The 72,089-nt window shown below is 42.9% G+C and overlaps 2 protein-coding genes and 1 long non-coding RNA gene across 8 annotated transcripts; 1 reads left to right on the top strand and 2 right to left on the bottom strand.

The window, feature by feature from the left end:
• The first annotated feature begins 4,464 nt into the window (after window positions 1–4,464).
• Window positions 4,465–6,009, top strand: LOC139832572 (uncharacterized). Its single transcript, XM_071822359.1, has one exon. The coding sequence runs from the start codon at window positions 4,465–4,467 to the stop codon at window positions 6,007–6,009; it is 1,545 nt and encodes a 514-aa protein (XP_071678460.1).
• Window positions 6,010–17,108: 11,099 nt separating this feature from the next.
• On the bottom strand, window positions 17,109–23,043 carry LOC127306738 (uncharacterized). Its single transcript, XM_051337434.1, has 3 exons — window positions 22,348–23,043; window positions 19,499–19,684; window positions 17,109–17,586 (listed from the first exon to the last, which is right to left on the bottom strand). Exons 1-3 carry the CDS (start codon window positions 22,873–22,875, stop codon window positions 17,281–17,283), a joined length of 1,020 nt encoding a protein of 339 aa, XP_051193394.1. The 5' UTR covers window positions 22,876–23,043; the 3' UTR covers window positions 17,109–17,280.
• Window positions 23,044–23,411: 368 nt separating this feature from the next.
• On the bottom strand, window positions 23,412–30,394 carry LOC127306737 (uncharacterized). 6 transcript variants are annotated; one of them, XR_011747479.1, is made up of 14 exons: window positions 29,483–30,394; window positions 29,317–29,398; window positions 29,121–29,210; window positions 28,567–28,707; window positions 27,791–28,488; window positions 27,408–27,531; window positions 27,110–27,243; window positions 26,914–27,001; window positions 26,008–26,110; window positions 25,574–25,698; window positions 25,143–25,287; window positions 24,283–24,422; window positions 23,989–24,060; window positions 23,412–23,892 (listed from the first exon to the last, which is right to left on the bottom strand). It is a non-coding gene; the product is annotated as an uncharacterized lncRNA (long non-coding RNA). The 6 variants fall into 6 exon arrangements; XR_011747475.1 differs by lacking the exons at window positions 23,412–23,892; window positions 23,989–24,060 and adding an exon at window positions 24,110–24,211 and having other exon boundaries at window positions 29,121–29,199; XR_011747477.1 differs by lacking the exons at window positions 23,412–23,892; window positions 23,989–24,060 and adding an exon at window positions 24,110–24,211 and having other exon boundaries at window positions 27,463–27,531.
• Window positions 30,395–72,089: the final 41,695 nt, after the last annotated feature.

Below are 72,089 nucleotides of genomic sequence, written 5' to 3' on the forward strand. Positions count from 1 at the left end.
AGCTACTTCAATTCCACCAAGGTCAAGTGAAACTTCAGTTACTGTGACTGTTTTACTTTAAAGCGCGAAAATTCCCCAGATTTTCTATGCATGAATGCAATGCACACATCTGTTTCCTCTATTTTTGTAACCCCAATACCTGGGATATTACAGTCTCTACCTCTTAAACTAAACTTCATCATCGAAGTTTGATCTCTCTCATGTTTCGGAGTGTGGATCTGACTTGTGCAGACTATATCTTTTCTCGAACTCCGTATTGATCTTGTTGGATGTATTTGAATATATATCCCTTGTCCAGATTCTTCCTGGAATCCATTAGGGTCTGTCTCTGAACCATGGCTCCTTACTTCAATTCCATGATTTCTTTCAATTTTATAATCTTGTTTCCTTTCTCATTGAAGATTCAATGATTGAGACTTCTTCTGGTGCTGCTAGTCTTAACAGAAGACTAATTTGATAACTTACTCCTAATTGGCAAAATAGGTCTTTGTTTTTCCTTACTACCAAAACTGCAATAATGGTACTCGGTAAGGTACTTACCATGGAAATGGTCTTGAGATTTATTTCCCTGAGAATGGATTAGACTTATTTAGTCCATCCAATCATGGTTTATAGTTGATACTTATATCTATTGTGGATTCTTTAGGTTCCATGAAAGAAATCATTCTATTAGTCTATGGTTCTGGTATGGTCAAACTTCTTCGGTCTTTGGCCTTTTTAAAGCTTTGTTTCGTCTTCGGTATTTCCTTCGTCCAACTCCATTAACCTTAGTTTACTTGAGCTATCGTACTTCTGAGTAAATATTACTCACTTTCTCAAGTTATAGTCCACTTCTTACTTCCTTGAGGTATAAACCTTGACTTCTGGTCTGACATCCTAGAAAGTAGTGTTCAATAATCTTATGAAAATAAGATTGAACTTCCTTTCAGTTCAGACCTTCTTCTCCTGTCTTGCTCAAAATATTGAGTCATTGTACATCCAACTCAATCTTTACTCTACCCCTTAGAGTTTTCTTTTGATCTTCAACTCCTTTTCTTCCAACCATTGGACTTATGGTTAGAATATTGGTCTGGGTCTAGCTTATGGTTTGTACTTCTTCTAAGGTCTCGCGAATAATGTTTGTGGTGTATCCACTCAATTTGTGGACATCCACATGAATCCTTCGACTGAATGTTTTCTAGGTCATAATTATTTGGCTGACAAAATTTTATTTGTTCACAACTTCTTGGTACAGATAATCCAATTACGGACTACTTGATACCAATTATGGCTATTTATTATCTAAAAATGGATTCTATTATAGGTTTTGACCAATTGGTCGGGACATCTTCTACTTTATCCCGCAGCATTGATCCTATACCACAACTGTGGTCTTCTGATACCAACTGTGGTCTTCTTATATCTGCTATGGTTTCATAGGTTATCTTCCTTCCTTCAGGGTTTATTTTGCAAGAGAACCACTAGCTGACACTATGAATATAGTATCCTAAGTGATTTCCCATGCATTCCCTCTTCTATGTTGACTATGGATCTGCTTCAGCTTCACCATAATCACCAGATTTCTCACCTTCATGCTTCTTCTATACTAAAGTACTCCTCTGTTGAGGCTAAGCATGAGTTTTAATTGATACTTTCTTCAGAGTATTGTGGTTACTTCCCACAACTTTACTTCCTTTTTCTGATGCACCTTCATCTTGTCTTCGGAATCTTCCAGAATTCGTCACTTCCTCACACGTTTATCATTACCCTCTAGATCTATAGCATCAAGTAAGGACTTGATATTGCAACATGCATTTGCATATCAATGTCAAACTTCATGTATGGATCTAGTCAAACAATGAAAATTCCAATAAAATCCAAGAAGATTCAGCTTTGTGCTTATAATACACATCATCATAAGCCTGAATATGATAGTTGAGTATGACATCTCTAAACATCAGGATCTGATGTGTAGTATATAACACCACATAAGATAGGTTTATATCGTGATACTTAGCACGACTATAGGGGACTCTACTATTTGTCTCAACATTTACCTTAATTGCACATTTGTAATGAGATAAACTTGAAACAAAGTGGTCTAGAATAGTTGAGGTTAACCTAATTTTCTTTGGCAGTACTTACTTAGCTTCCATTTTGTTGAGGACTATTTCACATGGTATATCTGGGTTCTAACATTGCTACTCTAAACACATAACAATTGGAATATTGCTCCGATACTTCAAGTGTTTCTACCATAAACATATGGTCTTGATGTGCTTAGCACACTTCCCATTGTTTTGGAACACAATTCTTGCACTATTGTTTTGCACTTGGCTTCTTATTGTACTCCTCTTAATTAATTATGAGGTTCTAGTCCATCACATAATGATTCTCAGGTGAATCATATGTGATTACTATTTCTACCATATAAGTAGACATATATTATTCCTATCACTCTTCCTTATTTCCCATGATTGACTCATCATGGTCTATACTACCTCATATCACTTGTTTTTATCACTTACTATCAGTTGTTTTACAAGTTTGGATAATTTGTTACACTACAAAAATTCGTGTGTATTGCAACAAAATTTATTACAATGGAAATAATTTTGTTGCAATAAAGGCCAATATCACCACAAAGTCAGTTTTTGTGGTAATAGGGGCCAGGAATTGCCACGATTTTTTTCTGTTGCGTTAAGGTGAGCTTTGGTTGCAATAGAGGCTAGTTATTGCGACAAAATGCCAACTTGTGGCAATAATGTGTATGTACTGCAACAATTGTGTTACATTGCCGTAGGCACATAATTTTGTTGCAATAGAGAATATATATTGCCACAAAAATACATGCGTTGTAATATCTTGTGCATATTGCAACAAAATGAATGTGCTTGGTAATATCTTGCTCATATTGCCACGACAATTTATTGTTGCCAGGTAGGATGTGATATTGCAACATTGTTCAAAGGCCCATATGTTAGACTGGTTTTTATTAAAGTTATACTTTACATATATTGACTAATAGTACCAACAATCGACATGAAATATATTTTTTATGTGACAATTTAGCAGCAAGGAAGGTTTGTGAGACGTGTATGTTGTTGTGTATTGGCACACACGTGCCCCACAAGGTATTTACCTTTTTTCCCTCATGTATTTGTGTTTGACCTGGCACAATTAACTAATTTCCCACCAGAATCTAATATTATTCTTGGCGCGAACGGTTTCCCACCAAAAAAAAGAATTAGTCCCCGCTTAACCAGGAGACCACTACGCCCACCAAATACATAGGACTCTTAAACTAATCTAGATTGGTTCTTCCTCCGTCACGGCGTCGGGGCGGAAAATCGAAGAAAGATCGAGGTACTACTCCATTGCAGACCGCCTTTACTCTAAGTGCGGCGGCGGCGGAAGGTATTTTTCCCACTAAAACACACGCCGCATCCCTCTTCCCCATTGCCGCCGGCGACCACCGACCGGCCTTTGACGGCGGCCGGGCCTTCCAGCCACCTCTCCCTACCCCTCCCCCTCCCGCACGTACCCTCGCATCTCCCTCGTCGAGACACCCGGAGCGCGGCGGCGCCGCTCTGACTGGTCTGGAGGCGACGGCGTCCAGGGTCCTCCTTCGGAATCTCGCCTGCGTGGTGGAGGCGCGAGCTCGCGCAGCTCCCCGGCGTGGCGGCGGCGCGACTTCTCGCTGCTCCTCTTCTCCGGTGGTACTAGTCGCACGACAGATGCACGGTGGCTCCTAGCAGGCGGCACAGGACATGTCCGGTGTGTCACTGTCCCTAGACATCGGGGGCATGATCTTGTGCCAAAGCCAGGCTGCGCCCTCTTCCTCTGTCATGGATGCAGTCTGTATCAGTCTGAAAACTGAATCCTGCAATCAATATGATCTAGTTAGGGCGCGTGTAAGCCGTCAGCATGGCTGGGAGCATACGTGTGATTTTTGTGTGTGGAAAGTTTCTTATAAGTAGTGTTTACTCCTGTAGGATCCAGTTTATAATCACATTTATCCTGCAATCAGTATGATCCAGTTTCTTGTATATCCTCCATTCCCTTGCTCGTGATATATGGAACTGCTTTATGTTTTAATGCATGTCGTACCTATTAGTGTGCTATCATGAAATGTATCATATACTTCTGTGCATTATAAAATGTTTGATATACTGTTCTGTAGGAGTAAGTTCAGGGAGGCGGTGTGAAGAAAATAAACTGCTTTACATGCAAAAGTTGAGCAGCACATCTTCTAATTAGGTAATCTTCAGCCACATATCAGATTTGCTTGTTATTATTGCAGTTGGACCAGTATACGTCTATACGACATCACTCCTTGGCTATCTAAATTTGTTTTTGTAAATTGTGGAAAATTATCAGTTCGGTAACATATTCTTATGCGTAGTAATGATTTTGAACTACTATAATATGTTTGATTCTTTTCAAGCCATGTAGCTAATTTTGCTCATTCAAAGATCAGGATAGATGGCGAGAGATAGGAGTTGGATGGATAGGGATAGGGGTTCTGTAGAGTGGCAGGCTGGCATGAAGGAATTCCTAGATTTTGCTTTTGACGGTGCTGATGAGGACACTTCTGTCCCATGCCCGTGTAGGAAATGTGTCAACATCTGTCCCAAAAAAAGGAGGGATGTTCACCTTGACTTGCTACACCATGGGATGGATCCTACGTATACTCGTTGGATATACCATGGTGAAGAATCTGATGAGGAAAGCATGTCCCAAGGATCTGGTAATGAAGAGGCGGGAAATGATGATTCTGCTGTTCGTGATATGCTCAATACACTTATAAGGGGAAGCAACGTAGGAAGTAACACAACTGATGAAGAGGAGGGTGCTGATGCTAATCATGGAGATGCTTCGGGCAGTGGTGAACACGACCAGGAGCCAAATTCAGCTGCCAAGGCCTTCTTTAATTTATTAAAGGATGCCGAAAAAGAGTTGTACCCTGGCTGCAAGGAGGTCACAAAGCTGTCGTTCATTGTGAAGTTATACCAAATCAAGTGCTTGTGTGGGTTGAGCAATAAAGCATGTGATTTAATACTGCAGTTATTCTCCGAGGTGCTTCCAAAGGGCCACTGCATTCCAAATACTTTAGCAAAAGTTCAGAAGGTTATCCGAGATCTTGGGCTCGACTACCAGAAGATAGATGCATGTGTTAATGATTGTGTGCTATTCCGCAAAGAGTATGCTCAATTGGAGAGTTGTCCTATCTGTAATGCGTCTAGATGGAAAACCGCTCTTGGCAATGACCCAAATGAGGCACCACCAAGTCGTAAAGAAAAGAAGCCGGTGCCTCAGAAAGTTCTGCGATATTTCCCCCTTACTCCACGGTTGCAAAGGCTATTTATGACAGAAGCCACATCATCATATATGCAATGGCATAAGAAGGACCGTGTGGATGATAAGACAATGAGGCATCCTGCAGATTCTTTGGCATGGAAGCATGTTGATAATCTGTATTCTGATACATTCGCAAAAGATGCTCGCAATGTTAGACTTGGGCTTGCTTCTGATGGATTTAATCCGTTTGGGCTGATGAGCATATCACACACAACCTGGCCTGTGATCCTTATCCCATATAACTTGCCTCCATGCTTGTGCATGAAACAACCATATTGGATAATGTCAATGATAATTCCAGGACCAAAGTCAGCAGGAAATAACATCGATGTTTACTTGCAGCCTTTGATAGATGAACTGAAGGATCTGTGGGTTAATGGTGCTAATACATATGATGCCGCGGAGAAGAAAGATTTCCAGATGTATGCATGTCTCCTATGGACGATTAATGACTTCCCAGCTTATGCAATGCTATGTGGTTGGAGCACAAAAGGCAAGTTAGCATGCCCTTATTGCCACAAATATACAGATTATTTATGGCTGAAATTTGGTCGTAAACACTGCTACATGGGACACCGTCGTTTTCTGCCTAGAAACCACAAGTGGCGTCGAAACAAGAGTTTGTTCAACAACAAGACAGAACATAGAGATGCTCCAGTGCCTCTTTGAGGTGCTGAAGTGGTACAACAACATCAAAGCTTTGAGCAAGTAACATTTGGGCGAACAAATAAGAGAAAGAGAGATGATAATAATAGATGGCATAACTGGCGAAAGAAAAGTATATTTTTCCAGCTCCCTTATTGGAAGGAATTGCTAGTAAGGCACAACTTGGATGTGATGCATATCGAGAAGAACATTTGCGATAGCATTTTGGGGACATTGCTTGAGATGGATGGTAAATCCAAGGATAGTTTAAAGGCTCGTCTTGATTTGCAGGACATGAAGATAAGAAAGGATCAACATCCAGAGGTTGGAAAACATAAGTATGAACTACCAAAAGCTTGCTATGCTTTGACTAAGGAAGAGAGGAGAATGTTATGCAGGTTCTTGCAGAGCGTGAAGATGCCCGATGGCTATGCATCAAACATAAAGAGATGTGTGGACCTAGAGAAGTGTAAGGTGTCTGGAATATGACATGGCAGTCATGAGTTTCTGGAATATGACATGGCAGTCATGAGTTTTGAGGCCAGACACCTTACATTTCTCTAGGTCCACACATCTCTTTATGTTTGATGCATAGCCATCGGGCATCTTCACGCTCTGCAAGAACCTGCATAACATTCTCCTCTCTTCCTTAGTCAAAGCATAGCAAGCTTTTGGTAGTTCATACTTATGTTTTCCAACCTCTGGATGTTGATCCTTTCTTATCTTCATGTCCTGCAAATCAAGACGAGCCTTTAAACTATCCTTGGATTTACCATCCATCTCAAGCAATGTCCCCAAAATGCTATCGCAAATGTTCTTCTCGATTGTGCCTTACTAGCAATTCCTTCCAATAAGGGAGCTGGAAAAATATACTTTTCTTTCGCCAGTTATGCCATCTATTATTATCATCTCTCTTTCTCTTATTTGTTCGCCCAAATGTTACTTGCTCAAAGCTTTGATGTTGTTGTACCACTTCAGCACCTGAAAGCGGCACTGGAGCATCTCTATGTTCTGTCTTGTTGTTGAACAAACTCTTGTTTCGACGCCACTTGTGGTTTCTAGGCGTAAAACGACTTGTCCCATGTAGCAAGTTTACTTACGACCAAATTTCAGCCATAAATAATCTGTATATTTGTGGCAATAAGGGCATGCTAACTTGCCTTTTGTGCTCCAACCACATAGCATTGCATAAGCTGGGAAGTCATTAATCGTCCATAGGAGACATGCATACATCTGGAAATCTTTCTTCTCCGCGGCATCATATGTATTAGCACCATTAACCCACAGATCCTTCAGTTCATCTATCAAAGGCTGCAAGTAAACATCGATGTTATTTCCTGCTGACTTTGGTCCTGGAATTATCATTGACATTATCCAATATGGTTGTTTCATGCACAACCATGGAGGCAAGTTATATGGGATAAGGATCACAAAGCCGTGTTGTGTGTGATATGCTCATCAGCCCAAACGGATTAAATCCATCGAAGCAAGCCCAAGTCTAACATTGCGAGCATCTTTTTAATGTATCGTAATCTGATTATCAACATGCTTCCATGCCAAAGAATCTGCAGGATGCCTCATTGTCTTATCATCCACACGGTCCTTCTTATGCCATTGCATATATGATGATGTGGCTTCTGTCATAAATAGCCTTTGCAACCGTGGAGTAAGGGGGAAATATCGCAGAACTTTCTGAGGCACCGGCTTCTTTTCTTTACGACTTGGTGGTGCCTCATTTGGGTCATTGCCAAGAGCGGTTTTCCATCTAGACGCATTACAGATAGGACAACTCTCCAATTGAGCATACTCTTTGCGGAATAGCACACAATCATTAACACATGCATCTATCTTCTGGTAGTCGAGCCCAAGATCTCGGATAACCTTCTGAACTTTTGCTAAAGTATTTGGAATGCAGTGGCCTTTGGAAGCACCTCGGAGAATAATCAGATTAAATCACATGCTTTATTGCTCAACCCACACAAGCACTTGATTTGGTACAACTTCACAATGAACGACAGCTTTGTGACCTCCTTGCAGCCAGGGTACAACTCTTTTTCGGCATCCTTTAATAAATTAAAGAAGGCCTTGGCAGCTGAATTTGGCTCCTGGTCGTGTTCACCGCTGCCCGAAGCATCTCCATGATTAGCATCAGCACCCTCCTCTTCATCAGTTGTGTTACTTCCTATGTTGCTTCCCCTTATAAGTGTATTGAGCATATCACGAACAGCAGAATCATCATTTCCCGCCTCTTCATTACCAGATCCTTGGGACATGCTTTCCTCATCAGATTCTTCACCATGGTATATCCAACGAGTATACGTAGGATCCATCCCATGGTGTAGCAAGTCAAGGTGAACATCCCTCCTTTTTTTGGGACAGATGTTGACACATTTCCTACACGGGCATGGGACAGAAGTGTCCTCATCAGCACCGTCAAAAGCAAAATCTAGGAATTCCTTCATGCCAGCCTGCCACTCTACAGAACCCTATCCCTATCCATCCAACTCCTATCTCTCGCCATCTATCCTGATCTTTGAATGAGCAAAATTAGCTACATGGCTTGAAAAGAATCAAACATATTATAGTAGTTCAAAATCATTACTACGCATAAGAATATGTTACCGAACTGATAATTTTCCACAATTTACAAAAACAAATTTATATAGCCAAGGAGTGATGTCGTATAGACGTATACTGGTCCAACTGCAATAATAACAAGCAAATCTGATATGTGGCTGAAGATTACCTAATTAGAAGATGTGCTGCTCAACTTTTGCATGTAAAGCAGTTTATTTTCTTCACACCGCCTCCCTGAACTTACTCCTACAGAACAGTATATCAAACATTTTATAATGCACAGAAGTATATGATACATTTCATGATAGCACACTAATAGGTACAACATGCATTAAAACATAAAGCAGTTCCATATATCACGAGCAAGGGAATGGAGGATATACAAGAAACTGGATCATACTGATTGCAGGATAAATGTGATTATAAACTGGATCCTACAGGAGTAAACACTACTTATAAGAAACTTTCCACACACAAAAATCACACGTATGCTCCCAGCCATGCTGACGGCTTACACGCGCCCTAACTAGATCATATTGATTGCAGGATTCAGTTTTCAGACTGATACAGACTGCATCCATGACAGAGGAAGAGGGCACAGCCTGGCTTTGGCACAAGATCGTGCCCCCGATGTCTAGGGACAGTGACACACCGGACATGTCCTGTGCCGCCTGCTAGGAGCCACCGTGCATCTGTCGTGCGACTAGTACCACCGGAGAAGAGGAGCAGCGAGAAGTCGCGCCGCCGCCACGCCGGGGAGCTGCGCGAGCTCGCGCCTCCACCACGCAGGCGAGATTCCGAAGGAGGACCCTGGACGCCGTCGCCTCCAGACCAGCCGAGCGGCGCCGCCGCGCTCCGGTGTCTCGACGAGGGAGACGCGAGGGTACGTGCGGGAGGGGGAGGGGTAGGGAGAGGTGGCTGGATGGCCCGGCCGCCGTCAAAGGCTGTCGTTGGTCGCCGGCAATGGGGAAGAGGGATGCGGCGTGTGTTTTAGTGGGAATTTTACCTTCCGCCGCCGCCGCACTTAGAGTAACGGCGGTCTGCAAGGGAGTAGTACCTCGATCTTTCTTCGATTTTCCGCCCGACGCCGTGATTTGGAGGAAGAACCAATCTAGATTAGTTTAAGAGTCCTGTGTATTTGGTGGGCGTAGTGGTCTCCTGGTTAAGCGGGGACTAATTCTTTTTTTTGGTGGGAAACCGTTCGCGCCAAGAATAATATTAGATTCTGGTGGGAAATTAGTTAATTGTGCCAGGTCAAACACAAATACATGAGGGAAAAAAAGGTAAATACCTTGTGGGGCACGTGTGTGCCAATACACAACAACATACACGTCTCACAAACCTTCCTTGCTGCTAAATTGTCACATAAAAAATATATTTCATGTCGATTGTTGGTACTATTAGTCAATATATGTAAAGTATAACTTTAATAAAAACCAGTCTAACATATGGGCCTTTGAACAATGTTGCAATATCACATCCTACCTGGCAACAATAAATTGTCGTGGCAATATGAGCAAGATATTACCAAGCACATTCATTTTGTTGCAATATGCACAAGATATTACAACGCATGTATTTTTGTGGCAATATATATTCTCTATTGCAACAAAATTATGTGCCTACGGCAATGTAACACAATTGTTGCAGTACATACACATTATTGCCACAAGTTGGCATTTTGTCGCAATAACTAGCCTCTATTGCAACCAAAGCTCACCTTAACGAAACAGAAAAAAATCGTGGCAATTCCTGGCCCCTATTACCACAAAAACTGACTTTGTGGTGATATTGGCCTTTATTGCAACAAAATTATTTCCGTTGTAATAAATTTTGTTGCAATACACACGAATTTTTGTAGTGTCTATTACATAAGATCATCATAGCCTCCTACTTTACAATGAGGTAAAATTACAAATAAACTCCAGAAGAATGACTCGTAGTCTAATTCTATCACGAACTCTATTTATAGAGCATTTAACTAGCTATAGAGGCTAAGAATAGATTCTAGCTAAATAGGAGTTAGGTTTAGGAAGATAGTTCCTTTCTATTGCTAATCTAGGTATTCTCCTTGTTGGATGTGGTATCTGACTCTTCTGACAGGGTCCTGTCCCGTGAAGTAGTTGTTGATTCCTCGGCCTTCGAGTTGCACTGTAGATCCTCCTTCGATGCCTCCATATCTAAGCAGGGGATTTAAGAGTGGGATGAGTACGAGCGTACTCAACAAGTTCATTATAGGAAAGAGGTGTTTAATGCACTAGCTACGGCATTAGACCAGAAAGTCTAATACCAATGCAAGTTTTCATAATCATTTCTTCAAAAGGTTGCTTTTATTCAGAAGAACTATGTCCGCCAGCCTTCACCGGTTTACTAGAACTTCATGGAGCTCCTTTCCGGCCGCGTTCGCAGTTCCATATCCCGGAACATGGAGTGACAGGTCACGATTCGTTACACTCTGCAGAGGTGTGTTGCTTTACCCATAAGAGATCTTAACCTTGGTGCCAACCGGGCAGCTTTCCCGTCCACACTTCCTATGGTGTGAGGCCCGGTATAAGGTCTAGCCAATCATGTTCCTCCGCTACCTCGAACACCCACCCTTTGCTGCAAACTCCGACCCTGGGTCCACGCCGGTCCCATTATTCCCATATATTTCAGGGTGGACCCCGACCACGACGTCAATGCAGGGCTCTACCATACATTCCTACGCCGGCAGTTGCAACCCATCATAGACCTTATTACCGTTGGGACTTCTACGGGTTCCCACCCCTGCATCATGTCTCGCAAGATCATGTGCACCCAGTAATGAGCATCCGTTGATGAACGAGAGGTGGAAACACTTTTGACTACTCCGTCCCACTCCGGATCTTATGGTTAACACGGGTATTGCGGCACAAGAATCACTGGACGACATTTGTTGTTTAATCCTAGATGGATATAAACCCTTGCAATGGAACCTCCACCATATCAACACAATCCATGGTTCCATTGCCCACCACATAGTCATATTCATAGTTATGAAAATAGTGGTTTTGGTTTTTATGCAATAGTGATAATCATAGTACTTTGCAAGTAATTTGATAAAGATACTCGAATGACATGAGCCAGTGATGAACTTGCCTTTCTTGACTGCAAGATTATGCAGGCAAGGTCTTCGATACGCAATAACTCCAAATTCTGAAATAGCATCATCGTCCGGTAAGGACGATGTTTAAAAGATTGGTAAGGATGCAATAATGCATAAGTATGAGATGCAATCGCTCTAAGCGTGTCCTAACCCCGATGATTTAGGTTTAGTGAGTGGTAATGATTAGTTTAGGGTGTGTTGCACTTTTAGAGTTATTCACAAACAAAGTTCTTATTCAGGTTTGTGTTGTTTTAGTATCATAAGCAAGTGGTAAAATGCATAGTAACAATCATACACACCCAGGAATAGTAATTGTATAATAAGTAAAGAGCAGTTGTCAATTTTAAGTCCTATAAGGCATGGTTGATGATTACTTGTTATATTCTTTAAAAGAATAACTTTTGAAGAACATGTTATTTAATAAAGAACAAGTATGATTATTAGATTTGTGGGGTTCTATGGTTTTCTATGGTTCTAATTGGTTTCTGGAGTAAGTGGTAAATGGATCACAACCTAGTTGGATTCATCAACACCTAGGGCTTGTAAGGTTGAGTTAAGCCTAAGCATCTTGATCAATTGATTATAAATAGTTGCTATCAAAGTTGGTTTACCTTGCTGATGATAGTTGGCTATTGGTTGTAGATTCTATTAGGCAGGATTGATGATGATTCCTTATTTTCTTCAAAAGAATAACTTTTGAAGAACATACTTCTTAAGTAATAAGAAGTATCTCAATTAGAGTTGAGTTTGACTAAGGTTTGCTATTGGATCCACTAAGTAAAGAATGGTTGGTTCTTAAATGGAATGGTTCCTATGTATCTCACACTAGTAGGGTTTAGTGGAGTATGGTACGTAATGTTGAACATTAGATATGATTGCTATTAGGATTCATCACGATGGTGTGATGCTAAGCAAGGATAATTAAGGATGATTGTTTTGGTAATAGGATCTAGGGTTGGTCCTATTTGATCAGCTAAGCATTAACACATGTAATACCAATGTATTAGAGATGGGTCTCTATTATTTTATGTGGGCATAGGTATGTCTTTAGTTGCTATTATGATTCTATGTATGAATATTAGAACACCATGATTACATGTGAGGATCTAGAGTTTAGGTTTTAGAAGTAAATTAGGGTTCACAAGAAATAGTGGAGCTAGGGTTCCAATTTGGATTAGGGTTTTAGGATTACACATGAAATGATGAGTTCCTAGTTTTCTTCTTTATGGAACTAGGGTTGCATAATTACTATTTAGTTCATAAGTTACTAACTTCATTAATAAAGTTGAAGTTATTAATAACTTCAAAATAAAATAATATTCAATTTGGCTTTTTATTATTTTTAAATAATTTACTAATTAGGGTAATCATTAATTAGGGTTTAAATTTCCACTAATAGAAATTGAATAGGATAACAAATAAAGAAAATGAGTTTTCATGTTTTCTTTATTTGCTTACTGGTTTTAATTATTTTATAAATGTTTTCTTAATTTCTGAATTTTAATTGTATTTAGAATTAAAATTAAAGGCTTAAATAACAAGTATTAAATAATTGAATTTTTATTAAAAATAAAATTTTCATTTTATATTTTTATTGGATAGAGTTTTCTTTTCTAAGAATTTTAATATCTTAATTACATTTTTCTGACTTAAATTGAATTTTCTATATTCATTTGAAGTGGCAGCAATTTTTCTGGAATTAAATTTTAAAGGAAATGACTAAAGGTACCCGGGTTATAACTACCCCTAGCCACTGGCCAGTGGGACCTGGTCCACGTGGAACACCACGCGGACACAGACTGGTCACTTTGACTCTGAGGTGGACCAGCCACGCTATCTCGCCGGAGGACACGCCGGCGAGCTGCGGCGGCGACGCTCTGGCCTCCCCGCAGATGCGCAGATGATACCCAACGAACCGCCACTCGATTCTGAACCTAACGGTGTTGGCTCCCCCGCGAGAAGGTCACCGGGATGAGCTCCGGCGAACATTGTTGCGGCGGCGCGAGTCCGGCGGACTCCAATCGGACGCTAGGGACGTTGATTTAGGGCAATAGGGGATGCAAAAGATGCGCAGACTCACCACATAATGGATAGGCTGCTTGAGGAAGACGGGGATAGTCGGGGTTGATCACGGCGTCACGAGTTCCGGAGAACACCGACGAAAGGGAACGGATTAATTCTCCCGATTGAGCACACCATTTCTCGATTCCTTCCACTAGGATGAACTACGGCGTCTGGCGCTTCACCTCGTCTGCTCCATGGGCTCTGGGGTGGTCGGAATCAATGGCTCCTAGGAATTGGCCGGCGGCATGTCGGAGAAGAAAACAAGGAACTGGGAGCTAGGGAGAGCTAGAGAGTAACCAGAGGGTATTAGGGTGTCTCGGCGGAGCTTCTGCTTCGTTTATAGAGCAAGGGGAGGTAGACAACGTCGACACGACGGTGACGTCCGGTCAGGATATTCCGATGATGTCGGTTAGGGTTTTCTAGCACGAATCACATCGTCTCTGGATAAGCTCGGACTCGTCGACTACTTGTACGCGTTGCAGTGGTTCTTTGGCGTCCGCGGTGGTCAGAGGAAGGTGACCGGCGACGTGGAGACGTCGTGCTGTCGATCGATGCCGAGAGGAGGAAGACGAGTTCGTCTCCTCACTCGTGTTAACGTGAAATGGTAAGTGGGTCGGTTGGGCTAGCTCGTGGGCTGCGGTTTGGGCTGTTGTTGGGCTCTGGTGCTGGGCTACACCGTGGTTGCTTGGCCAGGTAGGTCCTTTCTTCTTTTTCTTTTTATTTCTGTTTTTCTTTTTCTGTTTTATAATTTCTGGTTTGAATCTAATTTGATTTCAAAAATTTCTTGCAGGTTTCTTATTAAGTCAATTCAATTACAAGGGTAGTGTGATGTATTACACAACACTCCTATATGAAGCAAGTATTTTATATTTGATTACATTTCATTAATATCAAATAGGCATGGAGATAGGTGTTCTTTTAAACTCATTTTTCCTTTGGAATATAATTCTATTTGAATCAATTGAACTTGATGGATTATTCATGGTAGGAATACCATTAGTCCCTGGCAATGTTATTGACCATATGGCTGTTCATTTATGTTTTGAATATGGATAGGTTTTCAAATAAACATTTTAATAGTGACAATTCAAGTTTCCTTCTCTTTGGGATCTAAGGATAATTTCTCAAGGCTTGCACTCTTACTTATAATGGCTAAGGTTTAGTCTTCCCCATGCATGATAAAGTAGTTACTTGTTTGTTATTTCATGTGCTCCTCTAGTTACTAAGGATCTAAAATTTGGTTTTATCTTATACCAGTGGTCTTCTAATATAATCCTTAATCTATCATTAAAGTAACTAAAGTGGCTATGGTTCTTTTTATAGTTACCTTTGGTTATAATGATAAATGGTTTCTCACCATATAAAGTATAGGTTTTGACTCTAAAGTTTTATTGTGTTCTTTAATTGAGGAATAAGTGAAATAGAGGTGTGATAAGATTCTATTTATGATCGCCAAGTGATTCACAAGTTAAGGTTAGGATATAAGCCTATGGTTGCTTACTAGTTACCTCCCTATGATTTCATGTGGTGAATGATATCTACTTATCCTATTAGGGTTTAACTTATCCTCACATACCTCAAGAGCATGATCATGGATTAGGCATGATCAACTTGTTCTTAATATCTTTACCTCAAGTTCTTAGGGTTTATGATCATCACTCAATTTATAATGATCAAGGTTTGGCTTCCTAAGGTACCTCTCATTAATTGGGTTTCTCACTTCCATGATCAAGCATTGTCTTGATCAACTAAGGTATAGTACTTCTGATTTACCTTCTTGAATGGGACTACTATGGTTGCCTCATTAGTTTAGATTCCAGGAGAATGCCTGAGATATTCTGTTAGGGTTCTACTTAAACAATGTTGATATTATCATCTGGGTATATGGATAGTTCTCTCCCTCACATTCAAGTGTTGGCTTAACTTTCTTGAGTGTAACACCTTAGCTTGAGCTCTCTTATAGAGGAATGGTTTATTCTAGGGTTCATGGTGTATTAACAATATCTCAATAGGTATTTAGTCTAAAACTCCACTTGGCTATCTGGGTTGAATTAATCTCCTCCTTTCTTTATCAATTCATGGATATGGTATTATTCCATGTGATATTAGGTTATCCCATCATTTCAAAGAGAAATGGTTTAGGTCCTAATACTTTAGTTCAAGAGTTGTCCTTAAGTCTTTAATAGGTAAGGCTAGGATTAGTATGGTTAGGCTCTCTCATTTGTGAAGGTCTTTAATACTAACCTAAGGTTAGGCTCCATAGAGATTGATGTGATCATCAATATCTATGTTTGACATAAATGGATTCTCTCTCTAGGAAATATCTTGATTAAGATCCTAGGGTTCCTCTTAAAGATGATGATTTGAATACATGGATGCATATCCAAGGTTCAGTTCAAGGTTTATCATTGATCCTCTAATAAGTAATATAGAACTCTCACTTCTCTAGGTTTGATGTATAATAATTTGGAATGTAGAAGAATATATACTTCTTGAGTGGATCTCCTTGTTATAATTCCTATGTTGAAGTGGAATGAATACCATGAGGTTTCATGGTAGGATCATAGATTAGTCTTAGGACATGGAAAAGATAAGTGAAGAATGGTTTCTTCATCTTATTGTTACTTGATTTCCAAATAGATGTATGTTCATATGTTATGGCAAGGAATTCCATGTTGTGATCTTTAATAAGATCAAGTAGTTGATCCTTGATTAATAAGTTCTTGTGTTGATGTTAATTCCATTTGATCTAACCCCTTAGATCAAATTATCTCTACCCAAAACAAGGTTTTAGCAAGGTCACATTGAGGTTTATAGCGCTTGACTTGATGAGCTACTTCAATTCCACCAAGGTCAAGTGAAACTTCGATTCATGGATCGTTTTACTTTAAAGCGCGAAAATTCCCCAGATTTTCTATGCATGAATGCAATACACACATCTGTTTCCTCTATTTTTGTAACCCCAATACCTGGGATATTACAGATTTGGACCAGGGCTATCACAGATGGATGATAATAAGTTGAAGGAGAAAAAATATGTTTGCCCATGAATTGCGGGTGCCTTAGCAGGAAAATGTTCAGTTTCACTCCTCACGAAAAAAGAAATACTGACGGTTGTGAAGATTAACTAGTGCCGTCTTCTGTCGTCTGGCGGTTGTGCTATGTTGGGAGTCTGGTTATGGCTCGGAAGTTCTCTCACTGGTGTTAGGTGAAGTGGTAGATGCTGATGGTTATATTTTTTTTTTGGGTGTGTTGTAGTTTGTATGGCGACTTGGTTTCTTTAATGGAAAAATAGGAGGGAGTCCCCTCTTTCTGAAAGAAAAAAAAAGTTTACGGATGTCACCACAAGCAGAATTACCAGAAAATCAGAGTGTGATCTTGCTCCATTTTAAGAATGCTGCTGCTAGTACTACTGCATGCTGCTAATTCAATCATTAGTTCAGTCAACACACACGAACTCACGCCTAATCAATCATCAGTTCAATCCACGCCACCCAGCACAGTAGGGTCTACACAGTGAGACCCGCATGTCACCTCCCGTCGTGGTACTCGCAGTCGGCGGCGACGCCGCGCACGGGCCTGCCGAGGTGTGCCTCGCGCACGTCGAGGCGGCAGCCGACGCGGCGGTAGAACTTGGAGCGGAGGAGGGCGCCGAGGATGTGCGCGCGCGCGCGGAGCAGGAAGGCGAGCCTGACGGGCACGACGGCGGGGCCGAGGCGGCCGTTGTTGGGCTTGCTGTGCAGGTCGGCGCCGGCGCCGTAGAGCGGGACCTGCCTCCCCACCACGGACACCGTCACCACGCGGCCGCTCCGCCGTGCCTGGTAGAACTCCTTCATCTGCAACCCCCAGATCAAGTCGACATATTAGCACGAGAATTCTGAAGTTACTACAGACAGTGTGGGTAATTTCCACAGCGCGATGCACCCTCTGCGACGCTTTTTTACTGTGTTATCCAGAAACCAGGATCGAGACGGGGCAACTTTTGCTGCGCACAGGGGGCCATCATCTTGTTGCCCAGCACAGGATTCCCTGCCGCGAGCCCGCAAGCAGGGAAGCAGGAGCAGAAAAGTGCAGCAGCCAGAGAGTCGACTGACAAAATTAACTAGCTAGGCTAAAGGCGTGATGTCTAAAGCAGTAAAGTGCACGTCGTCCTTTTTGGTAGCGCTGTGACCCTGCCGTTTCGCACTGGATTTGGCTCTCTCTTTTCCAGGCTGCAGGCGCGCTAGTCGTTCTCTGCACCAGTACTAGGAGAGAGAGGAGAAAATACGGCCGTTTGTATTGTAGCTTTGGGCCCTCTGACCTGGGTCACGTGAACACCATGCCCTGCGCGCGCTCCGGCCCAGAGGACGCTGCGCTTTACTGTGCCCTGTTCATTGTTTGGTACTTAAATTTAATCACGTGTAATTCGTCTCACTAGTGCAGCAGTTACTAATTGGCCGATGATGTTTTGTTCCTTGTGAACTGTGTGTGAATCGCAAGGTCTTCACTGACCGGGATGGTCACGCTCGTTCTAAAAGTCATCCATCTGCATGGCTAGATTAATATTTTTTCCTATACATTTGGTCAAATATTGTAAAATTTGAATTTGACTAAACCCTAAACCTAGGGTAGTTATAGATAACGGTATTGTGGCCCTCAGTTTAGGGAGTCTTTGGTTCATAGAATTTCTAAACAAATGAGTACAAAAAACGTAGGAATATAATGTCACGGTATGTTAAATCCTCCATGAATCGAAAAACACAGTAATTGTAACATCCAGGCACGGCATATAGATGTACCTAGGCTACTAGCTCTTCACAACTGGCGTCAATTTATTCCGACCAGAGGGAGTAGATGCAAAGACGAAATTCCATAAGATTGAACATAACAGAACTTTTCCTTTGGCGTTGTATTCAAATTAGACCATGTATAACAAATTTGTACGGATTCAAAATCCTACAAACCAAACATGCTCTATAGAAAGAAAAGTAAAATCATGAAGAAATATCACCCTATGAAATGCCTCCAAACCAATCAGATCATATCCCTCTTTCTCCAAACGGAATCTGGACAGCGACAAGTAGGAAGGGGACAGTGCAGCTAGGTTATTCCGGTTGCTTTCTCAAGTACCTAGGCTCAGTACCGTATGCGAGCAGTATACTAGTAGTAGCTCTGCTCTGCGCAATAAGGGTTTTGTTTAAAATGGGAAGAAACCCTGGTCATGGGAATGCTAGAAAGCAGAGGCTCGCTGCTTCTGCAAAAGAATCTATGGCCCATTTGACGAAATGACCAATAATCGCGGCCAAGATAGCGTATAAGGAATCTTATCTGGCGGTAATAATAATAAGCTCAAAGCAGCCGCGATAACTCGCACACTCGCATGGGCAATCGACATAGTTGCATTTCCGTTTCCGACAAGATGCTGATGCTTGCCCACCTTCTCTGCCCATGACCTTGTAAATCATTTGCATTTTCCGTTTAAGGCCGATGGTGCTATCGACGTCCCGATTATCTCGAAACAACGGCATGCTGTCACCGTCATCTGCATTGCTCTTTGCCGGCAGTAACTAGCAATTACTATGCCCACTTTATAGCCTAATTAAGCAGGGCAAAACGTAACTCACACACACATCGCCGTCCGGATTCTAACCCAGGAATGAAGCAATCAAGGACAGCTAGCTGGTAAATGGTGGAGCAGGAGCATAGTAATGGCAATAGATGCAAATGCAAATATGCAATGATGATGCGAAGGTGTAGTGGAGCACGTACGTTTCCGGCGGCGACGGTGAGGTCGTCGAAGTAGAGGTGGAAGGGCGTGGCGGTGACGTGGAGGCCGAAGAAGGTGCCCCGGTTGCGGAACCGCAGCCTGACCGTGGCGTTGACGGACATCATCCTGGTAGGGACGCCCGTCCGGTCCGTGCCGCCCTGGATGTGGTACGACTCGAACACCACGCTCTGCATCAACACACGAGACCAGCGCACTTGCGACTGTGAGAAAGAAAATCCATCGATTCGATGCCAGGTACACTATACTCGAGAAGACGAGCGGGTGTTTGATTTGTTTAGTCGTGAATATCCGCGTTCTATCCTCGGAGTAGTGGAGCAATGTTTGCATGTTTCCCGGTGGGTTTTAGCCCAAATGCAGTTAAAAATTCAGAGTTTCTATGTGATCTTTGCAAGGAATAATGATCTAGCTACTGTCGTAGCGTGCCTACAGATTCGAACTTGGAATTGAAGGTGGTACAGCTTCTTAGGCTGGTGCCAACCCAACGCCCCACTCCCGCCCCGCCACGTCAGCTTTTGGGCCACTCTCACCCCACTCTCACCCCACTCTCACCACACGGTGCCAATGCATGGGCTATAGTCCCCACTCTCACTTCTCTCCCCTCCACATCACCATTTCTTTTCCACATTAAGTTATTTCACTCGATTTTGTTTAGACATTCAAAATAATGCAAGAAAATATTTTATTCAACTTAAAATATTTCCGATTACATAATAGTTAATAAATTGCATAATAAATATTAAAAATTACATAATAAATAAAAATTCTACTCTTCTTCCTCTTGTTCCTGCTCCTCCTCCTCGTCGTCATCATCTTCCAGACCAAGCTCTTTTTCCAGCATCTTCATGGCCTTCGCATGTTTGCGCTTTTCTGCTTCGTTCATGTCGACGGTTGATCGGTCTTTCACTTTGTTCCATTGCTTGAATAGCTTAGCCTTCACTAAACTCTTCATCATGTTACTCATCGCGAAGGATTTACTTCCTACCTCACTGCTTGATGAGGTTTCCTTCCCCTTCCTCCTGCCCTTACGTACCGCGGCCTTGGCCCTATCGCGGCCCATTGGACGCTCTTCCTCCGTGTCGCCTGTCGCGTCGCTAGAGCTGAACTCACCAGAAGGTCCTAGACGGATTCTCTTGGAACTGGAGTCGGTTCCACTACCAGGACCATGTTGTCCTTTCCACTTCGCTTCATTTTTTACAGCATTCCACCAGTGGAGCTTTCTGAACGGCCCTGTCACTCTTTTGTCTGCGGCGTACCTCTCCATTGCCGCCTTCATGACCATATCATCGTCTGCTCCACTCTGACGCATATTTGTTTCTTGGATGTGGTATGCATTGAACAGGGACACCTCCTTGTTGTAGGCGTTCCAATGATCCTTGGTGCTTCGAGGTCCGATGACGGGAAGGATCCGCGGTAGCGTTGAAGGTTGCAGCTATCCCACCCCAAAAACTAGTGCCGGTCTTGCAATTACCGGCAACAGAGTCCTTGGAGTTAAAAAGCCAAGCATTAACCTACCCCGAAATAGATATTGTTAGTGACAAATCGTAGCAAGAACCAATAATGCAATAAATATGTGATGGGTTTGTAAAGTACCAGTTTCTCCTCTTCACAGACAGTCCAGTCAAGCCTCTTTGCACGCGGTGGTACGATTGTTTCCGCGGCATTGGACTCGGAGCTTGGAGCTTCGGAAGGTGGTGGGGGGTACGGACCATATGGCGCGTATGGATACGGAGGTGGAGGGTATGCCCCGTACGAAGGTGGTGGGTACGGGGGTACAGTGCCACTCCCGCTACCTACAGGTGGAGCATTTTGAGGTGCTTGGGGGTATGGATACGGAGGCGGAAGAAATGAACCATATGGCCCCGGAGGCGCCGGAGGTGGAGCGTATGGGCCATATGGCCCCGGAGGTGGTGCGCCGGAGGACCATAAAACTCGGGGAATCGGCGAAGAAGCTACATTGGTGCGACGATGTGTCGGAGAGACACCTTCGAGGTCTATTGGTGACCCGTCTAGCATCGGATCCGTGAACGTGGTGCAATCCGTGGAGTCCAACCGGACATGGTGGAGAAGTTGAGAGACGGAAGGTGATGAATGGAGATGAGATGGGTGTGGAGTGTGAGTGAAACAAATGGGGGTATTTATAGGGGTGGAGCTGAAATTTTGAACCGAAGAACGGCTAGCCGACGTGGACCAATCGGGTCGCGCCACGTCGGCCCAGCCGTTACTCGCTCCCGCCCCACGCCCCCCCTCCTCCCGCCCGCTCCCGCCCGCCTCCAGCCCGCCGCCCGCCCGCCTCCAGCCCGCCTCGCGCCCGCCTACCGCCCGCCGGCCTCCCGCCCCGGCCCGCCAACGCGCCGCCCCGCCTCCCCGCCCCGCTCCCCGCCTCCATCTCGCCGCCTACGCGGGCGACACCCGGGCGGTAGCGGGCGCTACCGCCGGGCGAGCCAGCCGGCGCCCGCCGCTCCACTCCCGCCCGCCTACCGCCCCTCTCCCGCCCCATCGCCGCCGCTACCGCCTCCCCTCCAGCCTGCGCTGGCACCGGCCTTACTTGTCTTCACATTGGAAGAGGAATATTAAATTGGGAAAGTACCGATTTCTACACAAGTTGAGGAATGATAATAGTGCAGACTCAGGGCTGAAGAGAGTGCATCGTACTAGCAATAAATCAAAACCACATGGCAGTTTGATTCAGGAAGAACATGGAGTATGTACGATTATAAATCCAAGTCGAAAGGACTGAAATGTGTACTCTGGCGAGTACAAATGTGCACTCCGGCGAGTACCGGCGGTGAGTTGGGAACTGGAGGCAAGCGAGAGAGCAGTGGCAGCTGACCTTGACCTCGACGTGTGGCTTGTAGGACTTGCTGGCGCCCCAGAGCACCAGCAGGAAGAAGGCGAAGACGGCGACGAACGCGAGCGCCGCCAGCGCGTAGCACCGCCAGGGCGACGGCGACCCGGCGCGGCCCCCGTCCTCGTCGTCGTCGTCGTCCCCGACGCTCCCGGCGCCGCTGCCGTGGCCGAGGCGGCGCCAGGGCACGGCCCCCGCGGGCCCGCCCGAGCGGAGCTGGTCGGAGAAGAGGAGGCGGCCGGTGGAGGACTCGCGGGAGTGGTGCGTCGCGGCGGCGCCGCCCGAGTGGTGGAAGCCGTAGTGGAGCGGGGACTCGGCCGGGGTGGACCCCGCGAGCGACATCTTCTCGGCCGTGGCGCCGCCGGCGGCGCCGATGCCGCCGCCGGAGGCCACGACATCCGGGTGGGAGGCGGCGGGGCTGAGCACGTAGTAGGAAGGGCGGCGCGGCGACCGCGGCGGGGACGACGGCGCCAGGCTCGTCACGTCGGAGTCCGTCTTGGCGTGCCGTGCCATCTCGGGAGCCGCCGGGCGGCGCGATGGGCGTGCGTCTGTGTGTGTTGTATTCTCGGACACACCAGCTAGCGAGTGTGGGAAGGAGGAAGCGCAAACGGGTTTGGAGCCTTCCGCTTGGTGAGCAAGGTTTTGAGTGAGGTTTTGAAACCGTGTGGCGATAGAGTGTGGCCGTCTTCTAGGGCCGCTGCGCCGGTGAAACATGGGGCAAGGCTACTGGCGTCTGCTGGCCAGACCAAAGTCCAAAACATTGCAGCGCATTCAGACTCGAGTGACGTGGCGCGATTTTCCCCTAAATTTGCACAGTCGAGATCCGAGCAAAGTTTGTGTGCTCCAAAATATCGTATGTACTAGCTCCGTGAGTGAGGGATTATATGAACTAGATTTAGATGTGCGCCTTGGCGCACGACCCCGTAGATCTCGTGTGAAAATTTATTTCGTATATAATACTCTTTTAAAATCGTTAATTTAACGAATGTAATAAATTATATCATTAGAAAGCATAGCATAGTCTCCTCAAATGTACTTTCCAGTTGTCTAGTATACTCAGTTCCGCTCTCCCCGTAGAATATGTTGTACAACTAAAAAGACAAAACAGAAGACCAAATACACAGAGATCATAACTGTGTACTAAATGGATTGATTATAAAGATCAAATGCGGTACAAAAATAGATGAAATAGACGTATAAGTGTGATAAAAAAAAAGCTGCCAATATGATAATCCATTTCAGTACAAAGTCTTTTCTCCAAACCAAGTATGGCAGCTAGTAAAAAGTACAAAGAAGTAAAAAATAAGAGTGGAGATAGCAACATGAAACAAAAGCAATTGTACAGAACGAAGAACACGGAAGGGTCAAGCCACCATCTAGAAGAGATGCAGAAGACAGCTATTGCATCGTACAGTTGATTCATATGTACAATACATAGCAAAAGAGAAGAGTGGAACGGTAAGATTCTACAGCACCTAGATAGCTGGAAGAGAACTATCGGTGACCCGTGTCACCTATTAGACAACTTTCCTGGAAAGTAATTCACGTAACAATTAACATTAGGTCCGAGTTGACGGTAAGCAATATATAGTTGGCATCATTTTAACATGAACGGTTCATACTCACCTAACGGGGAATTAACTGATGTTTTTCTTGCCACCGGCATCAGGCACGTCTTCGACATGGTTTGTTCCATATCTGCAAGTATATCTTTTGTCAAGTCATGTTGAACATGCAAAACTGATCGGTGAAGAATAATCGTGCTGCCCATACGGTGTCACACTGTCACCCACAAGGCCACAACCCCTTGCTAATGCTTAAAAATCGGACGGTCCACATGCTTTAATCTCTGCACATTTAAATTAATAGCTAAGCACATATTCTTACTTCAACACTTCCAAGAAATTGCTCTGTGCCTACCATGTTATGATGAAAACCACTTGCAAAACTCCTCATTTATCAGTCAGCTCTGTAAGTAAGTGAACTGGGCCTTCAGAACTCATCAATTATCAACCATGCATCTCTGGAAGTAACTGAACTGGAAGCCTTCCCTATTATCCCTATAGTGCAGAAAAGTAAAAAAAAAGTGCTAGTTATAGAGCAGAATGAAAACATGGAAGTACTATAAGTAAAGTTCTTATTCCGGATTACATGGATGGGTTGCAATTTCTTATTGGAATTTGCAAAGGACCAAAGATAACAAATGTGTATGTCCTGTATCGAGTAGTGCAGCAATCCAGTTGGAATGTGCACTGATAGTTCCTCTCTATGTCCTGTAATCGGCCTCCTAGGAGGATGAAAACATTTTTCTATCTTTTCAATGAAATGAAACGAAAAGGAAGCGCTTTCTCGAAAAACAAATGTGTATGTACTAACAAACTCTCAGTAAATAAATAAACCATTTTTCATATGTAAACGGGGCAGTATCTACCCAGCAAAACGAAATGAGAAGCGAATTCAGACTTGAGATTTCGCCTCATTGCGGCGAAAAGTTTTTTTTTTTGGAGAAATAGCATATTTAGTATAAATATTAATAAACTGGCATTTTTTCCTTGATCTACAGATACCAATGATATTTTAAGACCAGGATAAGTACAAGTAATTAAGTTTAGGTCTAATCCAGTAAAACAGGGCACTTAATTTGCATACCGAAGAAACATATTCAGTACACATATATAAAGTATGTTCTATATAATTTATATGAAGAACACTGTACTTTTTAAATTTCTAAGTCTTGACATATGAAACTGTGGAGTTTATCCACTCAAAAAAGAACAAACCTTCATTGGCTTGGAAATAGTTAGAGTAGAGCTCCTTTCGTCCTTCAATATGTCGACACAAATGCTCCCATTGTTGTTGATGTCCTTCAGGCCAACTGAATGGCTGCTTCAGTTGTTAGGGACCAATCTCCTCGAACTAATGGGCCTTTTGTATGAAAGGAAACCTCATTAGATAGCTTATCAAAAATAATTGCACCTCATTTCTATGTCCGGCATAGTTGTTGCAAGTCCTATAGGAATATGTACAGATGTAGACTATAGAGTAGAATTAGTGGCAAAGTTAAGTAGTGTTTTTTTAATTCGAAGTTCTCATAAGCACCATTTCAGATTAGGAAATAGTGCCATAATTTGTTGAACTGAATTTGTTCGCCTTCAAAAATAGGTAAAGAGCATCAGTACTTGACAGATGGGGAAAGAACAGGAGAAAGTACCTGTAGGCTGCATCTCGTTGCCGCTGATCTCTCGATAGTCCATTGTGGCGCAACATACGGTCTAGAGATAGTAGGCAAAAACCTAGATGACGATCCCGGTGCTGGTACTATCAAGGCCGCTAATGCTTTAATAGCAAAGAACATAAGGAACCAATGAGCTAAATAGAACAAAATCATGAAGGGGCAAAATCAAATCTAGTAAACTCCATGGTCAAATCTCTCGCAAGGCACACTCCATGCTCAATCTTATAATCCAGAAAACCGCGAAAAGGATTTATGATGAGTAACTGAACTGAATATTACTATGCACATGTAACTCAGTACATACTGGCCACCAATACAGGTCAGCTTAACATCTTCCACTGATGAGCTGAACTGAATAAGCTCTAGACAAAATAATTGATACCAAACATATATCGATTCATGTACCTCACCTCAGACGGGCCGAGAGGGCTGCAGCGCTACATGGCTGATGATGGCAGGGTGACAGCATGCATGATTTCCAACACTCTACGTAACCTCTGTTGTGGAGATGGCCTGTGCAATTGGAAGAGAGTAGCAGAGGAAGACAAATTAAATAGTCAAGGATGTGTAAATAAAGTCTACATCTTAAAGATAAACACTGTAATCTTTGAAGCAAAACAATAAGGAGAACGTTGTAGGTATAAGCATCATACATCATAAATTTGTATCAAAGCAATTTTGTTTGTAGTTTTAGACCAAAAGCTGAACTATTACTATTACTTTGTTGTGTGCTTTCTTTCTAATTTTGTTCTGAATAAAAGAAAGATGGGCAGATACACGCAGCCAAGGTGTGTGAAGGACTTCAGATTATTTTATTATTTATGATATGTTAGGTCTTAGGTGCCATCAGAAAGAGAATGCATAAACTGGACTCCATGATGATGAATGTTTCACGCCCTGATAAGGAAAAACAAAAATGATGAGAAAGGCTGAGCAAAGGCAAACATTTGACACCAAACTTCAAATATTCATAGAAAAATCCCGAATTTGAAATTACTCACTTAGAGAAGGAACATGAGCAAAGGCAACATACCAAATAGGGACACACTGCTCAAATATGCATTGAAAGATCCATAGTTTGAAATTACTCAAGTTCTTAACATAAAGGCATTCCAAAAGAACCTACATAGAAAAGGATTCTAAGCAAAGGAAATACACTACTTAGGAATTGGTGTGGCATTTGTACATTTTTTGTACCAGAAGTATGGTCAATGTCAATGATATAGTGATACTGAACCTGCTCAGGAACGCATGCAGTCTCATGTATTTTCTTCTGATATAATAAACCGCATGAGTATGCATCATAAGTGCATAACCTGTGTATTAAGATATAATTGGCATCTTTTCCCAGATTTCTTGTTCTTCCCATCCTCTTGCAGTGCCTTTGGAAAGCCAACATAATACCTTCATCAGACCATAGGCACACGATCAGATGGCAATTAGAAAAAAACAACAGGATTAGAAGGAGCGCACATAAATTCAGATGCATATTCCATGTCAATGTGAACTAACCTCGACAAAGTAGAGAGCCCCGAAGCTGTAAGCCCGGACTGTGTCGACACGCTGCATGTTGGCGTCGTGCTTCATGGCGAGGTAAGTCAGCATCTGCAGCATCTTCGGAGGAGCGCTCTACCCCACCAGCGTAACTGCACAAAGAATTCAGAGCTTTAGACGGCTATTGCAGTTTGTTGATCCTCACATACATCCTAATTTGCTATTTTGCATTCTCTTATCAGCCACATCAATATCAAATTAAATTCTGAAGAAGAACCAAAGCAGTGACAAAAATTCAGAAGATTGGGGAAGTAACCTGCATGTTCAATTATAGGTGGGCACTCCTAAGCAAAATAAGATCGGGGAATTACCAAAATAAACAACAGTGACGCCTGAGACAACCCTTACAGAGCTGCTATAAAATACAGAGTTAAAACCACCTGCAATGCAATGATGCGGACCTCCATAAGATGAACAACATGTAGGAAAGTCCTATATAGCACGTAGGTGGCAGGTCAAACATCATATGTTGCATTGGTATGAGAGAAAGGAAATGTGATATCTTTTCTCTGGGCCCTTTGTATACGAATATATTAGGAAATGCAGAATCTCTCCTCGTGCTTCAAGTCCAGCAAATGCAACACACATAGACACTGGTCAGCTAATACTGAAGAAATTCAGCTAGCGTGTCACTGTCACCTGTCCAGCACAACCCAGCTCGCATGCGCCTGCGCCTCCTTCGACTCGGCGGCCACCACACAACCGGAGGGCGAGGTGTGGACGATCCTGACCTCCACATCTACCTGCAGCGGATTAAGCGGCACGAGTTACGAAACTGAAAGTAAATTGAGTAGATGAACTGAAACTGAGAAACATCAGCAACATTCAGTGAAATTCTTAGGTTTGTACTGATGCATTTTTGTCACAGAGATCATTTACACACAAAAAACATAAATAATTAATAAATAAGCCTAGCTTTATACTGATGTATTTTTGGTCACAGAGATCAAGCAAAAGGGAAAAATATATGTCATAAAGATATATGTGCCCAGCTACACGGGTAACATAACGATTTTAATCTAACCAGCTCACAAATACAGACCGCACCATCGCTCAAGGCATTGCTCCAGGGATACAGACCACAGCATTGTAAATCAAACCATCTCTCAAATACCTATATCCAGAGAGAAAATCTGAATGATATCTTGCCAAAGAGGAAACATATCAATATATCTTACAGATTGCGAACATTCTTGCAGTTCTGCCTCTCAGATCTTCCCATTGGTGAACTGAAGCATCAAATTTAACTGATGAAATCAGCTGGGCAGAGAGAAAATAAACACGGCATACTTTGTGTGGAGCACGGCTCAGAGTATCCAGCTTTCAGAATGTAGTGCCTAATATATGAAATGTTAGTGTCCAGAGGTAAAATAAATTGTGCTCATAAGGGATTCATTCCCCTCTTTTTGTCTCACCTTGGGGTCTGGTTTTGTCTCATGTTTCCAACCTTCACGACTGTCCCGCGTCGCAGTCCGCCGTCACCGTGCATCCAGGTACCTGATGGTAATGAGACCGCCATAGATGTAGCAGTAGCCAGAGATACCAGCGAACGGGACCTGGACAAATCACAAACAAAATCAAATCTCACACATCAAATTTTAAAAAAGTACTGCAGGAACTTAAATCAGGTCAAGCATGCCACAAGAAAAACAGGAAACCAAATGTTGGAAGTCTGACACGAATCCATTGGTCCCAAATTTAAATCAACCAAAGGCGGACTATTCTATTAGGAGTTGTATTGTCAAGAACAACCACACAATCAGCATATAGTTTCAGACGCTTCAGAGTTAAAAGAGAGTTGCATGGTTCGACAACAATGTCACTCATTTTCAACTGATTTGGAAGGCACAATATGTCTGGACAAACTTAGCATATCTGCTATAGAATATATAACAAATAATATGATTTGCCAATTCTACAGATGGTTGTAAATTTCCCTATTTATGGTCAACAGGGGTTGAAATAATACCTTGGGGACAAATTCAAAGTGCCCGCCAGCAAAGACATATTTTTTGCAGCACTCCACATTATTGTAAGACAACCATGACCTGAAATGAAACTGAAGGGCACTGATAAGAATAACGAATCAGAGACAAAAGCATACAAATGTCATCCTATATTCAAATAAAGAGCAAGGACAAATCACAAACAAAATCAAGTCTCACATATAAATGGGAAATTTCTACTCTTTAGAACAACACTGTTTTATTTTTCACCTAGAGCTATTGGGTGCAAATGGACCGTGACCTGTATGAAAAAATGGAAATTTCCAACATTAATGATGGGTACTGTAAAGAGCATGAACGTAAAAGAAAAAGTAGAGCAACAAACCTTGCAGTAGGCAATTTCCAAATACAGAGACTGAAGATTACACTTAACCGAATCTTCACCGCAAGCAATTTGAAAACTGAGAAGTTGGGCAGTATTAGAGCAGATCTGTACAATAGCCAAATAAAACTGCTAGATTTCTCAACCGATTTAAAGCATAGAACTATGGACAAAAAATTAAATTGATGAGAGAAAGAAATAGGTGGTATCATGTATAATCAGGGGCATAGCCAGAAGCACTGTGCTGCTTAACTAAAAAATGAGGATACGGGAAATATATAGAGAGAGGGAGATAAAGGAACCGTCCTTTGGCGTGAGTAGGGGGCGGAGGTCAGGAGCTCCGACGGCCGTTCTTCACGATGAACCAACCGCCCTGCCGTCGGCCAGATCGACAGCGAGGAGGAGCATCCTGGCCAGGAAATCGCCCATACCCGCGAAATCTCATGGCACCACTCCTCCCGAGCACCCACAGCCACGTGGATTTCGACCAACCACCTCGTGCAAATCGGAGAGGAGGAGATGAGGACGAACTCGCCGGCGACGGTTAGAGAGCTCGCCGATGAGTTGAGGCCGCGGATGGCGGCGCAAGGGAACGAAGGCCAGCCTCAACGCGAAGGAGGAGAGCGGGAGGGGCCGCGTCATGGGCGAGGAGAGGTGCGCGAGGTGGCGGCTGGGAGAGGGAGGAGGCATGGCAGGGCGCCGTTTCTGTGGAGAGCGCCGGCGGCGGATTGGGATAGGGCACGACCTGGGGAGAGCGAGGAGGGCGGGGAGGAGAGAGAGGCGGGGCTGCGCGAGAAGGGGATTGGGGCGCGCGAGCAGGCGCTCCTCCTGGCAACGCCATGGCGCGCGGCTGCGGTGTGTGCGGGGCAGAAGGGGAGAGGCGGCGCGGGGTGGCGGCGGGAGGCAGGTGCTCGAGGGAGAGGGGAGGAGACGACGCGCCAACGCCGGGCCGGCCGGGCTTCACATGACCCATGGATAAAAAACGGGTTCGCGCGAGGGCCTCGTTCTGGACTACTCTACAGTGAAAAAATGGACGGACGAGATCCACCACCAAACAAGATCCAACGGCTACGAGGCTCAAATCGCTGTGAAGCCCCCTATGGGGGGCATCATATACAACGTTAGATTTGCTACGTAGTCGAATAAGATTTTTTTAAGAAAATCTTGGTCACTCACAAGAAAGTGCTCATGTTGCACTCAACACAATTCTCACGCGTGGTGGCAGCCCTCCCACCTCCCGGGGCGGCGGCGGTCTGACGAGGATGGAGGGGTGACGGCGGCCCTCCCGCCTCCCGCATGGATGGACGAGGACAGTGGCCATAGCCTGTGCTGCGGCCTCCCTGCCTCCCATCGGCGGCACGCCGGTGGTGGCTGGTGGTGGCGGACATCGCCATTCCCTTCGCCTCTCGCCGGTGAGGGACGATGATCTTGGGCTTCTCCCGCGGTACGAGGTCGCCCGGGGCAGCAGCCTTGGGTTCGATGGTGGAGGCGGCCTTCTTCGCCAAAGGAGGTCGGCTGGTTGCTGGGGTGGCGGATCACGAGATCCCTCTACCCCGGCGATGAAGATCTAGTTGACAACGAGCTAGCGGCGAAGGGGCGACCGGTGAACACTGAGCCTTGACTTCGTTCTTGGCGGATGATGGCGGCGGCTATTGGCGCCGTTCCCCTGCGAAGGCATCATCTTTGCTGGCCTCTCCGTTTTCTCTCGCCAAGTTGGGGACTCGCGGTTGTCGGTGAAAACTGTGTGAAGATTGGCGGGCGATGACGGCGTTAAGCGTCGCTTCCTTGTTGAAGGCATCGTCGTCGCAGTCCACGGGAACTCACTCGTGCTGCTCCAGGGGAAACCCTAGATCCAGCCAGGATCGGACGATGGCGGCGCTTCCTGCGTCGTGCTACCTCTTGGGGCATCGTTTTTGGAGCAGCGGCTAGATGGAGGTGGTTTTTGGTGGAGTGGTGTTCATATACCACGTTGCCGTCGATGATTCTCAGCGGCGTGGAGTTGCGGGGTATCGAAGACGGGCGAGGATTGCTGGACGCGGGCAGGATGGTGGAGCTGTTTGGTGTTATGGTGACATCGATGGCAGGCCTGGCACGGTTAATACGTTGATCTCGCTTGGAGATGGGTTCGAGATAGATGGCGGTTGCGAACTCTGCGACGTGTGTAATGGCACACCCTCAGGGTTTTGCTTTTTGGATGATGTGTGTTGGTGTACCGCCAGGGAGTATGGCCTTATTCATGGTCCCCCTTCATTGTAGGTATAACGAGTTCTCCTCTTCGGTCTTCTGGAAGCTTCGTGGTAAAATAGGCCCCTGGGCGTTGATTTCGTCCAATTCCGAGAATATTTCCTTACTAGGATTTCTGAAACCAAAAACAGCAGAAAACAGCAACTGGCTCTTCGGCATCTCGTTAATAGGTTAGTTCCAGAAAATGCATAAATATGACATAAAGTATGCATAAAACATGTAGATATCATCAATAATGTGGCATGGAACATAAGAAATTATCGATACGTCGGAGACGTATCATCGTCTTACAAATAGAGATCACATGATCCAATATTACACAAATAGTTGATCTATTGATCAACGGACACAAAGTTCATAGTGGAAGCGTAAATAGAAGGGACTCTCTAGTCCACAGGCCAACGCTTGACGTCGGAAGACCCCTAGTTGTCGTAGGCGTCCTGCTGGTCATCTCCTTGGTAGTTCTGTTCATCTTACAAAGCCGTGAGTACTTTGAGTACTCGCAAACTAATACTAGTGTAAGTGCTAACAATTCTAGTAAGGGTGCTAAGCTCTAGTTTATTTGCATAAAGCCAATTTTAGTTCACAAGTATTTGAGAAAAGACTTATTCATGTGCTAACTAACTCAAGTGGGAACATTAGTGTCATTCCCACAATTCAAGTGGTGATTCACCACAAGTCACCATTTCACCATTCATTTCACCAACATTTTCAAGAATCTGACACCGAAAACTGTATGACCTTTCCAACCGTCCGTAACCGTGGACACGGCTATTCGAATAGGTTTACACTCTGCAGAGGTTGCACACTTGTGCCACAACATTTGATTTCATCCGTCGGGATTACCCCGAATCATCGTAACACAGTACGCGGATCATCAACCATAACCTTTCACTTACAAACCCTAGTATGAGCACCTCTCCCCATGAGCTTGGCCTCCCAGTGAAGACCAACTGTCAACCTGGGAACTGCACAGGTCTTGGCCGTACAATTCACCTCAATTCACATCATTTCTCAACAACGGAGGCAGCCTCGGCATAACCCCTATGATGTGTGTTCAGAGGGAACCCATACTAAGATGCATAAATTTCCAGTTAAGCCCTACCCATAATCAGGTATTGTGGGGGTACTCAAAATTGGAAAGGCATCGCATTCAAACCAATATCAGTTTTATCAAAAATCACCATCTTCTCTTGGTCATATTCACCTTCAAAATTCATTCAATGGAATGACTCATCATTCCAAGGTTTCAAATTCATTTCAAGTCACATGTTCCCATCTAGAGTAGTCAAGTTTTAGTATTTAGCACTAGCACTAATCATGAGGGGTGCTAATCTTGCTTGGCTAGCTTGAGACTAACTTTGCTACTCTAGTAACCTTCTTTAACTTAGACCAAAGTTAACTATAAAAGTAACTCTTTAAATAAACAAGTAAAACTTGTAAGGTAAAAACTTGGGATAGGCTTGTGGTAAGAAAGGTAAGACTAATGGAGCCTTGCCCCAAAGGGCTTTGCACTTTGCAAGAATATTAGCTTGCAACCATAGAGATTGCAAAGGTGTTAGCTTGCAACAATATAACTTGCAATAGTCTAGCTTGCCTTGGTGGTTGAGGTGGTCAAAGTGCTCTTCTTCTGGGTAGAATCCTTCCTCTTCCTGGTATTCTCCGGTACTAGCGTCTATACACGAATACGAGGATACAATCACCAAAAAATACTTAAGTAGCCTTAATTAGCCTTAATGGCTCACTCCAAATGATCTAGCATCATTACTTAGTATTGCTACCAAAAATTAATCTAGGGTTTTCTTACTTAAGGTTAGAGAAATAATTTCCTCTCCTTACATATGTAAATGATAGTTTCCATTTAGTTTTTGAGGAATAATTTCCTCTCATTGAATCTTCTTAAGATTTAACTTCTCAAACAAACATACATGAAATCATGTTGACCTAAGTCAACCATTCATCATCATTATTTGAGAAAATGATTTAAATGAGGTAGAATACCTCATACTATTTAACAATCCTAATTGTGATTTAAAATCACCAAGTATTTCAGGTGAGAGTATTTAGACCAGGGTCAATACTTCATATGAAAGTATTTGGGACAAGATTTAAATGAAGTGAAACACTTCATATAATTTGCATAATAGTTTTGGACAATATCAACTATCTAAAATAGCCATATAGTCCTTTATTTAATTTTGGCCATGATCACTCAAGGTAACCATACCATATTTTTGCATAAAAATTTAGTGTAAGTGAAATTTGAATTATAGCAATTGGATTTACTGTAAAATTCAAATTGGTTGATTTTTAAGATTTATTTGAAGTCACAAAATCTCTGCCTTGTTATTTTTGTAACATGAATTCTACACAAGATTTCAAGGTCGGACTAGTGGGTTGGATAGATCTTTTTGCAAGCTTTCCATCAATATAAAGTTCATCAAATTTGATTGGGTAGATTTGAAACTATTTGAATTATAGCACAGAGCCAGTATTTGAATTTCTACTGAATTGATTTAACAGGATTTGAATAAATGGGCTTATGCGGGAAAAATAACAAGCTGCGCAGCAGAGCAGGAGTGGGCCGGCCCAGCTAGCGCTGCGGGCCAACTGACAGCAGGGCCCGCACGTCAGCGAGTGAAACTTACCGAAACGGTACGTTTGATCGCGAGCCGTAGGATTAGAGGAGGATCCTACGGTCGAGGCTCGTCGTCTCCGTCGATGAGAGGGGAGGTGCTGGCACGGCGGAGTAGGGGGTCGGCGGTGACCTGGAGCTCCGGCGAGGGGCAGCGATGAAGCAGGGCGACGTTGTCGACGACGGGGAGTCGAATGGTAGCAGCGGCGTCGCTTGAGGTGGACTGAATCGACGACGACGATGAGCTACGGGCGCGGCAGACTCCGGTCAAATTCCGGCGATGGAGGGCCAAATCGAGGAGGGGAAGAGGTTGAGGAGGATCAGAGAGAGGAGGGGAGCAGATTGGTGTGAAGGAATCAAGCGTGGGGGCTCTCCTTTTATAGGGCGCGAGATGGCCGTGGGGTGCGTGGTGAGGTCGACAGCGGCGCGGCGACTCCGGCGAGGGAAGGGGGTCGGCGACGTCAGCGCGAGGTAGGCGACGTCAGCGCGAGGTAGGCGGCGTCCAGACGGTGCTAGGGCGCCTGCTAGCTAGGCGGGGGACGGCCAGGCGAGTGTGTGCAACGGCGAGTTCTGGCGGCACGGGCGCGGGGGAGCGGCGAGCTGGTCGTCGGCGATAGGGCTTGCACGAGCCTTGGAGCGTGTCTGGCGGGTTGCAGGGATGGTGGTGATTCTCAACGCGTAGCCAGGGGGTCCGGGGGAGGCTGCGTTCGTCGGAGCGGCGCGTGGCCAGTGCTTGCCGGTGGACGCGCCCAAGACGTCCTCGGCATTGCCCTGGGCAGCTCTGGGCGCGCATTTTCCGGCGAGGGTCGGGTCGATCTCCGGAAGTGGCGGTGCTAGGCAGCAGTAGGGGGTTGAGGTGGTGCCAGTAGACATGGTGGCCAGGGTTGAGGAGGTGAGGGGAGGAGGGGAGCATGTCCATGTGTGACATGGCCGGCATGGCCTTGCCATGCTAGGTTTGCCCCCCCTCTTAGGGTTGATGTGCATGGTGTAGGGAGAGAGGGGACAGGGGAGCAAGGTAGGGTTCAAATGGAGGTAGCTTAGGGTGGGAAAAACACTATTTCAAATAGTGTTGAAATGATGCCTATTTGCAAATTGCAAATTTTGCCAAAATTTGGTTTGTGCACTATGGTTCAAAAATTTGAAAATGGTGCATTTGGATAAGTTGCAAATGACCAGAGACAAATACAAGTGGTGGTGGAATTTTAAAAATAAAAGAATTGCAAAATTGCAATGTGTGAGATTGTTGCATTTGATAAAAAGTTCCAAATTAGCAAGAGCATAGAATTTGATCCAAGATGAGTTTGACCTGGTGGTCTTGACAAAAGTTGTTCTCCTTCTTGTGATCTTGGATGTGGTGCAAAGAATTGAGAGAGTTTAGTTTGAAAAACTTGAGATAGAGGGGCTCAAAGTAGTGACCAGAATATAAATGGCAGATTTGACCATTATCATATGTGATCCCATTTTGAGTTTGAATTTGATTTGATTTGTGTTTCTTTGATTCCAAAAGTTGTAATAAGTGTTTAGTAACATAATAGAACTAATGGTGAAGACCAAAATGGTCTAGGTCAAAGATTTAGAAAAATGGCACAAACCATATGTGAGGGTTTTGTGATTTTCTAACCTTTTTTCTTTTATTTTTCTTTGCTTCACTTTGACAAGAGTGAGGTTTATTTGGTGTTATATTGAGTTGGGTAAAAAGGTTCAAACCATTTTGGGGCAATGTGGGTGCCTAGGTCAATATTTGATATTTTGGCTAAGTGCCACATATGCCTCTATGCATATGTTTTATTTGATTTTTGTTTTCTTTTTGGTTTCACCAAGATTTGAGTGGTAAGCCTTAAATTAGGTTTGTTGAGGTATTTCCAAACCATCTACCAAGGTAGACAATCAAAATTTTAGCATTTGCAAAAAGTAGCCATAGGCTTGCATATGCCTTTTTCTTATTTAAGATCATTTCTTTTTTATTTTGTTTTTCAAAGGTTGGTGACAAGAGGGGGGAGGTTTAGGGTTTAGGGTGGTTCACCATGGTTCACCACCATTTAGTAAAGTAAGAAAAGTAGGGTTCAAGATTTACATATTAGGGCTATATGTCCACATATGTTTTTTTTCTTTATTTTGGGTTTCTCAAAAATGACCCACTTGGTTTTGAGAAGGTTAGGGTTTAGGGTTTTGGAATTGTGTTCAAAGTAATAAACAAACAATCATGGCAAAACACAAGTATTAGGTATGAGCACTATGCATAGCACTCTATGTAAGAAAAGTTTTTGTTGGTTCTCATTTTTGGAGAAAGGAAATTCATTTTCTCTTTGTTTTAAAATTTGGGATGTTACAAACCCTTCCCCCTTAAACAAATCTCGTCCCGAGATTTTAAGAAAAGTTAGGTTCCTAAGAGAGATTGGGCCATATGATTTAACCGGAAAACATACTTGGCATGGCCTGAGGTGCTTCTTGGGCTTCTGTTGCAGTCATGTTGTAGAGGCGGCCGTTGTTGTTCTGGTTCCTTCTTGCGGCAAAGCGGCGCTGGTTTTGAGCAGGTGCAGCGGTGTTGGCGGCAATCTTGGCTAACCTCTTGGGGCACTTATTGGAGTAATGCCCAACCACTCCACACTCATAACAAGTGATGGTGGCCTTGTCCTTGTTGGCGACGGGGATGGCGTTGCTTCTAGTCCTAGGGCCAGTGTTGTTGTTGTTGTTGTTGTTGTTCCCGTTGTTGTTGTTGTTGTTGTTGGGGTTGTTGTTGCTGGTGTGATTGTTGTTGTTGTTGCCTCCGGGCTTCGGGGGTCCTCCATGGTTATTGGTGTAGTTTGGGCGGTAAGTCTGGGCAGTGGGCTTGTTGTATCTTGGAGCAAATCCTCCAGATGAGTTGTTGCGGTACTTCTGGGTATTGCTGGACCCATGCTGGTTCATCATTCGGCGTTTGCGATTCTCGTTGGCTTGGTGAAGCTTCCCTTCCATCTGGATGGAGGAGTCCACCAGGGCTTCTAGGTCAGCAAAGGGAATATTGACCAGTACGGTTTGCATCTCGTCGTGGAGTCCGTTCAGAAATCTTTCCTTCCGCTTCTCGTTGGTGTCGGTTTCGTCCGGGGCGTACCTTGACAGAGTAAGGAATCTGTCGCGGTATTCTACCACGGACATTCTGCCTTGCTTGAGTTCGCGGAACTCGTCTCTCATCTTTTTAATCAGTCCTTGGGGCACATGGTATTTGCTAAACTTCAGCTTGAAGTCTTCCCAGGTCATCATCTGTCCCGCATTCATTGCGCGGGCGCTTGTCCACCAGGCTCGTGCAGGTCCTGATAGGTAGTGGGTGGCGAACAGTACTTTCTCTGTGGCTTCAACTCCCGCAACTTCGAGGTTGTTCTCCATTGTCCGGAGCCAGTCATCGGCATCGAGGGGTTCTTCGGTCTTGCTGAAAATAGGTGGGTTGGTGTTCTGAAAGTTCTTCAGTCTTGACCCAGGGTGGTCGTGGTTTCCATGGCCGTTGTTGTTCTGAGCGATCTGCTGCAGTGCAGCGATGTTGGCTTGGCGTTCAGCTCTTTCGGCTTCTCGGTTGGCCATCATCATCTCTAGCATCTGCATCATGGCGTCTTGGGTAGCGCTGCGGGTTGGTGGGGCCATCTAAACATCAGAGTAGATGATAAGATAAGAGGGAAATTTCTACGATTTGTTTGAATTAAAGTTCACGAAGTTCAAAACTTGAAAACTTGAGTAGTGTTGAGGGGGTAAAAACCAGCAACACTTTTTCATTCACACCAAACATCACACATTACAAATCTAACACACCGTTGGTTTGAAGAACCATTCATTCGCTCTACGATACAAGGGGATCCTGATACAACTCACACCTACTCAAGTGCGGGAGTGATACTACTCTTCGGGGTGGATTCTTCGTCTTCACGGGTAATGTGCTTGGCGAGAGGCGAGGGCATTGTCCAACTCCTTGCGGGTCTTGTACAGCATGAAGTCGAGGTGTGCTACATAGTGGTTCATCTCCGTGTGCGGGGGCATGGTCATCGGTCTTCCCATGGGGTCATGTCTTGGGTAGTAGATGAAGCGAGTGTTCTTGATCTTGTTCTCATTTTGTCCACACAGACGAGCAATGGCTTCTTGCATAGCTCTTACTAGTCCTTCCTTCCAAGTGTTTCCCGTTACAGAAAACCATATGGTTTCCCATACCGGGGCTCCAAGCTTTCTTCGTAGATATGCAGAAACTTTCCACCGAGGTGGCCCTCCGGAGTGATTGTTGAGGGGTGTTCCAAAGAACTCGGGATACGGGCGTCCTAGATATTCCACTAGTTGCTTCAAGTCTTTCTCGAACATTAGGTTTCCTCCGTGACCAAGCTGATAGAACTCCCATTTGTACTCCATCTGTGAGCAATTAAGATGAGTAAGTTAAAGAAGTGTTCCAGTGTGCCAAATTTTTATGTAGAAAGAAAGATAGAGTATGAATGTCACTTTTGAAAAGATCTCAAGGATAAGAGTGAGAATAAGTTTTCATAAAATATTCCTTTCATTTGTTTTGAAACTAAGTTTTGCAGACGTCCATTCTAACTAGGGTCTCCTAAGGTCAAACAATGGCTCTGATACCAACTTTTCAACACCCGGATTTTTAAGTCGAGATGCCTGTTATGTCATACATCGCAATCCCAGGAATATTGTTGTTGCGAGACATAACAATTGAATATCATAAGTCAACATTCATTACATACCATAGTCGTCTGATACGCGTACAACACGCGACTGTTGGGAACCCCAAGAGGAAGGTGTGATGCGTACAGCGGCAAGTTTTCCCTCAGTAAGAAACCAAGGTTTATCGAACCAGTAGGAGCCAAGAAGCACGTTGAAGGTTGATGGCAGCGGGATGTAGTGCGGCGCAACACCAGGGATTCCGGCGCCAACGTGGAACCTGCACAACACAACCAAAGTACTTTGCCCCAACGAAACAGCGAGGTTGTCAATCTCACTGATACGTCTCCGACGTATCGATAATTTCTTATGTTCCATGCCACATTATTGATGATATCTACATGTTTTATACATACTTTATGATGATTTTATGCGTTTTCCGGAACTAACCTATTGACGAGATGCCGAAGGGCCAGTTCCTGTTTTCTGCTGTTTTTGGTTTCAGAAATCCTAGTAAGGAAATATTCTCGGAATCGGACGAAATCAACGCCGAAGATCTTAGAATCCCCGGAAGCATCCAGAACACCCGAGAGTCGCCAGAGGGGGCCACAGGCCCACCAGACCATAGGCCGGCGCGGCCTGGGGGTGGCCCGCGCCCCCCTATGGTGTCGTCGCCTCGTTGACCTTCTGACGCCGCCTCTTCGCCTATAAGAAGCCCCTCGACCTAAAACCTCGATACCGAGAGCCACGATACGGAAAACCATCCAGAGCCGCCGCCATCGCGAAGCCAAGATCTGGGGGATAGGAGTCTCTGTTCCGGCACGCCGCCGGGACGGGGAAGTGCCCACGGAAGGCTTCTCCATCGACACCACCGCCGTCTTCATCAACGCTGCTGTCTCCCATGAGGAGGGAGTAGTTCTCCATCGAGGCTCGGGGCTGTACCGGTAGCTATGTGGTTCATCTCTCTCCCTATGTACTTCAATACAATAATCTCATGAGCTGCCTTACATGATTGAGATTCATATGATGATGCTTGTAATCTAGATGTCGTTATGCTAGTCAAGTGAGTTTTACTTATGTGATCTCCGGAAACTCCTTGTCCCACGTGTGTAAAGGTGACAGTGTGTGCACCGTGTGGGTCTCTTAGGCTATATTTCACAGAATACTTATTCACTGTTATGAATGGCATAGTGAAGTGCTTATTTATATCTCTTTATGATTGCAATGTGTTTTGTATCACAATTTATCTATGTGCTACTCTAGTGATGTTATTAAAGTAGTTTATTCCTCCTGCACGGTGTAATGGTGACAGTGTGTGCATCCGTGTTAGTACTTGGCGTAGGCTATGATTGTGATCTCTTGTACATTATGAAGTTAACTATTGCTATGATGGTATTGATGTGATCTATGCCTCCTTTCGTAGCGTGAAGGTGACAGTGTGCATGCTACGTTAGTACTTGGTTTAGTTGTGTTGATCTGTCATGCACTCTAAGGATATTTAAATATGAACATCGAATATTGTGGAGCTTGTTAACTCCGGCATTGAGGGTTCGTGTAATCCTACGCAATTAGTGGTGTTCATCATCCAACAAGAGAGTGTAGAGTATGCATTTATCTACTCTGTTATGTGATCAATGTTGAGAGTGTCCACTAGTGAAAGTATGATCCCTAGGCCTTGTTCCTAAATACTGCTATCGCTGCTTGTTTACTGTTTTACTGCGTTACTACTGCTGTGTTACTACTGTCCTGGGCAAAGCACTTTTCTGGTGCCGTTGCTACTACTTATTTATACCACCTGTATTTCACTATCTCTTCGCCGAACTAGTGTACCTATTAGGTGTGTTGGGGACACAAGAGACTTATTGCTTTATGGTTGCAGGGTTGCATGAGAGGGATATCTTTGACCTCTTCCTCCCTGAGTTCGATAAACCTTGGGTGATCCACTTAAGGGAAACTTGCTGCTGTTCTACAAACCTCTGCTCTTGGAGGCCCAACACTGTCTACAGGAAAAGGAGGGGGCGTAGACATCACTCACCGGCTTGCTGTAACAAATGATTAGATGTATAGTGTGGAAGATGATGTTTGCAGAAAACAGTAGAACAAGTATTGCAGTAGATTGTATTTCAGATGTAAAGAATGGACCGGGGTCCACAGTTCACTAGTGGTGTCTCTCCCATAAGATAAATAGCATGTTGGGTGAAAAAATTACAGTTGGGCAATTGACAAATAGAGAGGGCATGACCATGCACATACATGATATGATGAGTATTGTGAGATTTAATTGGGCATTACGACAAAGTACATAGACCGATATCCAGCATGCATCTATGCCTAAAAAGTCCACCTTCAGGTTATCATCCGAACCCCTTCCAGTATTAAGTTGCAAACAACAGACAATTGCATTAAGTATGGTGCGTAATGTAATCAATAACTACATCCTCGGACATAGCATCAATGTTTTATCCCTAGTGGCAACAGCACATCCATAACCTTAGGGGTTTCTCTCACTCCCCCAGATTCACGGAGACATGAACCCACTATCGAGCATAAATACTCCCTCTTGGAGTTAAGAGTAAAAACTTGGCCAGAGCCTCTACTAATAACGGAGAGCATGCAAGATCATAAACAACACATAGGTATAAATTGATAATCAACATAACATAGTATTCTCTATTCATCGGATCCCAACAAACACAACATATAGCATTACAGATAGATGATCTTGATCATGTTAGGCAGCTCACAAGATCCGACAATGAAGCATAATGAGGAGAAGACAACCATCTAGCTACTGCTATGGACCCATAGTCCAGGGGTGAACTACTCACTCATCACTCCGGAGGCGACCATGGCGGTGTAGAGTCCTCCGGGAGATGAATCCCCTCTCCGGCAGGGTGCCGGAGGCCATCTCCTGAATCCCCCGAGATGGGATTGGCGGCAGCGGCGTCTCTGGAAGGTTTTCTGTATCGTGGCTCTCGGTACTGGGGGTTTCGCGACGAAGACTATATGTAGGCGGAAGGGCAGGTCAGGGGGCGTCACGAGGGGCCCAGACGCCAGGGCCGCGCGGCCAAGACCTGGGCCGCGCCGCCCTGTTGTCTGGCCACCTCATGGCCCCACTTCGTCTCCTCTTCGGTCTTCTGGAAGTTTCGTGGTAAAATAGGCCCCTGGGCGTTGATTTCGTCCAATTCCGAGAATATTTCCTTACTAGGATTTGTGAAACCAAAAACAGCAGAAAACAGCAACTGGCTCTTCGGCATCTCGTTAATAGGTTAGTTCCAGAAAATGCATAAATATGACATAAAGTATGCATAAAACATGTAGATATCATCAATAATGTGGCATGGAACATAAGAAATTATCGATACGTCGGAGACGTATCAGCATCCCCAAGCTTAGTTTCTGCTCGTCCCGAGCAGGTAAACGATAACAAAGATAATTTCTGGAGTGACATGCCATCATAATCTCGATCATACTATCGTAAGCATATGTAATGAATGCAGCGATCAAAACAATGTAAATGCCATGAGTAAACAAATGAATCATATAGCAAAGACTTTTCATGAATAGTACTTTCAAGACGAGCATCAATAAGTCTTGCATAAGAGTTAACTCATAAAGCAATAATTCAAGGTAAAGGTATTGAAGCAACACAAAGGAAGATTAAGTTTCAGCGGTTGCTTTCAACTTATAACATGTATATCTCATGGATAGTTGTCAATGTAAAGTAATATAACAAGTGCAATATGCAAGTATGTAGAAATCAATGCACAGTTCACACAAGTGTTTGCTTCTTGAGGTAGAGAGAAATAGGTGAACTGACTCAACATAAAAGTAAAAGAATGGCCCTTCGCAGAGGGAAGCATTGATTGCTATATTTGTGCTAGAGCTTTGATTTTGAAAACAAGAAACAATTTTGTCAACGGTAGTAATAAAGCATATGTGTTATGTAAATTATATCTTACAAGTTGCAAGCCTCATGCATAGTATACTAATAGTGCCCGCACCTTGTCCTAATTAGCTTGGATTATCGGGATTATCATCGCAATGCATATGTTTCAACCAAGTGTCACAAAGGGGTACCTCTATGCCGCCTGTACAAAGGTCTAAGGAGAAATCTCGCATTGGATTTCTCGCTATTGATTATTCTCAACTTAGACATCCATACCGGGACAACATAGACAACAGATAATGGACTCCTCTTTATGCATAAGCATGTAGCAACAATTAATTTTCTCATATGAGATTGAGGATATATGTCCAAAACTGAAACTTCCACCATGATTCATGGCTTTAGTTAGCGGCCCAATGTTCTTCTCTAACAATATGCATGCTCTAACCATTAAATGAGTGGTAAATCTCCCTTACTTCAGACAAGACGGACATGCATAGCAACTCACATGATATTCAACAAAGAGTAGTTGATGGCGTCCCCAGGAACATGGTTATCGCACAACAAGCAACTTAATAAGAGATAAAGTGCATAAGTACATATTCAATACCACAATAGTTTTTAGGCTATTTGTCCCATGAGCTATATATTGTAAAGGTAGAGGATAGAAATTTAAAGGTAGAACTCAAGCAATTTACTTTGGAATGGCGGAGAAATACCATGTAGTAGGTAGGTATGGTGGACACAAATGGCATAGTGGTTGGCTCAAGGATTTTGGATGCATGAGAAGTATTCCCTCTCGATACAAGGCTTAGGCTAGCAAGGTTTATTTGAAACAAACACAAGGATGAAGCGGTGCAGCAAAACTCACATAAAAGACATATTGTAAACATTATAAGACTCTACACCGTCTTCCTTGTTGTTCAAACTCAATACTAGAAATTATCTAGACCTTAGAGAGACCAATTATGCAAACCAAATTTAAGCAAGCTCTATGTATTTCTTCATTAATAGGTGCAAAGTATATGATGCAAGAGCTTAAACATGAGCACAACAATTGCCAAGTATCACATTATCCAAGACATTTTACCAATTACTACATGTAGCATTTTCCAATTCCAACCATATAACAATTTAACGAAGAAGAAACTTCGCCATGAATACTATGAGTAAAGCCTAAGGACATATTTGTTCATATGCAACAGCGGAGCGTGTCTCTCTCCCACACAATGAATGCTAGGATCCATTTTATTCAAACAAAACAAAAACAAAAACAAACCGACGCTCCAAGCAAAGTACATAAGATGTGACGGAATAAAAATATAGTTTCAGGGGAGGAACCTGATAATGTTGTCGATGAAGAAGGGGATGCCTTGGGCATCCCAAGCTTAGACGCTTGAGTCTTCTTGAAATATGCAGGGGTGAACCACCAGGGCATCCCCAAGCTTAGAGCTTTCACTCTCCTTGATCATGTTGTATCATCTCCCTCTCTTGATCCTTGAAAACTTCCTCCACACCAAACTCAAAACAACTCATTAGAGGGTTAGTGCACAATCAAAATTTACATGTTCAGAGGTGACATAATCATTCTTAACACTTCTGGACATTGCACAAAGCTACTGAAAGTCAATGGAATCGAAAAATCCATCAAGCATATCAAAACAGGCAATGCGAAATAAAAGGCAGAATCTGTCAAAACAGAACAGTTCGTAAAGATGAATTTTATTGAGGCACCAGACTTGCTCAAATGAAAATGCTCAAATCGAATGAAAGTTGCGTACATATCTGAGGATCACTCACGTAAATTGGCATAATTTTCTGAGTTTCCTACAGAGAATTAGGCCCAGATTCGTAACAGCAAAGAAATCTGTTTCTGCGCAGTAATCCAAATCTAGTATGAACCTTACTTTCAACGACTTTACTTGGCACAACAATGCACAAAACTAAGATAAGGAGAGGTTGCTACAGTGGTAAACAACTTCCAAGACTCAAATATAAAATAAAGGTATTGTAGTAAAAACATGGGTTGTCTCCCATAAGCGCTTTTCTTTAACGCCTTTCAGCTAGGCGCAGAAAGTGTGTATCAAGTATTATCAAGAGACGAAGTGTCAACATCATAATTTGTTCTAATAATAGAATCAAAAGGTAACTTTATTATATTTCTAGGGAAGTGTTCCATACCTTTCTTGAGAGGAAATTGATATTTAATATTACCTTCCTTCATATCAATGATAGCACCAACAGTTCGAAGAAAAGGTCTTCCCAATATAATGGGACAAGATGCATTGCATTCAATATCCAAGACAACAAAATCAACGGGGACAAGGTTATTGTTAATGGTAATGCGAACATTATCAACTTTCCCCAACGGTTTCTTTGTAGAATAATCAGCAAGATTAACATCCAAATAACAATTTTTCAATGGTGGCAAGTCAAGCATATTATAAATTTTCTTAGGCATAACAGAAATACTTGCACCAAGATCACATAAAGCATTACAATCAAAGTCATTGACCTTCATCTTAATGATGGGCTCCCAACCATCCTCTAGCTTCCTAGGAATAGAAGCTTCGCGTTCTAGTTTCTCTTCTCTAGCTTTTATGAGAGCATTTGTAATATGTTTCGTGAAAGCCAAGTTTATAGCACTAGCATTAGGACTCTTAGCAAGTTTTTGTAAGAACTTTATAACTTCAGAGATATGGCAATCATCAAAATCTAAACCATTATAATCTAAAGCAATGGGATCATCATCCCCAATGTTGGAAAAAATTTCAGCAGTTTTATCACAGGCAGTTTCAGCAGTTTTAGCAGTTTCAGGTAATTTTTCGCGCTTTGCATTAGAAGTGAAAACATTGCTAACACCAATTATTTTACCATTATTAGTAGGAGGTGCAGCAACATGTGTAGCATTAGCATTGCTAGTGGTGGTAATAGTCCAAACTTTAGCTATATTATCTTCTTTTTCATTTTCTTCTCTTTCCCACCTAGCACGCAATTCGGCCATCAATCTTATATTCTCATTAATTCTAACTTGGATGGAATTTGCTGTAGTAACAATCTTATTATTATGATTTTCATGAGGCATAACTTTCAATTTCAGAAGATCAACATCAGCAGCAAGACTATCGACTTTAGAAGCAAGTATATCAATTTTCCCAAGCTTTTCTTCAACAGATTTGTTAAAAGCAGTTTGTGTACTAATAAATTCTTTAAGAATAGCTTCAAGTCCAGGGGGTGTGTTCTTATTATTGTTGTAAGAATTCCCATAAGAATTACCATAGCCGTTGCCATTATTATAAGGATATGGCCTATAGTTGTTACTAGAATTGTTCCGATAAGCATTGTTGTTGAAATTATTATTTTTAATGAAGTTTACATCAACATGTTCTTCTTGAGCAACCAATGAAGCTAACGAAACATTATTAGGATCAATATTTGTCCTATCATTCACAAGCATAGACATAATAGCATCAATCTTATCACTCAAGGAAGAGGTTTCTTCGACAGAATTTACCTTCTTACCTTGTGGAGCTCTTTCCGTGTGCCATTCAGAGTAATTAATCATCATATTATCAAGAAGCTTTGTTGCTTCACCAAGAGTGATGGACATAAAGGTACCTCCAGCAGCTGAATCCAATAGGTTCCGTGAAGAAAAATTTAGTCCTGCATAAAAGGTTTGGATGATCATCCAAGTAGTCAGTCCATGGGTTGGGCAATTTTTAACCAAAGATTTCATTCTTTCCCATGCTTGTGCAACATGCTCATTATCCAATTGTTTGAAATTCATTATGCTACTCCTCAAAGATATAATTTTAGCAGGGGGATAATATCTACCAATAAAAGCATCCTTGCATTTAGTCCATGAATCAATACTATTCTTAGGCAGAGATAGCAACCAATCTTTAGCTCTTCCTCTTAATGAGAAAGGGAACAATTTTAATTTTATAATGTCACCATCTACATCTTTATACTTTTGCATTTCACATAATTCAACAAAGTTATTGAGATGGGCAGCAACATCATCAGAACTAACACCAGAAAATTGCTCTCGCATAACAAGATTTAGTAAAGCAGGTTTAATTTCAAAGAATTCTGTTGTAGTAGCAGGTGGAGCAATAGGTGTGCATAAGAAATCATTATTATTTGTGGTTGTGAAGTCACACAACTTAGTATTTTCAGGAGTACCCATTTTAGCAATAGTAAATAAAGCAAACTAGATAAAGTAAATGCAAGTAACTAATTTTTTGTGTGTTTTTGATATAGGGTGCAAGACAGTAAATAAAGTAAAGCTAGCAACTAATTTTTGTGTGTTTTGATTTAGTGCAGCAAACAAAGTAGTAAATAAAATAAAGCAAGACAAAAATAAAGTAAAGAGATTGCGATGTGGAGACTCCCCTTGCAGCGTGTCTTGATCTCCCCGGCAACGGCGCTAGAAAACAGTCTTGATACGCGTACAGCACGCGACCGTTGGGAACCCCAAGAGGAAGGTGTCATGCGTACAGCGGCAAGTTTTCCCTCAGTAAGAAACCAAGGTTTATCGAACCAGTAGGAGCCAAGAAGCACGTTGAAGGTTGATGGCGGCGGGATGTAGTGTGGCGCAACACCAGGGATTCCGGCGCCAACGTGGAACCTGCACAACACAACCAAAGTACTTTGCCCCAACGAAACAGCGAGGTTGTCAATTTCACCGGCTTGCTGTAACAAAGGATTAGATGTATAGTGTGGAAGATGATGTTTGCAAAAAACAGTAGAACAAGTATTGCAGTAGATTGTATTTCAGATGTAAAGAATGGACCGGGGTCCACAGTTCACTAGTGGTGTCTCTCCCATAAGATAAATAGCATGTTGGGTGAACAAATTACAGTTGGGCAATTGACAAATAGAGAGGGCATGACCATGCACATACATGATATGATGAGTATTGTGAGATTTAATTGGGCATTACGACAAAGTACATAGACCGCTATCCAGCATGCATCTATGCCTAAAAAGTCCACCTTCAGGTTATCATCCGAACCCCTTCCAGTATTAAGTTGCAAACAACAACAATTGCATTAAGTATGGTGCATAATGTAATCAATAACTACATCCTCGGACATAGCATCAATGTTTTATCCCTAGTGGCAACAGCACATCCATAACCTTAGGGGTTTCTCTCACTCCCCCAGATTCACGGAGACATGAACCCACTATCGAGCATAAATACTCCCTCTTGGAGTTAAGAGTAAAAACTTGGCCAGAGCCTCTGCTAATAACGGAGAGCATGCAAGATCATAAACAACACATAGGTATAAATTGATAATCAACATAACATAGTATTCTCTATTCATCGGATCCCAACAAACACAACATATAGCATTACAGATAGATGATCTTGATCATGTTAGGCAGCTCACAAGATCCGACAATGAAGCATAATGAGGAGAAGACAACCATCTAGCTACTGCTATGGACCCATAGTCCAGGGGTGAACTACTCACTCATCACTCTGGAGGCGACCATGGCGGTGTAGAGTCCTCCGGGAGATGAATCCCCTCTCCGGCAGGGTGCCGGAGGCGATCTCCTGAATCCCCTGAGATGGGATTGGCGGCGGCGGCGTCTCTGGAAGGTTTTCCTTATCGTGGCTCTCGGTACTGGGGGTTTCGCGACGAAGACTATATGTAGGCGGAAGGGCAGGTCAGGGGGCATCACGAGGGGCCCAGACGCCAGGGCCGCGCGGCCAAGACCTGGGCCGCGCCGCCCTGTTGTCTGGCCACCTCGTGGCCCCACTTCGTCTCCTCTTCGGTCTTCTGGAAGCTTCGTGGTAAAATAGGCCCCTGGGCGTTGATTTCGTCCAATTCCGAGAATATTTCCTTACTAGGATTTCGAAACCAAAAACAGCAGAAAACAAGAATCGGCTCTTCGGCATCTCGTTAATAGGTTAGTTCCAGAAAATGCATAAATATGACATAAAGTATGCATAAAACATGTAGATATCATCAATAATGTGGCATGGAACATAAGAAATTATCGATACGTCGGAGACGTATCATCGTCTTACAAATAGAGATCACATGATCCAATATTACACAAATAGTTGATCTATTGATCAACGGACACAAAGTTCATAGCGGAAGCGTAAATAGAAGGGACTCTCTAGTCCACAGGCCAACGCTTGACGTCGGAAGACCCCTAGTTGTCGTAGGCGTCCTGCTGGTCATCTCCTTGGTAGTTCTGTTCATCTTACAAAGCCGTGAGTACTTTGAGTACTCGCAAACTAATACTAGTGTAAGTGCTAACAATTCTAGTAAGGGTGCTAAGCTCTAGTTTATTTACATAAAGCCAATTTTAGTTCACAAGTATTTGAGAAAAGACTTATTCATGTGCTAACTAACTCAAGTGGGAACATTAGTGTCATTCCCACAATTCAAGTGGTGATTCACCACAAGTCACCATTTCACCATTCATTTCACCAACATTTTCAAGAATCTGACACCGGAAACTGTATGATCTTTCCAACCGTCCGTAACCGTGGACACGGCTATTCGAATAGGTTTACACTCTGCAGAGGTTGCACACTTGTGCCACAACATTTGATTTCATCCATCGGGATTACCCCGAATCATCGTAACACAGTACGCGGATCATCAACCATAACCTTTCACTTACAAACCTTAGTATGAGCACCTCTCCCCATGAGCTTGGCCTCCCAGTGAAGACCAACTGTCAACCTGGGAACTGCACAGGGCTTGGCCATACAATTCACCTCAATTCACATCATTTCTCAACAACGGAGGCAGCCTCGGCATAACCCCTATGATGTGTGTTCAGAGGGAACCCATACTAAGATGCATAAATTTCCAATTAAGCCCTACCCATAATCAGGTATTGTGGGGGTACTCAAAATTGGAAAGGTATCGCATTCAAACCAATATCAGTTTTATCAAAAATCACCATCTTCTCTTGGTCATATTCACCTTCAAAATTCATTCAATGGAATGACTCATCATTCCAAGGTTTCAAATTCATTTCAAGTCACATGTTCCCATCTAGAGTAGTCAAGTTTTAGTATTTAGCACTAGCACTAATCATGAGGGGTGCTAATCTTGCTTGGCTAGCTTGAGACTAACTTTGCTACTCTAGTAACCTTCTTTAACTTAGACCAAAGTTAACTATAAAAGTAACTCTTTAAATAAACAAGTAAAACTTGTAAGGTAAAAACTTGGGATAGGCTTGTGGTAAGAAAGGTAAGACTAATGGTGCCTTGCCCCAAAGGGCTTTGCACTTTGCAAGAATATTAGCTTGCAACCATAGAGCTTGCAAAGGTGTTAGCTTGCAACAATATAACTTGCAATAGTCTAGCTTGCCTTGGTGGTTGAGGTGGTCAAAGTGCTCTTCTTCTTCTGGGTAGAATCCTTCCTCTTCCTGGTATTCTCCGGTACTAGCGTCTATACACGAATACGAGGATACAATCACCAAACAATACTTAAGTAGCCTTAATTAGCCTTAATGGCTCACTCCAAATGATCTAGCATCATTACTTAGTATTGCTACCAAAAATTAATCTAGGGTTTTCTTACTTAAGGTTAGAGAAATAATTTCCTCTCCTTACATATGTAAATGATAGTTTCCATTTAGTTTTTGAGGAATAATTTCCTCTCATTGAATCTTCTTAAGATTTAACTTCTCAAACAAACATACATGAAATCATGTTGACCTAAGTCAACCATTCATCATCATTATTTGAGAAAATGATTTAAATGAGGTAGAATACCTCATACTATTTAACAATCCTAATTGTGATTTAAAATCACCAAGTATTTCAGGTGAGAGTATTTAGACCAGGGTCAATACTTCATATGAAAGTATTTGGGACAAGATTTAAATTAAGTGAAACACTTCATATAATTTGCATAATAGTTTTGGACAATATCAACTAACTAAAATAGCCATATAGTCCTTTATTTAATTTTGGCCATGATCACTCAAGGTAACCATACCATATTTTTGCATAAAAAATTAGTGTAAGTGAAATGTGAATTATAGCAATTGGATTTACTTTAAAATTCAAATTGGTTGATTTTTAAGATTTATTTGAAGTCACAAAAGTCCCTGCCTTGTTATTTTTGTCACATGAATTCTACACAAGATTTCAAGGTGGGACCAGTGGGGTTGGATAGATTTTTTTTCAAGCTTTCCATCAATATAAAGTTCATCATATTTGGTTGGGCATATTTGAAACTATTTGAATTATAGCACAGAGCCATTATTTGAATTTCTACTGAATTGGTTTAACAGGATTTGAATAAATGGGCTTAGGCGGGAAAAATAACAGGCTGCGCAGCAGAGCAGGAGTGGGCCGGCCCAGCTAGCGCTGCGGGCCAACTGACAGCGGGGCCCGCACATCAGCGAGTGAAGCTTACTGAAACGGTACGTTTGATCGCAAGCCGTAGGATTAGAGGAGGATCCTACGGTCGAGGCTCGTCGTCTCCGTCGATGAGAGGGGAGGTGCTGGCACGGCGGAGTAGGGGGTCGGCGGTGACCTGGAGCTCCGGCGAGGGGCGGCGATGAAGCAGGGTGATACGTCTCAAACGTATCTATAATTTCTGATGTTCCATGCTTGTTTTATGACAATACCAACATGTTTTGTTCACACTTTATATCATTTTTATGCGTTTTCCGGAACTAACCTATTGACGAGATGCCGAAAGGCCAGTTGCTGTTTTCTGCTGTTTTTGGTTTCAGAAATCCTAGTAAGGAAATATTTTCGGAATCGGACGAAATCAACTCCGGAGATCTTATAATTTCAGGAAGTTTCCGGAGCACCGAAGAAAAGTCAGAGGGGTGCCAGGGGGGCCCCACCTCACAGGGCGGCGCGGCCCAAGGGGGGGCGCCCCCCCTATGGTGTGGGCACCCCGTGGCCCCTCCGACTCCGACTCTCCGCCTATATATTCGTCCCTGACCTAAAAACATCGACCAGTTCGACGGAAACAGAGAAAACCATCCAGAGCCGCCGCCATCGCGAAAGTCCAATTCGGGGGACAGAAGTCGCTGTTCCGGCACCCTGCCGGGACGGGGAATTGCCCCCGGAGCCATCTCCACCGCCGTCTCCACCGCCATCTTCACCGCCATCGCTGCCTCCATGATGAGGAGGGAGTAATTCACCCCCGGGGCTGAGGGCTCCGCTGTAGCTATGTGGTTCATCTCTCTCTTTGTGATCAAGTTGAATACTATCTATGTGCTACTCTAGTGATGTTATTAAAGTAGTCTATTCCTCCTACACGGTGTAATGGTGACGGTGTGTGCATCCGTGTTAGTACTTGGTTTATGCTATGATTGTGATCTCTTGTAGATTACAAAGTTAACTATTGCTATGATAGTATTGATGTGATCTATTCCTCCTACATAGCGTGAAGGTGACAGTGTGTATGCTATGTTAGTACTTGGTTTAGTCGTATTGATCTTTCATGCACTCTAAGGTTATTTAAATATGAACATTGAATTGTGGAGCTTGTTAACTCCGGCATTGAGGGTTCGTGTAATCCTACGCAATGGTGTTCATCATCCAACAAGAGGGTGTAGAGTAGTCCTATTATGTGATCATTGTTGAGAGTGTCCACTAGTGAAAGCAGGATCCCTGGGCCTTGCTTCCAAGCATCGAATCTCCGTTTGTTTACTGTTTTGTTGAATGTTTACTCGCTGCCATATTTTACTCGGATTGCTATTATCACTCATACTCATCCATATTATTTGTATCTCACTATCTCTTCGCCGAACTAGTGCACCTATTGTATTAGGTGTGTTGGGGACACAAGAGACTTCTTGCTTTGTGGCTGCAGGGTTGCTTGAGAGGGATATCTTTGACCTCTTCCTCCCTGAGATCGATAAACCTTGGGTGATCCACTTAAGGGAAACTTGCTGCTGTTCTACAAACCTCTGCTCTTGGAGGCCCAACACTGTCTACAAGAATAAAGGCTCCCGTAGACATCAAGCACTTTTCTAGCGCCGTTGCCGGGGAGGAAAGGTAAAAGGCACTCATACTTCGGTTCCAGGTAAAGTAATTTTCTGGCGCCATTGTGTTTGTGCTCGAAGCTATTTCCTTTAGATCCTGCAATTGCATCTTTTTGTTTCTTGTTTTACACTAGTTAGGCATAATGGAATACAACTATGATCCTTTTGATTTATTTCCTAAGTTAAGACATGAATTGTGTGATGCGAAAATTAAAGAACCTATGGAGCCTCAATTGCATGCTAGTAGCAATGTTATTAGTATGAACGCAATCACTGCTAATGCTATGGATAAGTCTAAGCTTGGGGAAGCTAGTTTATATAAAAATAATCTTTTTTGCTCCTCAGCTTTGGAAGAAATATTTTGCTCTGATAATGCTTTATCTCCCATACGCGATAACTCTAATGATGCTTCTGATATTTTAAATCCACCTGCTGAAAGTATTCCGTATAAAATACCCACGAAAATTATTGAACGCGTTATGGATAACCATTATAAAGGGGATGGAACTATCCATCCTGGAGATCATTTACTGTTTTTGCATGAATTATGCGGGTTATTCAAGTGTGCAGGTATCTCTATGGATGAAGTGAAGAAGAAGCTATTCTCTATTTCGCTGTCTGGTAAAGCGGCGCATTGGTATAAATTGTTGGAGAATAGTCATTCTCTTGGTTGGGAGGAAATTGTACCTCTCTTTTATTCTAAATTTTATCCTCCTCATGAAGTGCATATTGATAGGAATTATATTTATAACTTTTATCCTCGTGATGGAGAGAGTATTTCTCAAGCGTGGGGGAGATTGAAGTCACTAATGCTCAAATGTCCCATTCATGAGCTCCCCCGTAATGTTATTGTTAATAATTTTTATGCGAGGCTTTCAGGACAACACAAGGACTATCTGGATGCCTGTTCGGAGGGATCTTTCACAAGCAAGGAGGTTGAAGCTAGGTGGGATCTTCTCGATCGGATTGAGGAGAACGCTGAAGGATGGGAGAACGACAAAGGTAAAGAGTCAGGTATAAATTATGATTATGAATGCATTGAAGCTTTTATGGATACCGATAAATTTTGAAATATGAGTGCTACTTATGGTCTTGACTCTCAAGTTGCTGCAAATCTTTATAAAGCCTTTGCTTCTCATTTTGAATTGCCTAAAAAGAATTTTGATAAGTATCATGAACCTTTTAAAGAGGCTTGCATGAAGAATGAAATTGTTGTTAATGATTGCAATAAGCATGCTCAAACTCCTAAGAATGCTATTTCCTATAAGCATGTTAATTTTTGTGGAATGCATAGACCTTGTGGAATTAATCAAATCAAAGATGAATATTGTATCCATCATATCAATGAAAAAACTAGAAAGTGGCTTAGGGCTCTAGATGATCTTGGTAAAAAAGTGTGTGCCCTCTATCCTTTTATTTGTGAACTTTGCCATAGAGTGGGTCATTTTAATTTTCAATGCTCCTCCAATGATAATCTGAACCCCATGAGTGCTACAAAGTTGTATTGTGATGATGAAATTACTCCTAATCAGCATGATGAACTCACTTTATTCTTGTGGTGTGAAGAGTTATCAAGGAAAATTTCTTTGTTAGATATTAATGATCTTGATATTGATGATGTCCTGCATGGGTGTTTTTCTTATTGCATTGATAATAGCCATACAAATACTTACATACAAAATATTTTAGAAGATGACACCTTGCCCAAATATGATAGGACCGCTGTGTGTTTTGAACTAATTAATGAAAAGGAGGAATCCTCCCAAGTTTCTTCTATTGTTTCTGAAAGTAAATCAGGTTATGCGGACAAGACACCCTTCAAGCCTCTTCCTCCTAAAGAAGGGAACGAGGAGAAGGAAGAGAAGAAGAAGAAGAAGAAGAAGAAGAAGAAGAAGAAGAAGAAGAAGAAGAAGAAGGAGAATAAAAAGAAAGAGGTAACGGCGTATCCCCGCGTGAATGAGATAACGTTAGGTAACCGTAAGTATGTTGCTCCTAATGATTATTGTGATAATGAATCTGAATACGATGATCTTCCTATGCCCTTTACATACATTAGTGATCATGATTTGAATGAGCACACTACTTTTGATATTGCAAATCTCTGGGAAACTAATTCTGAAAATGATGATGATAATAATTGCCATAGTGTCAGTGCTATCCATGCTTCCTCCCATAATGATATAGAAAGCTCTAAGCTTGGGGAAGAGGTGTTTGAAAATCCTTTTGCTACTGGTCATTATGTTCTTGATACATTTCCTTCTAATAACAATGATGGTGTGGACACAGATAAACCGACTGTGAAAGATAACTATTCTATTTCTTATGATGACACTGTGCCTCCGATCTTTGATAATTATTATAAAGAATGCTATGATATAGGTTATAACTATCCTTATGAAACTTGTCATAGTCATGATTGGATTACCAAAAACAATTCTTTTAATATGCAACTTGTTTACCATGTTCAAATTCTTGATAATAATCTTGCTCCAATTATTATTAATGAGAATAACTCTTCTTATGCCAAAATTAATGATACTTCTATGCATATGAACCATGATAAGAATGTTTTAAGTGATGGGTATATTGTGGATTTCATCAATGATGCTACTGAAAGTTATTATGAGAGAGGGAAATATGGTTATATGCACCTTAATAATATTAAGTTTCCCCTCTTTATGTTGAGAATCTTGAAGTTACTCGTGTTTTATCCTCTTATGCTTGTCACTTTGTTCTTCATGAATTCATTTGTGTACAAGACTCCTCTTCATAGGAAGCATGTTAGACTTAAATGTGTTTTGGATTTGCTTCTTGATGCTCTCTTTTTGCTCCAAATACTATTTCCTGCGAGTGCAACATTAAAACTGCTGAGCCCATCTTAATGGCTATAAAGAAAGAACTTCTTGGGAGATAACCCATGTGTTATTTTGCTACAGTACTTTGTTTTATATTTGTGTCTTGGAAGTTGTTTACTACTGTAGCAACCTCTCCTTATCTTAGTTTTGTGTTTTGTTGTGCCAAGTAAAGTCGTTGATAGTAAAGTTCATACTAGATTTGGATTACTGCGCAGAAACAGATTTCTTTGCTGTCACGAATCTGGGCAAAATTCTCTGTAGGTAACTCAGAAAATTATGCCAATTTACGTGAGTGATACTCAGATATGTACGCAACTTTCATTCAATTTGAGCATTTTCATTTGAGCAAGTCTGGTGCCTCAATAAAATTCGTCTTTACGGACTGTTCTGTTTTGACAGATTCTGCCTTTTATTTCGCATTGCTTCTTTTGCTATGTGGGATGGATTTCTTTGTTCCATTGACTTCCAGTAGCTTTAGGCAATGTCCAAAAGTGTTAAGAATGATTGTGTCACCTCTGAACATGTGAGTTTTTGATTATGCACTAACCCTCTAATGAGTTTGTTTCGAGTTTGGTGTGGAGGAAGTTTTCAAGGGTCAAGAGAGGAGGATGATATACTATGATCAAGAAGAGTGAAAAGTCTAAGTTGGGGATGCCCCGGTGGTTCATCCCTGCATATTTCAAGAAGACTCAAGCATCTAAGCTTGGGGATGCCCAAGGCATCCCCTTCTTCATCGACAAATTATCAGGTTCCTTCTCTTGAAACTATATTTTTATTCGGTCACATCTTATGTACTTTACTTGGAGCGTCTGTATGTTTCTTGTTTTTGTTTTTGTTTGAATAAATACTTGTGTGGGAGAGAGACACGCTCCGCTGGTTCGTATGAACACATGTGTTCTTAGCTTTTAATGTTCATGGCGAAGGTTGAAACTGCTTCGTTAATTGTTATATGGTTGGAAACGGAAAATGCTACATGTAGTAATTGGTATGATGTCTTGAATAACTTGATACTTGGCAATTTTTGTGCTCTTGTTTAAGCTCTTGCATCATATACTTTGCACCTATTAGTGAAGAAATACATAGAGCTTGTTAAAATTTGGATTGCATGAGTGGTTTCTCTAGAGTCTAGATATTTTCTAGTGAGGTGTTTGAACAACAAGGAAGACGATGTATAGTCTTATAATGCTTGTAATATGTCTTTTATGTAAGTTTTTATGTACTAGTTTATGCTTGTGTTTGCTTCAAACAACCTTGCTAGCCTAAGCCTTGTATCGAGAGGGATTACTTCTCATGCATCCGAAACCCTTGAGCCAACCACTATGCCATTCGAGTCCACCATACCTACCTACTACATGGTATTTCTCCGCCATTCCAAAGTAAATTGCTTGAAGTGCTACCTTTAAATTTCTATCCTCTACCTTTGCAATATATAGCTCATGGGACAAATAGCTTAAAAACTATTGTGGTATTGAATATGTACTTATGCATTTTATTTCTTATAAGTTGCTTGTTGTGCGATAACCATGTTCCTGGGGACGCCATCAACTACCCTTTGTTGAATATTATGTGAGTTGCTATGCATTTTCGTCTTGTCTAAAGTAAGGGCGATTTACCACCTTATGGTTAGAGCGTGCATATTGTTAGAGAAGAACATTGGGCCGCTAACTAAAGCCATGATCCATGGTGAAAGTTTCAGTTTTGGACATATATCCTCAATCTCATATGAGAAAATTAATTGTTGCTACATGCTTATGCATAAAAGAGGAGTACATTATCTGTTGTCTATGTTGTCCCGGTATGGATGTCTAAGTTGAGAATAATCAATAGCGAGAAATCCAATGCGAGCTTTCTCCTTAGACCTTTGTACAGGCGGCATAGAGGTACCCCTTTGTGACACTTGGTTAAAACATGTGCATTGCGATAATCCCGGTAATCCAAGCTAATTAGGACAAGGTGCGGGCACTATTAGTATACTATGCATGAGACTTGTAACTTGTAGGATATAATTTACATGATACATATGCTTTATTACTACCGTTGACAAAATTGTTTCTTGCTTTCAAAACCAAAGCTCTAGCACAAATATAGCAATCAATGCTTCCCTCTGCGAAGGGCCTTTTCTTTTACTTTTATGTTGAGTCAGTTTACCCATTTCTCTCTATCTTAGAAGCAAACACTTGTGTTAACTGTGCATTGATTCTTACATACTTGCTTATTGCACTTGTTATATTGCTTTGCATTGACAACTATCCATAAGATATACATGTTACAAGTTGAAAGCAACCGCTGAAACTTAATCTTCCATTGTGTTGCTTCAATACCTTTTACTAAGAATTTATTGCTTTATGAGTAACTCTTATGCAAGACTTATTGATGCTTGTCTTGAAAGTACTATTCATGAAAAGTCTTTGCTATATGATTCAATTGTTTACTCATTGCATTTACATTGTTTCGAATCGCTGCATTCATCTCATAAGCTTTACAATGGTATGATTAAGATTATGTTGGTAGCATGTCACCTCAGAAATTATCTTTTATCGTTTACCTACTCGAGGACGAGTAGGAACTAAGCTTGGGGATGCTGATACGTCTCCAACGTATCTATAATTTCTGATGTTCCATGCTTGTTTTATGACAATACCAACATGTTTTGTTCACACTTTATATCATTTTTATGCGTTTTCCGAAACTAACCTATTGACGAGATGCCGAAAGGCCAGTTGTTGTTTTCTGCTGTTTTTGGTTTCAGAAATCCTAGTAAGGAAATATTTTCGGAATCGGACGAAATCAACTCCGGAGATCTTATAATTTCAGGAAGTTTCCGGAGCACCGAAGAAAAGTCAGAGGGGTGCCAGGGGGGCCCCATCTCACAGGGCGGCGCGGCCCAAGGGGGGGGCGCGCCCCCCTATGGTGTGGGCACCCCGTGGCCCCTCCGACTCCGACTCTCCGCCTATATATTCGTCCCTGACCTAAAAACATCGACCAGTTTGACGGAAACAGAGAAAACCATCTAGAGCCGCCGCCATCGCGAAAGTCCAATTCGGGGGACAGAAGTCGCTGTTCCGGCACCCTGCCGGGACGGGGAATTGCCCCCGGAGCCATCTCCACCGCCGTCTCCACCGCCATCTTCACCGCCATCGCTGCCTCCATGATGAGGAGGGAGTAATTCACCCCCGGGGCTGAGGGCTCCGCTGTAGCTATGTGGTTCATCTCTCTCTTTGTGATCAAGTTGAATACTATCTATGTGCTACTCTAGTGATGTTATTAAAGTAGTCTATTCCTCCTACACGGTGTAATGGTGACGGTGTGTGCATCCGTGTTAGTACTTGGTTTATGCTATGATTGTGATCTCTTGTAGATTACAAAGTTAACTATTGCTATGATAGTATTGATGTGATCTATTCCTCCTACATAGCGTGAAGGTGACAGTGTGTATGCTATGTTAGTACTTGGTTTAGTCGTATTGATCTTTCATGCACTCTAAGGTTATTTAAATATGAACATTGAATTGTGGAGCTTGTTAACTCCGGCATTGAGGGTTCGTGTAATCCTACGCAATGGTGTTCATCATCCAACAAGAGGGTGTAGAGTAGTCCTATTATGTGATCATTGTTGAGAGTGTCCACTAGTGAAAGCAGGATCCCTGGGCCTTGCTTCCAAGCATCGAATCTCCGTTTGTTTACTGTTTTGTTGAATGTTTACTCACTGCCATATTTTACTCGGATTGCTATTATCACTCATACTCATCCATATTATTTGTATCTCACTATCTCTTCGCCGAACTAGTGCACCTATTGTATTAGGTGTGTTGGGGACACAAGAGACTTCTTGCTTTGTGGCTGCAGGGTTGCTTGAGAGGGATATCTTTGACCTCTTCCTCCCTGAGATCGATAAACCTTGGGTGATCCACTTAAGGGAAACTTGCTGCTGTTCTACAAACCTCTGCTCTTGGAGGCCCAACACTGTCTACAAGAATAAAGGCTCCCGTAGACATCACAGGGCGACGTTGTCGACGACGGGGAGTCGAATGGTAGCAGCGGCGTCGCTTGAGGTGGACTGAATCGAAGACGGCGATGAGCTACGGGCACGGCAGACTCCGGTCAAATTCCGGCGATGGAGGGCCAAATCGAGGAGGGGAAGAGGTTGAGGAGGATCAGAGAGAGGAGGGGAGCAGATTGGTGTGAAGGAATCAAGCGCGGGGGCTCTCCTTTTATAGGGCGCGAGATGGCCGTGGGGTGCGTGGTGAGGTCGACAGCGGCGCGGCGACTCCGGCGAGGGAAGGGGGTCGACGACGTCAGCGTGAGGTAGGCGGCGTCCAGGCGGTGCTAGGGCGCCTGCAGCTAGGTGGGGGACGGCCAGGCGAGCGTGTGCAACGACGAGTTCTGGCGGCACGGGCGCGGGGGAACGGCGAGCTGGTCGTCGGCGACAGGGCTTGCCCGAGCCTTGGAGCGTGTCTGGCGGGTTGCAGGGATGGTGGTGATGCTCAACGCGTAGCCAGGGGGTCCGGGGGAGGCTGCGTTCGTCGGAGCGGCGCGTGGCCAGTGCTTGCCGGTGGACGCGCCCACGACGTCCTCGGCATTGCCCTGGGTAGCTCTGGGCGCGCGTTTTCCGGTGAGGGTCGGGTCGATCTCCAGCAGTGGCGGTGCTAGGCAGCAGTAGGGGGTCGAGGTGGCGCCAGTAGACATGGTGGCCAGGGTTGAGGAGGTGAGGAGAGGAGGGGAGCATGTCCATGTGTGACATGGCCGGCATGGCCTTGCCATGCTAGGTTTGGCCCCCCCTCTTAGGGTTGCTGTGCATGGTGTAGGGAGAGAGGGGACAGGGGAGCAAGGTAGGGTTCAAGTGGAGGTAGCTTAGGGTGGGAAAAACACTATTTTAAATAGTGTTGAAATGATGCCTATTTGCAAATTGCAAATTTTGCCAAAATTTGGTTTGTGCACTATGGTTCAAAAATTTGAAAATGTTGCATTTGGATAAGTTGCAAATGACCAGAGAAAAATACAAGTGGTGGTGGAATTTTAAAAATAAAAGAATTGCAAAATTGCAATGTGTGAGATTGTTGCATTTGATAAAAAGTTCCAACTTAGCAAGAGTATAGAATTTGATCCAAGATGAATTTGACCTGGTGGTCTTGACCAAAGTTGTTCTACTTCAAGTGCTCTTGGATGTGGTGCAAAAAATTGGTAGAGTTTAGTTTGAAAAACTTGAGATAGAGGGGCTCAAAGTAGTGACCAGAATATAAATGGCAGATTTGACCATTATCATATGTGATCCCATTTTGAGTTTGAATTTGATTTGATTTGTGTTTCTTTGATTCCAAAAGTTGTAATAAGTGTTTAGTAACATAATACAACTAATGGTGAAGACCAAAATGGTCTAGGTCAAAGATTTAGAAAATGGCATAAACCATATGTGAGGGTTTTGTGATTTTCTAACTTTTTTTCTTTTATTTTTCTTTGCTTCACTTTGACAAGAGTGAGGTTTATTTGGTGTTAGATTGAGTTGGGTAAAAAGGTTCAAACCATTTTGGGGCAATGTGGGTGCCTAGGTCAAGATTTGATGTTTTGGCTAAGTGCCACATATGCCTCTATGCATATGTTTTATTTGATTTTTGTTTTCTTTTTGGTTTCACCAAGATTTGAGTGGTAAGCCTTAAATTAGGTTTGTTGAGGTATTTCCAAACCATCTACCAAGGTAGACAATCAAAGTTTTAGCATTTGCAAAAAGTAGCCATAGGCTTGCATATGCCTTTTTCTTATTTAAGATCATTTCTTTTTATTTTGTTTTTCAAAGGTTGGTGACAAGAGGGGGGAGGTTTAGGGTTTAGGGTGGTTCACCATGGTTCACCACCATTTAGTAAAGTAAGAAAAGTAGGGTTCAAGATTTACATATTAGGGCTATATGTCCACATATGTTTTTTTCTTTATTTTGGGTTTCTCAAAAATGACCCACTTGGTTTTGAGAAGGTTAGGGTTTAGGGTTTTGGAATTGTGTTCAAAGTAATAAACAAACAATCATGGCAAAACACAAGTATTAGGTATGAACACTATGCATAGCACTCTATGTAAGAAAAGTTTTTGTTGGTTCTCATTTTTGGAGAAAGGAAATTCATTTTCTCTTTGTTTTAAAATTTGGGATGTTACAGAGAAGTAGTGGACACCGTCGTCGGAGTACAAGGTGGCCTCCTTCCAGCTGAAGATCGATGATGACCTGGAAGAATTTCTGGGCCAGCGCATCGTGGAGGGCGCCTCGTTAGGGGCCGTCCTGCCGACGACTGACGAGTTCGCGGAGGCGTGGTCGGCGGAGGAGTAGCGTCGTAAGCAGACCGAGCGCGCACGACGCCTCGACTTCGTCATCGATCTGGGCGACAACAAGACCACGAGGCCGGCCCGTTGAACAGGCTAAGATGGTGCGGAGACAATGGCAAGAGTTGTAGCAGCCACCCACCGCCGAAGCAGGAGCCCAGCGACGACAACGAGGACCTAATAGACTACGCGGCAGCGATGTACCGCCACTGATACGTCTCCGACGTATCGATAATTTCTTATGTTCCATGCCACATTATTGATGATATCTACATGTTTTATGCATAATTTATGTCATATTTATGCATTTTCCGGCACTAACCTATTAACGAGATGACGAAGAGCCAGTTGCTGTTTTCTGCTATTTTTGGTTTCAGAAATCCTAGTAAGGAAATATTCTCGGAATTGGATGAAATCAACGCCCAGGGGCCTATTTTGCCACGAAGCTTCCAGAAGACCGAAGAGGAGACGAAGTGGGGCCACGGGGCGCCGCCACAGTAGGGCGGTGCAGCCCAAGGGGGGCCCGCGCGGCCCTAGTGTGTGGGGCCCCCGTGCGGCCCCCTGACCTGCCCTTCCGCCTACATACAGTCTTCGTCGCGAAACCCCAAGTACCGAGAGCCACGATACGAAAAACCTTCCAGAGACGCCGCCGCCGCCAATCCCATCTCGGGGGATTCAGGAGATCGCCTCCGGCACCCTGCCGGAGAGGGGAATCATCTCCCGGAGGACTCTTCACCGCCATGGTCGCCTCCGGAGTGATGAGTGAGTAGTTCACTGATACATCTCCGACGTATCGATAATTTCTTATGTTCCATGCCACATTATTGATGATATCTACATGTTTTATGCACACTTTATGTCATATTCGTGCATTTTCTGGAACTAACCTATTAACAAGATGCCGAAGTGCCAGTTGCTGTTTTCTGCTGTTTTTGGTTTCAGAAATCCTAGTAAGGAAATATTCTCGGAATTGACAAAATCAACGCCCAGGGTCCTATTTTGCCACGAAGCTTCCAGAAGACCGAATAGGAGACGAAGTGGGGCCACGAGGTGGCCAAACCATAGGGCGGCGCGGCCCAAGCCCTGGCCGCGCCGACCTAGGGTGTGGGCCCCTCGTGACGCCCCTTGACCTGCCCTTCCGCCTACAAATAGCCTTCGTCGGGAAACCCCCAGTACCGAGAGCCACGATACGGAAAACCTTCCAGAGACGCCGCCGCCGCCAATCTCATCTCGGGGGATTCAGGAGATCGCCTCCGGCACCCTGCCGGAGAGGGGAACCATCTCTCGGAGGACTCTACGCCGCCATGGTCGCCTCCGGAGTGATGTGTGAGTAGTCTACCCCTGGACTATGGGTCCATAGCAGTAGCTAGATGGTTGTCTTCTCCCCATTGTGCTTAATTGTCGGGTCTTGTGAGCTGCCGAACATGATCAAGATCATCTATCTGTAATTCTATATGTTGTGTTTGTTGGGATCCGATGAATAGAGAATACTTGTTATGTTGATTATCAATTTATATCTATGTGTTGTTTATGATCTTGCATGCTCTCCGTTACTAGTAGATGCTCTGGCCAAGTAGATGCTTGTAACTCCAAGAGGGAGTATTTATGCTCGATAGTGGGTTCATGTCTCCGTGAATCTGGGGGAGTGATAGAAACCTCTAAGATTATGGATGTGCTGTTGCCACTAGGGATAAAACATTGGTGCTATGTTCGAGGATGTAGTTACTGATTACATTACGCGCAATACTTAATGCAATTGTCTGTTGTTAGCAACTTAATACTGGAAGGGGTTCGGATGATAACCTGAAGGTGGACTTTTTAGGCATAGATGCATGCTGGATAGCGGTCTATGTACTTTGTCGTAATGCCCAATTAAATCTCACTATACTCATCATAATATGTATGTGCATGGTCATGCCCTCTTTATTTGTCAATTGCTCAACTGTAATTTGTTCACCCAACATGTTGTTTATCTTATGGGAGAGACACCTCTAGTGAACTGTGGACTCCGGTCCAATTCTCTATACTGAAATACAATCTCTTTGCAATACTTTGTTCTCTTGTTTCTGCAAACAATCATCATCCACACTATACATCTAATCCTTTGTTACAGCAAGCCGGTGAGATTGACAACCTCGATGTTTCGTTGGGGCAAAGTACTTGGTTTGTGTTGTGCAGGTTCCACGTTGGCGCCGGAATCCCTGGTGTTGCGCCGCACTACATCTCGCCGCCATCAACCTTCAACGTGCTTCTTGGATCCTACTGGTTCGATAAACCTTGGTTTCATACTGAGGGAAAACTTGCCGCTGTACGCATCACACCTTCCTCTTGGGGTTCCCAACGGATGTGTGTTGTACACGCCATCAAGCAATTTTTCTGGCACCGTTGCCGGGGAGATCAAGACACACTGCAAGGGGAGTCTCCACATCCCAATCTCTTTACTTTGTTTTTTGTCTTGCTTAGTTTTATTTACTACTTTGTTTGCTGCACTAAATCAAAATACAAAAAAATTAGTTGCTAGTTTTACTTTATTTACTATCTTGTTTGCTATATCAAAAACCCAAAAAAATTAGTTACTTGCATTTACTTTATCTAGTTTGCTTTATTTACTATTGCTAAAATGGGTACTCCTGAAAATACTAAGTTGTGTGACTTCACAACCACAAATAATAATGATTTCTTATGCACACCTATTGCTCCACCTGCTACTACAGCAGAATTCTTTGAAATTAAACCTGCTTTACTGAATCTTGTTATGCGAGAGCAATTTCCTGGTATTAGTTCTGATGATGCTGCTGCCCATCTTAATAATTTTGTTGAATTGTGTGAAATGCAAAAATATAAAGATGTAGATGGTGACATTATAAAATTAAAATTGTTCCCTTTCTCGTTAAGAGGAAGAGCTAAAGATTGGTTGCTATCTCTTCCTAAGAATAGTATTGATTCATGGACTAAATGCAAGGATGCTTTTATTGGTAGATATTATCCCCCTGCTGAAATTATATCTTTGAGGAGTAGCATGATGAATTTTAAACAATTAGATACTGAGCATGTTGCACAAGCATGGGAAAGAATGAAATCTCTGGTTAAAAATTGCCGAACCCATGGACTGACTACTTGGATGATCATCCAAACCTTTTATGCAGGACTGAATTTTTCTTCGCGGAACCTATTGGATTCAGCTGCTGGAGGTACCTTTATGTCCATCACTCTTGGTGAAGCAACAAAGCTTCTTGATAATATGATGATCAATTACTCTGAATGGCACACGGAAAGAGCTCCACAAGGTAAGAAGGTAAATTTTGTCGAAGAAACCTCTTCCTTGAGTGATAAGATTGATGCTATTATGTCTATGCTTGTGAATGATAGGACTAATGTTGATCCTAATAATGTTCCGTTAGCTTCATTGGTTGCACAAGAAGAACATGTTGATGTAAACTTCATTAAAAATAATAATTTCAACAACAATGCTTACCGGAACAATTCTAGTAACAACTATAGGCCATATTCTTATAATAATGGCAATGGCTACGGTAATTCTTATGGGAATTCTTACAACAATAATAGGAACACACCCCCTGGACTTGAAGCCATGCTTAAAGAATTTATTAGTACACAAACTGCTTTTAACAAATCTGTTGAAGAAAAGCTTGGGAAAATTGATATACTTGCTTCTAAAGTCGATAGTCTTGCTGTTGATGTTGATCTCTTGAAATCGAAAGTTATGCCTAATGAAAATCATCATAATAAAATTGTTACTACAGCAAATTCCATCCAAGTTAGAATTAATGAGAATATAAGATTGATGGCCGAATTGCGTGCTAGGTAGGAAAGAAAAGAAAATGAAAAAGAAGATAATATAGCTAAAGTTTGGACTATTACCACCACCAATAATGCTAATGCTACACAAGTTGCTGCACCTCCTACTATTACTAATAAAAGAATTGGTGTTAGCAATGTTTCCACTTCTAATGCAAAGCGCGAAAAACTGCCCGAAACTGCTAAAACTGCTGAAACTGCCTGTGATAAAACTGCTGAAATTTTTTCCAACATTGGGGATGATGATCCCATTGCTTTAGATTATAATGGTTTGAATTTTGATGATTGCCACATCTCTGAAGTTATAAAGTTCTTGCAAAAACTTGCTAAAAGTCCTAATGCTAGTGCTATAAATTTGGCTTTCACGCAACATATTACAAATGCTCTCATAAAAGCTAGAGAAGAGAAACTAGAGCGTGAAGCTTCTATTCCTAGAAAGCTAGAGGATGGTTGGGAGCCCATCATTAAGATGAAGGTCAAAGATTTTGATTGTAATGCTTTATGTGATCTCGGTGCAAGTATTTCTGTTATGCCTAAGAAAATTTATAATATGCTTGACTTGCCACCGCTGAAAAATTGTTATTTGGATGTTAATCTTGCTGATCATTCTACAAAGAAACCTTTGGGGAAAGTTGATAATGTTCGCATTACCGTTAACAATAATCTTGTCCTCGTTGATTTTGTTGTCTTGGATATTGAATGCAATGCATCTTGTCCCATTATATTGGGAAGACCTTTTCTTCGAACCGTTGGTGCTATCATTGATATGAAGGAAGGTAATATTAAATATCAATTTCCTCTCAAGAAAGGTATGGAACACTTCCCTAGAAAGAGAATGAAGTTACCTTTTGATTCTATTATTAGAACAAATTATGATGTTGACACTTCGTCTCTTGATAACACTTGATACACACTTTCTGCGCCTAGCTGAAAGGCGTTAAAGAAAAGCGCTTATGGGAGACAACCCATATTTTTACTACAGTACTTTGTTTTTATTTTGTGTCTTGGAAGTTGTTTACTACTGTAGCAAACTCTCCTTATCTTAGTTTAGTGTTTTGTTGTGCCAAGTAAAGTCGTTGATAGTAAAGTTCATACTAGATTTGGATTACTGCGCAGAAACAGATTTCTTTGCTGTCACGAATATGGGCTGTTTTCTCTGTAGGTAACTCAGAAAATTATGCCAATTTACGTGAGTGATCCTCAGATATGTACGCAACTTTCATTCAATTTGAGCATTTTCATTTGAGCAAGTCTGGTGCCTCAATAAAATTCGTCAATACGAACTGTTCTGTTTTGACAGATTCTGCCTTTTATTTCGCATTGCCTGTTTTGTTATGTTCGATGGATATTTCGATTCCATTGACTTTCAGTAGCTTTGTGCAATGTCCAGAAGTGTTAAGAATGATTATGTCACCTCTGAACATGTATATTTTGATTGTGCACTAACCCTCTAATGAGTTGTTCTACGTTTGGTGTGGAGGAAGTTTTCAAGGATCAAGAGAGGGAGATGATACAACATGATCAAGGAGAGTGAAAGCTCTAAGCTTGGGGATGCCCCGGTGGTTCACCCCTGCATATATCAAGAAGACTCAAGCATCTAAGCTTGGGGATGCCCAAGGCATCCCCTTCTTCATCGACAACATTATCAGGTTCCTCCCCTGAAACTATATTTTTATTCCATCATATCTTATGTGCTTTGCTTGGAGCGTCGGTTTGTTTTTGTTTTTGTTTTGTTTGAATAAAATGGATCCTAGCATTCTTTGTGTGGGAGAGAGACACGCTCCGCTGTAGCATATGGACAAATATGTCCTTAGGCTCTACTCATAGTATTCATGGCGAAGTTTCTTCCTCGTTAAATTGTTATATGGTTGGAATTGGAAAATGATACATGTAGTAATTGCTAAAATGACCTGGATAATGTGATACTTGGCAATTGTTGTGCTCATGTTTAAGCTCTTGCATCATATACTTTGCACCCATTAATGAAGAAATACATAGAGCATGCTAAAATTTGGTTTGCATAATTGGTCTCTCTAAGGTCTAGATAATTTCTAGTATTAAGTTTGAACAACAAGGAAGATGGTGTAGAGTCTTATAATGTTTTCAATATGTCTTTTATGTAAGTTTTGCTGCACTGGTTCATCCTTGTGTTTGTTTCAAATAGCCTTGCTAGCCTAAACCTTGTATCGAGAGGGATTACTTCTCATGCATCCAAAATACTTGAGCCAACCACTATGCCATTTGTGTCCACCATACCTACCTACTACATGGTATTTCTCCGCCATTCCAAAGTAAATTGCTTGAGTGCTACCTTTAAATTTCCATTCTCTACCTTTACAATATATAGCTCATGGGACAAATAACTTAAAATCTATTGTGGTATTGAATATGTACTTATGCACTTTATCTCTTATTAAGTTGCTCGTTGTGCGATAACCATGTTCACTGGGGACGCCATCAACTACTCTTTGTTGAATTTCATGTGAGTTGCTATGCATGTTCGTCTTGTCTGAAGTAAGGGCGATCTACCACCTTATGGTTAGAGCATGCATATTGTTAGAGAAGAACATTGGGCCGCTAACTAAAGCCATGATCCATGGTGGAAGTTTCAGTTTTGGACATATATCCTCAATCTCATATGAGAAAAATAATTGTTGCTACATGCTTATGCATAAAAGAGGAGTCCATTATCCGTTGTCTATGTTGTCCCGGTATGGATTTCTAAGTTGAGAATAATCAATAGCGAGAAATCCGATGCGAGCTTTCTCCTTAGACCTTTGTACAGGCGGCATAGAGGTACCCCTTTGTGACACTTGGTTAAAACATGTGCATTGCGATGATCCCGGTAGTCCAAGCTAATTAGGACAAGGTGCGGGCACTATTAGTATACTATGCATGAGGCTTGCAACTTGTCAGATATAATTTACATGATACATATGTTTTATTACTACCGTTGACAAAATTGTTTCTTGTTTTCAAAATCAAAGCTCTAGCACAAATATAGCAATCGATGCTTTCCTCTTTGAAGGACCTTTCTTTTACTTTTATTGTTGAGTCAGTTCACCTATTTCTCTCCACCTCAAGAAGCAAACACTTGTGTGAACTGTGCATTGATTCCTACATACTTGCATATTGCACTTATTATATTACTCTATGTTGACAATATCCATGAGATATACATGTTATAAGTTGAAAGCAACCGCTGAAACTTCATCTTCCTTTGTGTTGCTTCAATACCTCTACTTTGAATTATTGCTTTATGAGTTAACTCTTATGCAAGACTTATTGATGCTTGTCTTGAAGTACAATTCATGAAAAGTCTTTGCTATATGATTCACTTGTTTACTCATGTCATTTACATTGTTTTGATCGCTGCATTCACTACATATGCTTTACAAATAGTTTGATCAAGGTTATGATGGCATGTCACTCCAGAAATTATCTTTGTTTATCGTTTACCTGCTCGGGACGAGCAGGAACTAAGCTTGGGGATGCTGATACGTCTCCGACGTATCGGTAATTTCTTATGTTCCATGCCACATTATTGATGATATCTACATGTTTTATGCACACTTTATGTCATATTCGTGCATTTTCTGGAACTAACCTATTAACAAGATGCCGAAGTGCCGATTCTTTGTTTTACGCTGTTTTTGGTTTCAGAAATCCGCGTAAGGAAATATTCACGGAATTGGACGAAATCAACGCCCAGGGGCCTATTTTGCCACGAAGCTTCCCGGAAGACCGAAGAGGAGACGAAGTGGGGCCACGAGGTGGCCAAACCATAGGCGGCGCGGCCCAAGCCCCGGCCGCGCCGACCTAGGGTGTGGGCCCCTCGTGGACGCCCTTGACCTGCCCTTCCGCCTACAAATAGCCTTCGTCGCGAAACCCCCAATACCGAAAGCCACGATACGGAAAACCTTCCAGAGACGCCGCCGCCGCCAATCCCATCTCGGGGGATTCAGGAGATCGCCTCCGGCACCCTGCCGGAGAGGGGAATCATCTCCCGGAGGACTCTACGCCGCCATGGTCGCCTCCGGAGTGATGTGTGAGTAGTCTACCCCTGGACTATGGGTCCATAGCAGTAGCTAGATGGTTGTCTTCTCCCCATTGTGCTTAATTCTCGGGTCTTGTGAGCTGCCGAACATGATCAAGATCATCTATCTGTAATTCTATATGTTGTGTTTGTTGGGATCCGATGAATAGAGAATACTTGTTATGTTGATTATCAATTTATATCTATGTGTTGTTTATGATCTTGCATGCTCTCCGTTACTAGTAGATGCTCTGGCCAAGTAGATGCTTGTAACTCCAAGAGGGAGTATTTATGCTCGATAGTGGGTTCATGTCTCCGTGAATCTGGGGGAGTGACAGAAACCTCTAAGATTATGGATGTGTTGTTGCCACTAGGGATAAAACATTGGTGCTATGTTCGAGGATGTAGTTACTGATTACATTACGCGCAATACTTAATGCAATTGTCTGTTGTTAGCAACTTAATACTGGAAGGGGTTCGGATGATAACCTGAAGGTGGACTTTTTAGGCATAGATGCATGCTGGATAGCGGTCTATGTACTTTGTCGTAATGCCCAATTAAATCTCACTATACTCATCATAATATGTATGTGCATGGTCATGCCCTCTTTATTTGTCAATTGCCCAACTGTAATTTGTTCACCCAACATGATGTTTATCTTATGGGAGAGACACCTCTAGTGAACTGTGGACCCCGGTCCAATTCTCTATACTGAAATACAATCTACTGCCAATCTTTGTTCTCTTGTTTTTACGCAAACAATCATCATCCACACTATACATCTAATCCTTTGTTACAGCAAGCCGGTGAGATTGACAACCTCGCTGTTTCGTTGGGGCAAAGTACTTGGTTTGTGTTGTGCAGGTTCCACGTTGGCGCCGGAATCCCTGGTGTTGCGCCGCACTACATCTCGCCGCCATCAACCTTCAACGTGCTTCTTGGCTCCTACTGGTTCAATAAACCTTGGTTTCATACTGAGGGAAAACTTGCCGCTGTACGCATCACACCTTCCTTTTGGGGTTCCCAACGGACGTGTGCTGTACACGCCATCATTCACCCCTGGACTATGGGTCCATAGCAGTAGCTAGATGGTTGTCTTCTCCTCATTATGCTTCATTGTCGGGTCTTGTGAGCTGCCTAACATGATCAAGATCATCTATCTGTAATGCCATATGTTGTGTTTGTTGGGATCCGATGGATAGGGAATACTATGTTATGTTGATTATCAATCTATTACCTATGTGTTGTTTATGATCTTGCATGCTCTCCGTTACTAGTAGAGGCTTTGGCCAAGTTGATGCTTGTAACTCCAAGAGGGAGTATTTATGCTCGATAGTGGGTTCATGTCTCCATTGAATCTGGGGGAGTGACAGAAACCCCTAAGGTTGTGGATGTGCTGTTGCCACTAGGGATAAAACATTGATGCTATGTCCGAGGATATAGTTATTGATTACATTACGCACCATACTTAATGCAATTGTCTGTTGTTTTCAACTTAATACTGGAAGGGGTTCGGATGATAACCTGAAGGTGGACTTTTTAGGCATAGATGCATGCTGGATAGCGGTCTATGTACTTTGTCGTAATGCCCAATTAAATCTCACTATACTCATCATATCATGTATGTGCATTGTCATGCCCTCTCTATTTGTCAATTGCCCAACTGTAATTTGTTCACCCAACATTCTATTTATCTTATGGGAGAGACACCTCTAGTGAACTGTGGACCCCGGTCCATTCTTTTACATCGAATACAATCTACTGCAATACTCGTTCTACTGTTTTCTGCAAACAATCATCGTCCACACTATACATCTAATCCTTTGTTACAGCAAGCCGGTGAGATTGACAACCTCACTGTTTCGTTGGGGAAAAGTACTTTGGTTGTGTTGTGCAGGTTCCACGTTGGCGCCGGAATCCCTGGTGTTGCGCCGCACTACATCTCGCCGCCATCAACCTTCAACGTGCTTCTTGACTCCTACTGGTTCGATAAACCTTGGTTTCTAACTGAGGGAAACTTACTGCTGTACGCATCACACCTTCCACTTGGGGTTCCCAACGGCCGCGTGCTGTACGCGTGTCAGCCACCTAGGCATAGGATATGGCGGCCATTAGTTTTTTAGTTGTTTTTCAATGCTTTTTAATTTTTTGGTACAAACTATGTATGCAATGCCTGAACTAACTATGCAATCGTTTTTTAAATAAATTTTGACTAA

Source organism: Lolium perenne, chromosome 6 (genome assembly GCF_019359855.2).
Source record: "Lolium perenne isolate Kyuss_39 chromosome 6, Kyuss_2.0, whole genome shotgun sequence".
In the NCBI taxonomy this organism is placed as follows: domain Eukaryota; kingdom Viridiplantae; phylum Streptophyta; class Magnoliopsida; order Poales; family Poaceae; genus Lolium; species Lolium perenne.

What these genes read in the sequence shown, in the direction of transcription:
- LOC139832572 (XM_071822359.1), top strand. Translation starts at nt 4,465, where the DNA reads ATGGCGAGAGATAGGAGTTGGATGGATAGGGATAGGGGTTCTGTAGAG.
- LOC127306738 (XM_051337434.1), bottom strand. Translation starts at nt 22,875, where the DNA reads ATGGCACGGCACGCCAAGACGGACTCCGACGTGACGAGCCTGGCGCCG. An exon ending in AGCCACACGTCGAGGTCAAG is followed by an intron (nt 19,685 to 22,347) that starts GTCAGCTGCCAC and finishes GTGTTGATGCAG; the next exon opens with AGCGTGGTGTTCGAGTCGTA. An exon ending in TCACCGTCGCCGCCGGAAAC is followed by an intron (nt 17,587 to 19,498) that starts GTACGTGCTCCA and finishes TGGGGGTTGCAG; the next exon opens with ATGAAGGAGTTCTACCAGGC.